This window comes from Strix aluco, chromosome 4, assembly GCF_031877795.1.
Source record: "Strix aluco isolate bStrAlu1 chromosome 4, bStrAlu1.hap1, whole genome shotgun sequence".
Taxonomy (NCBI): domain Eukaryota; kingdom Metazoa; phylum Chordata; class Aves; order Strigiformes; family Strigidae; genus Strix; species Strix aluco.
The window spans coordinates 75,535,246-75,607,334 of record NC_133934.1 but is presented as its reverse complement, the minus strand read 5'-3'; positions in this window follow the sequence as shown (position 1 = coordinate 75,607,334).

Below are 72,089 nucleotides of genomic sequence, written 5' to 3'. Positions count from 1 at the left end.
TAAAACATTGTTTTCCTTTTGGCATCCAGGGATCTGCAAGACAACATGAAGAACTGATGCATGTGACCCTTTTCAACAGGAAAAAGTTGAAAGGCTGCATTTTAGGCTCAGCTCCTAATTTGCCTTTTAACAAATGACACATTTGTCTTTTACTGCACACGCAATATTCCTTGCTCTGGTGATGTCCCTGCAATACCTGTGGGGAACCTACAGCAAGGGAAGAGGGGACTTAATGATAATATATCTTACTCTGAGTATGCAAAGCTGTAGAGGAGGCTGCTGCAACCCTGGCAGCCTCCAAGGAAATATTATTCATTATGTATTTACAGTTATTGGATTAAAACTTTGTAATGTGCTCTGTTCAATTAATAATAATACAGAGCGGAATGAGCTATGAAATGCATTGTGCCTTTTAAAAGATCTAATATAAGAAAAGACAAGCAGTTTGTCCTAATGAATGCATCTAATTGGTGCACTTTATTATAAAACACTGGAACAGCATTTTTCACGAGGCAGTTCTATTTGTAACAGGCTGTCTCCAGCACGTCAGGGTGTAATAAATGTGCTGCAGACTAGAACTGCTGATCAGCATTTCTGGAAGCCTGGGAAGTTAGTGGAACTTGTCTGCCATTGCAGAAAGACCTTCTGAATCCTTACAGAGGGACCCGCAGCACTGTGATCCGTCAGGGATATGCTTACGTGACTGACCTTCTGGAGATCTCTGCTACCAGCCCACGGTATGCGTGCGCATCTGTGATAACTGAATAGCTGAAACAACAAAGAATTGCTAGTACTTTGTTGTACCCCTGGTGACTTCCACAGTATTGATATACAAAAGAGGCTTTCAATAAATACTGACTTCAACAAAGTAGAGTTTTCACAGTAATAACTTGAGATAGACGTATGGTTTATGTATGACTGTAACTCACTGTCCACATCATCCTTTGTTCATTTTTGATGAATGTAAAGAGGAAGGAAGAAAGGATGCACATGCAAGATTTCTTTTGAGTTAGAAGAAGAAACAAAAAGCCCTAGAGGCACTTCTGAAAACACACCTTAAAGCCTTAGAGGAAAACAGTCAACAGCCAATATTCTTTTGGCAGGACCCATATAGAGAATGACATGACAGCGTTCAAGCAAAATAGTTTAGATAATATCAAATCTATGCAGAAATCAAATCTATACTGAAGAAATAAAAGACTGTGAAAGGAGTGAGCTTTGACCCAGGATTCTTTTGTTTGCACTATCAATAACTAAAAAGTAGCTTTTCAGGCCTTTATTTCAAAAAAAGCTGTACCAGTAAACACAGTCAATTTTCTTGCTTTTGAAATAGAGGATACCCAACAAAGTTTCCCCTGGAAAATTAAACTTAGCCTTTCAGGTGCTGGAGAGAGGCTTCAGTCCTCATATAAGGAAGCCTTTCAGTCTCGGCAGTAGCCTTCATTTCCTTTCACATTCACTGCTGAAAGGCACACCCCGCACTCCTCACTGGGGCTTGCAGTCCATTAGCCTGAACCTGGGAAACATGTCTCCCAGCTTTATGGTGTTATTCAGCCTAACTGCATTAATCTGCCTTAATACATTTTCCTATAATAAGATGGATCCACCCCATTACTTTTACTAATTTATCTGAAAGAACAGAGGCTTCCACAATGGTTGCTTGGGCACTGCCCTGGCATCTATAGCATTCAAAAACCTGCTGATTCTCTCTAATGTAGAGGGATAAATTATACAGCTGTATCGGGAGAGTATGACTGTATATTTACCTTCATTAATGCCCCTGTCCCTGAGAAAGGCAACTTTATGATCAGGAAGTAGTAAAAATGAGGTCATGGGTTACAAGCCCCTCACTACAAAAAGGACATTGAATTACTCGAGCGTGTCCAAAGAAGGGCAACAAAGCTGGTGAAGCTTGAACCAAGTAACAAGTGATGGGACAAGAGGGAATGGCCTCACATTGCACCAGGGAAGGTTTAGACTGGATATTATGAAGTATTTCTTTACAGAATGCGTTGTTGGGTGTTGGAATGGGCTGCCCAGGGCAGTGGTGGAGTCCCCATCCCTGGAGGGGTTTAAGAGTCAGGTTGACATAGCGCTGAGGGACATGGTGGAGCTGAGAACGGTCGGTGTTAGGTTAATGGTTGGACTGGATGATCTTCAAGGTCTTTTCCAACATAGATGATTCTGTGATTCTGTGAAGTAAACACACTTTGTATTTCTGTTAGGAGTCTAAGATATAAATGTTCAAATGAGGTAAAAGAAGAAAATAGGCATCAAGCAAGCATAATCAGGGTACCACATGCCTCCTTCTGTCAGACAACATACAAACTGATTGGCTTCAATCACATCATATTACGTTTTCCCCCCAACTGATTCTTTGAGACCAAACCACAGGGAAGTTGAGTGGAAGTTTTGGACAGCGTACACATCCCAGGATTGGGCTCTGCTGCCCAGACCACCAGTGGTGGCTGAGGCACATGTGTACAACGTACAAAATGGTCCAGGGTGTGACTGTTCACTCAACCCCTGCTCAGATTTTGGCTAAGCCAGATCATGCTAAAGCCTGATGTACGCAGGGAGCAGCACCATTAGGTCAAAACAAGAGCACCAGGTAGGCAGAACAGCAGCTAGCCAGAAAGAGCTGAATGGCCATAATGCAGCCATGATCACCTGCAAATTGCCATCTCCAGCAGTCAATATCTTTTCTCTGACAGTTTCCTCAGAATCCACTAACTTACGGAAATGACATAGACTAAATCTCCAAGCTGGAGGATATAAAACAACAGTTTACCCAAAAAGCTTTTGAAGCAGATCCAACAGCAGCTGGACTGCTGAGGCTTTCATGCTTCCTAGTGTGATACCCGCACCGTGATGGAGGAGGAAGGATGACCACTTTCACCATCAGCTAGGTAACCACTTTTCTTTTGCTCATAGGTGCATGGTATTAAGAGTCATGGGTTATGTGTTATGAAATCTTATGACTTGAATGGTGAATAAGTGAATTTACATGATAGACTAGTCTGGGCAAAAGGGGATTGAGCCCCTGTTTGTCATGTTTGTTTATTATATTTCTTAATGAGATCATGAAATAAAGTTTAAATCGCAGAGTATGTTGTCCTGTAAATTAGAGAGATCTGAACGGACCTTGACACAGGGAAAGCTGCAAATCCTACCTTGTTATCACTCAGTCCTGGCTGCCCACATTCTGGTCTCAGGATAAAATCAAAGAAGTGTAATTGATGATCTCTCTAGAAAAATGGCAAAGGCTTATGTAATTCACAGAATATTTACTGTACTCCTGCTACCCGTTCCTGCCCAAGGGTGGGCATCATGGGAATAATTATGTTGATTAAACAAGTCCAAGTAACCCTGCATCACTGAGCTATGCTGGCTTTGGGCCACTCTGTACAGTATCTGGATCACTGTCTTCATTACATTAACATCATTTTATATGCTGGTGCTTTTGAATATTATTTTCCTTGTCTTTTACCTACTTGTCTATTATGTGCTTTTCAGCAGTATCTACTAATACTGATACTGATCTGTATGTCATTGTGTCTCCAGATGTCTATGGCCTTCTATTCTTCCACTTCAAGCCTCATTTAAGGGCAGCAGCTAGGACTTGGTAGGCCAGAAGGGTGAACGGGAATGAGTTTGGAAGACTCTCTCTTCATAGCATTGTCTCTTCATGAGACCCTGGGGCATACATTAAACTCCCAAACATTATTTAATGCTGTTTCCCCTATGCTCAGATCCCCCCAGTAAATTTGCTTGTAAGACAACAGCCTTACAGATGGTTTGGCATCACAGGTACCTTGGGAATCATGATTTCACAAGGGAAATATGTATTTCAAGAAATAAACTCGCCATGAGAATTCTGAAATTCTTTGGAGACTTCAAAGACATGACTGTACAATAGTATGTGTATGGCCTCTTGACATACAATAGACAGCATGGAGAAAAACAAACCAAACCAAGAATGAAAGCCTTCTCTTTTGTGCCTTTGATGACAGGATAAAAAAGAAATTTTGAGTGTCATTTTTTAAAATAGTGGTCCTAATTAGGATTTCTTACACACTGGAAACAATCTGCTTAATAGGTCATAAATAAATTACAGTTATTCTACAGACACAGTCAAAATACAAAACTGAATTAGCTCAGCTTGATGGAAAATATTTGTGTATCTTGTAAATCCAACTGTGTCATCTAAAGGCATACTATGTCCTGCATTTTCAATTGATTGAGCCCGAACTGAAATGTTTCCTTTTGGGTCAGGGGCTGGTATTGGCCTTTTAACTCACTGTCCAAGAGCTTCCAGGCCTGAACTTTCTCAAGCATAAATGCCAATACAGTGGTCAAAGTGTTTGGCTTATTCCAGTTAAGACATCTTTTTGTGTATTTCCATACATAGGATAACATTAATATTAAAAAAGTAATCCCCAAGTTCTGTCTATTATTTAGAATATATGCCAACATACAAAATAAACTAAAACGTACTGGAGAGATTCCCCTACATGTTATCTCTGGAATACATACAGTACTGTAAGTTCTTAGAATAAGTGCATAATGCATAAACATTTCTGATGGTAGCTTATATAAAGGACATGCACAGTGTATGATTATTACCAACCATTTTTCTATCTTTGAAAGGTTCATGATAATTTTTGTTTCAGTGCTCCTGAAGAATAGTATAGGATGCAAAAGATATCTGAAATACATACATACAGATAGGAAAAATATTCACTGAAAATAGATGAGAGTTTTTAGTAAAGGAACTATTATTTACATTTCAAATATTTTATTATCCCTTTGGTCTGAGCTAAATTTCAGGTTGTTTCTGCAGCAGAAGGGTTTACAGAGCTGGCACAAATCTTCTCCAGCCGAACAGAGGAAGACATGAGCAACAGAGGTGAGTGTCTGCTCACATTTCAAAGTCTCTTGGTCATCATTTTACCCCAAAACAACTTAGTGACTAACTATACTCTTAAATTACTGCTTATTAAGCTAGCATCATGAGTTTATAATGCACCGGCTACTGTACATCAAATTGCTAAAATAACCACTTTGACTGGTTTCCATTTCCCTTAGTAAGTTACAGCACCTACCCTTATGTTTTGGGAAGTACCTTCTCCACATCCCAAGCCTCTTCTCTACTGAAATTCAGTAAGTATATTGTAAAAGAGCTGAAAGGTCTATTTCCTGGTAGATTACAGGGCTTTACTATTTGTAGCTTCATGGGTCTTGGTGTTCATTTTTTAAAATACCTTTGTCCTAATTAGGATTTTTTCCCATGATCCAAACATGGTCACTTTCTTCCACGTAAGTGAATGAAAATGGTTTTTATTAAAGACTTTAAGCATTTAAAGACAAGAGTACAAATATGCAAACATGGTCTCCTCACAGAAGCAGTGAAGACAGGATTATTAAATATATTTCATGGCTAATGTATCTTGCTTTTACAAAAGTGAAAGCTGTGTGGCTATATTATCGTACTACAGTGACTATATTATACTACACGTTGTTTATTAATATGATTTTACAATTTTTGGTTGGCTGGAGTGCAGGGCTAAGGAAGCTTTCCCTCTGATCAGAATAGTGTATACAGTGAAGTCCTGTGAGACAGACAGCATACTTTTGCCAATATAATTCATATAATTCATTTCCTTGTAAATTATTGTGCAAAATAAAATCAAATTCTAAATTTGCCTATTAATTTTGATACAATCTGGAGAGACAGAAGCATTCACTTGAAACTGTATGACCATACATGCAGGGAGATAGTTTGATGTCTCTGAACAAGTGAAAAATATATTGATTTCTGAGAATTTAAGGGGGGTTAATAAATATTTATCTAACGCTTTTCTGAAAATAATCAAGCTTCTCAATACAGACTTCATTAGCTGTGCTAAGTGGTTGGTCATATTATGGCATTTCTCCTTTCTGATTGTGTAATCTTTTCTGTAAAAACACAAGCACAAATGTTGAGAGAGTGTTCGAATAACGGGTTATTTTAGTCATGCGTAGATTGGTTTGGAAAACAGATGTATTCCTCAGAAGAATATCAGTGTCAAAATAGTTGAGTAGTGAGGATGTGAGCAAGCAAGCGAGCGAGCAAGAGAGAAAACAGTCAATAACTGTTCATGTTGGCAGCTGTTAATACAGACTAATGGAACCCAAAGGTAAAGACACCCCCTTAAATGTTGGCTTGGTGCTATTTGCTCAGGCGCATCGGAGGCACGTTTGCCCATCAAGAAGTCTGGAATTGTATTCCTAAGCAGGTGAATGTACACAGTCATCACAGTAGAGTCAACCTTTGTGCTAGTCTTCAAAGTATACCTAGCGCACCTGGCTGAGGCATGAGACAGCATTAAGCATCAGCCTCTTCAGGCCTTAGTGGCAAAGCTCTGCATACACACAACGTGAATATATAGAAAGGGTGTAAGCAGATATAGAAATAGAGCTCTGCCTTTCCTATATATTTGTACACGAAACCGCTAAGAAGGCGATGTTGTAGGTATGCACGCTTCCGAATACACAGGTACCTTCTCAGAGCAGTCAAGCCCATAAGCTTCTGAAAGGTCATATACATGCCAGAGCCAGAAAGCAGATGCCTGAGCCTGCTCTGAAGCCCTTGGCCCGTTAGGACTCAGACACTTTCGAAAATAAATCCCTCCAATTGCATCTCTACATCCATATTACTGCATGTGTATGCTCATGTAAAAGCGTGCGTACATAGGAAGTTTGTATGTGGCATCCAACCATAAAGGTCCTAAATCTCAAGTGTAGAGCCCTATAGTGTCGAATGGACTCACTGTTGTTTCTTAGGAGTTCAGAAACTGAAATCACCAGACCGTCGTCTTCAATTATTTATTTCTCATCTACAATCACTTCATCTCCAAGGATATGAATGTGATATTACTCAGCTGTTTATTCCTCATAAACCATTTTACTACACTTAGGTATGTCAAATCAACATAGAAATCTGTAATAGGCTTATTAAAACAGGTCATTACAGTCGTATTATTGCTCAGTATTGATAACAGGACTGAAAGACAATAAAACACGATGTTTCAAAAGTGAGCAATAAAAAAGTCACAAAAGAAGAGAATAAAAATTTTATTATGCAGTGTCAGGAATGTAAATAGTTTCAAAAGTGATACTGTCAAGCCTTTTGGGACCCATCTCATGGCACACTCTCTTCTCAAAAAGAGAAAATAGAAATAACTTCACAATGCAGACTGATAGTTTATAAAATCAGTGCAGATAACACCGTGCTCAATGATCTATGTTGATTTACATCAGCCTAAGTTTTGGACAGTAAATACATACTGTATAACCAAAATTTGACCTACCACAGGAATATATAAAATCTATTAATTTAGGAAGTAACATCCTCCCACAGTTAAATCATCAGTCCAACCATCTATTCTCTGAAAAACCTTTTTTTTTCTTTTTGGTTTTCAGCTCTCTGGAAACATTCCTTATCTATAAAAATAACATACCTCTTTCTTATCGACTGATTGTGTTCCAGGCTTTATTTACGTAAAAGTCTTCCCAGCACAAATATTTATATATGAGATGATGAAACTCTGTTTCAAAAATACTTTTGCAGGGGGTTTGGAAATGCACTTCTTGGGAATATTTTGGACAGCAGAATGCAGTTACTTAACTGCTGCATGTCTGTGACCTTTTTGGTACCTGCATATGTTTTCTGGCAAAAGCGAACCTGAAATTGAATGAAAATTCTAGTGGAAAGGATCTTCTGTATCTTTTTTTTTTCTTTCCTTTAATTTAGTGTCAAAATTCCACTTGGGTTATATTTTAGTTGTATTCTTATTTGTATTGTATGGAAGAATTTGTATTGTATGATATATGGTTGAACGATGACATACTTAATTCCTGTTAAACATTGTTGGAAGTACTGACACGTGAGTATGAGCTCCACATATGTACCAGGAAGTAATAACAATACTGGAAAGAGGAAAAATACATTCTCTTACAACCTAGGAATTTAGGGTGCATTTTATCACGCAGAAGAGCCAACACTTAGGATTAGAAAAATACCAATTCTGCAGCTGTTATTCATCAATTTTTGCAGATACTAGATAAAGCTAAATCAGAGACTCACAGTCTTAATTTTTTTCTAACTCCTAGACCTTTCATTTTTCATCTTGACAATGTTTCTTTAGAGAAATGATACAGTATAAACACACCTTCTGAAGGAATTAAGAGAGACAAATACTTAGAAGTAACACAGAATTCCTACATTCTTGACCAGACAGAGTGCATCCCATGAATAAAAGAGGAAGGCAGCTTGCTGCTCTTGGATTTTCCAAGCTTTGCTGCTCTGAGAGGCAAAGGGGCCAACAGCAGGAGCAGTGGTGGTGAGCGTGTCACTGCCAATTAAAATAAGAGGGAGCTGGACCCGTATCAAAAGTTTTTTTAACAGATGTTAGAACCATTTTCTTACGTTGTCTTGGTTTATGACCATAATTCAGACACGTCTGATGTTTTACCAGAACACAGCACACTTTATCTGATAATTTTAGTGTGCTTTACACATTAAAAGCTCAATTAATAGAATACACACCAAGCAATTAGATGACTCGCTGTGACCTTTCAATTTACACTGCAACAAAGACACGCACTTGGAATTCACTAGTAAACCATTTTCTGGCTTTCATACAGCTGTTTTAATGGAGTTTGGCAATATTTAAATCAAAAGGGGAAAGATGAAAGCTAATTACAGCCAATATACTAATGCTTAAATAATTCGTATTAATAGAAATTAAAAAGAAAGGGGCAAAAAGGAGCTGGTATTACATGGAACGAGCACATTTTTCTCTACCAATTTAAACATCACTGTGGGATAATTTCTGTGTTGGTCTGTGCTGATATTGCATGACTTCTATTAACATGAATGGGACTACTGAATTTATCTACAGTAGACTGGAAAACATACCACATTATTTCTGAACGCAAATGAAAACAACACAGGTTCTCCCTACATACTTAAGTATCTGAACCCTCTCAAATCTTTGCATGGCTCCCAAGTGTGCTAAACACTGCATTCGAGGTTAAAAATTTACTCAAGTGAGGAGCGAATTGTCATTTTCAGAAGGAGGTGCTCTTTCACATGAAAGCCCTCTCTCCTAAACTCCATAAGCACTGCACTCCAGACTCCATCACTCCCTTGGGCACCGCGGGTGCAGGACTGATGTGTAAGGGCTGTGGCTGCCACCATTCCTGTGGGGCCCCCAGGTGCTTGCAGGCTGCTGACCGCCCAAGCATAAACCCCACATGAGGAGCACCCTGGTCCTCTGCCTGTCACCAGTCACAGCAGGAACCTAACGTGGTGCCTCTCCTGTGCACCCCCCAAACGGGGGACAATTTCAAGCGAGTCTGTTTGCCTCCATGGCTCATCTTACCAGGAAATGTGAGAAATGGGCAGTTTGAGTTTGTTACAGAATGGTACCTTTTCACAAAATTCTTAGGCCTATTTAATAGTTGGTTTAATCAAAATATTTCATTATGAAGTTTACAAAGGCGTGTTTTGGTTTTAGGCTTTTTTAGGATGCACAGACTGAGGTATGTTGAAAATGTGTGTGCCATGTCCCAGGCTCTGATGGAGATATAAAGAAATGTTTTGAATTCCATTGATTTTTTGTTTGCAGTCAGATGCTCTTTTCTTAACTGAATTATTAATTATTACAACAATACAAAAGGAATGTGCTAATTATCACAGTTAACTCCAAACATGCCTCCATTTTACCAAATACAGAGGAAAATCCTGGGTAACTAAAAAACTGAGATAAGTTTCCATAATAATTTACATTAAGGATTCACCATCTAATGTTCAGGCTTTGAAATTCGATGACATTGACTGTTATTCTTTTTATAGTCTCTATACAAACCAGCCTACCTCTGAGGACATACACTTTGGGAAAAAGACATTTTCTTTCTTCCAAGAAGTACCTATTTCCAATGAATATGGTTCATTATTAGCAAGCAGAAGTTTGGTTAAAAAAGTCACTGTGTTATTCCACAGACCAAGATTTTAATGATAATCTTATTTAGCCAAAATCATGTTTTGAAAACAGATTTACTACGAGGAACAATTTATTAAGGATAGGAGAAGCTTATTTAGAAAACCAGCACTGAACCATGTACTGAAATGATGCAGTGTTTCCTTTTTTTTTTTTTTATTCTCTCTGTGTTGAGTTCACATAGGGCTCGATTATGCAAGTCAGTGACAAAGCTGCCCCTTGACTTCTGTGTTACAAAATCCAGCCTTATTGAATTTCCTGTTTATATTTCTAACCTAGTTGGTATTCCTGTCATGCAGCCTCTGAATGCTTCCAGTACTGGCTGAATGCTTTCAAGAAGAAGGTCGTTGTTCTTTTAGGATCATCAAACGATCATGAGTGAATCATGAATCAAGATGGAAAACATGAGGGGAATGTTCTCCTGAAAGATAAGAAAACACATAACTTCTGCAGCACAAGTCAAATTACTCATCCCAAAAAGGAGCATCGTTTTTCTAATGTTGGAATGGCAGCCTGCAGATTTCCATGTGGCAGTCCTGGTTCTTGCAACTCAGGACAGCATCAAGTGTTTTTCTTTTATGGCTAAGATCAGACCAAATATTTCTTGTCATCTGCTTAAATGAAAAGATCTTTTTCCAGACAGATCATCTGTCTTCAAAGAGCACGCTGCAAAAGCCAATCCTGTGTGAATTTCACTGATTGTACTATGTTATTTATCTGAATTTGCTTAATAGTGCTTTTTGGAAGGTAAAGCTCACATGCTGAAGAGTTAGGATAATGGTGGTTATTACTGATTTTTTTCAACCCTAGGGAGAAGTCAAGGAACTAGTAATTACTATTGTCTTCTAGGATCTATATTTCCCATCTGTGTCTTGAATTTCATACAAGGTTATCTAACTGTACTGTTTGAAATACAGTTTGTTCTTTCTTAACCTTGCTTTTTTTCCTATGAAATATTTAAACTGTAGTCATTCAAATAATTAATCTTGTAGTAGGCTGCCAGAAATATTAAAACATTGTGAATTCTGTTGTCCTAAAGTATTACCCACCCACAGGGTGGCAAAAATTTTGCCCTATCTAGAGCAAATACTTTATTTTGATTGCACTTTGACCCTTTAAATGCTTTAAAAATGATGTTTATCTTTTCAATTGTCAAAGCAAAATATAACTTTAGATTAAGAATCCTGGTAGTGCACATTTTAAATGTGGAAAAAATATTTTGACATTTTCATCTTCCTTTTGGATAATACGGGGTGGACTCCTAAAGGAATCTAGAACCAAACAAAAAAATTACCGAAACTTTGAAAAACCATAAGAAACAACAACAAAAAGAATCTTATTTGCTTGGTCTACATCATAACAGTCTGCAGCTATTTAAAAGAAGTTTTCAGGGAGGGTGGTAATGTAATGTTGTGCTAGACATTACAGAAACATCTCCCTAATAGAGCTAGTAAGATGCTAGAGTGGATTCCAGGGGATTTATTCATAGAACATTTTGGAATCTCTGAAACTGAAGATTTATGAAAGGAAGTTAGAAAATCTTTTAGTAGTCTGTCTCTTCAGGTAATGGCTAAGCTGACCCTGTGGTGTCCCTTGCAGCTCTACCTTGTACTAAGATTTGTATGAAACAGAAAGAGTTGTTGCTAACCAAACCAGGTTGTTATCTAAAAACATTTCTAGCTCTTTAGAAACACTTTAGATATTCTTTTTAGAGCATCTAGAAAGGTTTCAAGATATTTAGAAATACAGCTCTATATTAGGCTTATGCTTCTCATTTTAATAATTGTTCATAAGCTTTTGAAGATAAGTGAGGAAAAGATCAATAGTTCCTCTGGATGTTTTTTCAATCTGGCGCTTTGGTGGTATTTCAGGTTTTGTGTCCCCCTTGTATTTTGCTGTTCAATATCCTTTTTCCTTAATCCTCTGCTCTGCAGTTAATTGTAATTCTAGAACTTGAAATCCTCTCAGACATTTGAATGAACTTTTTTAATTCATACCAAAAAAATCTCTAAACGTGGTAAACAAAATGTCTTTCACTTATTAGGCAAACTCATGTTTTCTCTAGTTTTATATAGGGTTAAGGACATCTTCTTGCCTGCTCTTAAACTGTGTGGATTTTCTAAAAGCAGTCATTGGTGCTTTAAATATGCTCAGCACAAATCTTGCTGGCTCTTAGGATAATATTTAGTTTTAAAAATTGTACGTAACATACATTCTCTTTACGATATTTAAAACAATCTCACGATGCAAGTACTAGGTGTAATAGAAATTATCAAGCATTCATAAAGACACTTGCTTTCTGTGGCTCTGTAAGTTGTTAATATTTTGTGTTTGCTTATAATTTGGACAAGCTAACAAAGTGAGGAGTGAGCAACAAAGCCCTTCCTATGGGTACTGCGTATATACCCAGACTAGCGGTGGCTAATGCTTTGAGACGCTGTGACCTATTCGTCTCCAGTTACCCAGCACAAGGAAGATGACACAGCCAGGCAGAACGACATGTACAACCTGCAAGCAACTATCTGCTGGGTCACATCTAAAACGTCCTCTGGGCAGAGGATCAGAGTGGTTTGTGGCCTTAGCTCGTCGGGGGCGAAGAGGTCGTGGGGGCAGGGGGCACGGGGACACACGGCCGCATCCAGGCCAAGTGCGTGGCTCAGCCCACTCCCGCACAGCAACGCTCCTTGGAAACCTTGGGCGGAGCGCTGCGGCGCACATGCAAGTCATCGCAGAAAGAAGTAAGCAAGGATTAATTTGGGGGTTGTTGCCTTTTTATTTTTTTTTAAACTAGCCAGGTGGCAAGTTTATTCTTCTGCCAATTTACAAAGCTGGTTTGAGGAACCAGCTGAGATCTCTCAGCCAGAAAGCCACATTGGCAGCTTCTGGCACCTATTCCTGGCCACCGCTGGCACAGGGAGTGCTCTTGAACTTGTGAGAGGGGGACCTGATTAGAGTAAGCAGCTCTGAGACAACTCTAAATTGCACCAAGAGGTGCCAGGCCCCATAAGCCCTCAAGGTCAGCAGAGGGCACAAGATAACAACCCTTTCCTCTCTGCAGATTGCCCTTTTTATTCTTTTCTCCAGAAAAAAAAATTATTCTGTTGAACTATTCCATATTTATTTATTATGATTTCTACTGTCCTTTCTTCGTTTCTGAATGCACACATACATGGCATCTGGCCGTGCATCCAGCAGTTCCAAGTTTGACTTTAATTCAGCTGCTGCCATGTGAATGTTGCTACTGATGGCATCCCACAGAAGTCTCTATTTCTACTGCCGTCTTTCTAAAGGACTGGCCACGATGGTAGTATCTACCAAGAGAAAGAGAAGCAGCACGGCAAGATAAATGGATTTCCCAGTTTTATATCTGGATGAAAATAAAATTAACAATTAATGTTAATTATCATGTATTTCCATCTCCTGTCACAGAAAGATCCTGCTGTTTTATCTTCTGTGATTTCATCCCCTCTCCTACTGATGCTATACACAAAGCATTTTACCATTAATTCTATTTCTCTCTCAATTCCTAAATGCAAGTAACTTTAATTTAACTGAAGTTTTGTATTGTTTGATTTTCTCAGTTCAGTAGTTTACTGCAGTTATCCTACTCAGATCAGTAGTTTACTGATATTGTTGGGCTGAAAGCTGCCAATGGCGTGTCTGTTTGATGTATAAGCTTTCAAAGCCTCCTCAAGGAAATTGCGTAGGCTTGTATAGCCTTTTAGTTTTGACAATTAAAGCTCTAAGGGCCATTTGCATGACAAACTTGGTGCACCAGTGGAAGGCATCAAAGGCATCATCTAAGGTAGGACTTAGATCTATATCTATACTGATTAAAGTTTTTATATTCATACCAGTCTTTATAAGTCTATCTTCAAATAATAAATATATATAGTGCACAGAATGATCTGCTTTGTTTTGAAAATATTCAAAAGGCTGTACACAACTGAGCATGTCTATTTAGATTAAAAGTTAATGCTATCTTACAAAAGAACTGATCTATCCTCCTTCTTCCCAAAGTTTCTGACCTATAAAGACTTATATTCTTATATTTACTTCTTATAAGCCTTTTCCTTTTGAAGTCCACAAAATCTGTGTTGTTTATTTCAGTGGAAGCAAGATCGGGTCTGTTTACTCATCCTCATGACTTGCACTTCTTTTACCCATCTGTTAAATGGTTTTTAAGTGATATATACCTACCAAACACTGCTTGTGGCAAGCTACATTTTCCTGTTTTACTCTTTCTATGGTTTAATAAAAGCCTTGCACTGCCCAGGGATAGTAACATCAGCGGTTCAGATTAATTCTTTTTGGTCTTTAGCCAAACAACTAGCTAATTTTGTCACTTGGCTAATTTAGTGATGTGCCAGCAAAAATCATAATTACATCTAAAAGTATTTGTACTACTATTGCTTGCTAAGCTAAGGTGACTTCATGAATACCACGTACTCCTTCTGCCCTTCAGTCCAGAGGAACATATTTAATAAAAAATGTAGAAGTGGAATCTATCATCTAACCATTTAAAACTTTTATTGCTTTTGTTTTTCTTAGCAATACACTAGGCCATATCCTACTCTGAGTTACACAGGGAGATATTTAAGGAAAATATTTTTTTCCCTGTTTAGGAAACACAGCTTGCAAGCAGACAATTTTAGACAGAATTCAAAAACCACGCAAGTGAATATTTGAGTTAAAGCTCTGTTAGAGGAGGGAAGAAAAAGCCCTTACATATGGTGGCCTTATTGAGACATGTGATACTCTGTTCCTCACTCGAGATATAAGGAGAGCAATCCTTACAGAAAGCATGATTTAAGGATGTTTTACTAAGCTTCTCTATATTTTTAAATGGGTAGGAGCTTCCAATAAAATCTTTCATCAAAACAAAGAAATGCCATTTCCATACAGAACTTTTTTTGGAAGATAGGATTTTAAAGGCCACAGCCCCCCTGCTAACCTCATTAGAGACATTGTCTGTTTCACATCAGGTTCACCACCACCCCCATCCCACCTCCATCATCACCAAACATGGCTGCATCCAGGACAGAGATTTCTTCCCTAAATATTATTACTGTGGGCTTTCCAAGTGACAGTATTTGATAGATACCTAGCAGTCAAACTAGGAGCCTGGCTGTTTGCTAAAATACTCCATGAATTTCTTAAGACTTGATAGAGCTGCTCAGTGCTTCGGTTTGGCACCTGTCAACTTCAAGTACTCAAAATCAAGCCTCCAAAAACATTGAACTACTTGAAACATTGAAAACATGTCAGTATCTGGTGGGTTTTTTCTTTTCTTTGCAACTCTGTGGGTGATAATTCCTCTTTGCCCTTCTTATTAAGTGCAAGTCTAAAAGAGAGAGAGAGGCAGGCACAAAAAGAAGAGGAAGTGTCTGGGGAGGAGGGACTGGCAGGGAAGACCCCGCAGCACAGGCCAAGAAAGTGCAGTTCCTCAGGCTGAAGCCAGGAGCAGCAGGTTGGGTACAGAATTAATCCCTGAGTACCTTCTGCTGTCACTGGAAGTATATGATAGTGATGAGGGCTGCACATGTTCACAGGCTGCTTCCCCAGCTGCTTTGAGATTAAAACCTAGCTCCAAAGTACATGAGAAGCTCAAGCACACTACGTCCACGTCTGCAAAGAGCACTGGGGACCCATGCTGGTCTGCCGGGGGGCTGGAAAGCATCACTCCTTCACCTGCAACTGGGGGAGCGGAGCAGAGAGACCTTGCAACTTGTCAGGGGTCTGGCAGCCTGTTATGGGGAGCAAGAGGAGAAGTGAGAAAGGCCTCACAGAAGAGGGAAGTAGAAAAAAGGACTGTCAGAGGACTATAGAGGAGGGCAGAAAAGCACTTAGAGTCTGAAAAGGAAGAGCTTCAACTTGTTCGTATTGCTGACTCTAACTTGATTTGGAAGCTTAGCTGTCATTATGAGAATTGGATCAGAAACAATTTTGGAAGATGATGATATTTACTTGCCAAACCAATCCCCATCACTTACTCTGAGTGCCAGCTCCCTCAGCTCTCAGAAATAGCCTTCTCTAATTTTCTTTAGGCTGGAAGCAAATACTGATTCAATGGGAGTTGTGGGTTCTCAGCACTTTTCAGGACTAAGTATTAGATGCATGCTGAACTTAAAAACTGACACATACATCAAGCTGGTTTGTTTCAGTATTCTGCCTTCTCTAGAAAACAAATTGGTGTAATACAAAATTGCGCTTCTCACTTTGATAGCTTATTTTAGTTACCCATGGTGATGCTCTGAGTAGTTCAAATAGGCAGAATTTGACACTGAGGTTTTCTGGCACATCACTTCTGGCAGAGCTGTGATTGAAGTGACACAGCGATCTTTCAAAGTACTCACTGAGGGTACACAGACTTCACACAGACTGCTTATGAGCACAGGTATGGAGAGATTTTCAGCAACACCAGAAGCATTCATCCTCTCCCAGCCATGTCTTGTGAACTCCCCCTTTCTGATTCTGCCAATTAAAGGTGCTATCTGTGTGTCTTTGTATGCTTGTCACTAGAGATTTAGATGTTCATCACAATAATAGTGGTGCAAACGTAAAATAAGTACATAAACAAACAAATCCAATGAAGCCTTTACGGGTATATTTTATACCGCTGTCATGTAACTCTGCACATGGTGCGAAGAAGGCTAAGTACCAAAGGAACAGGAAACAAACTTGCAAAATGAATGGACATTTTCACTGATACTCACCAGTTGTTTTCTGTTCTGAAGCTTTACATGATCCATATTACCTGTTCATCTACTGCAGCATGTGACTGTATTTATATATGATCATAACTCTGGCTGTGATCAGTGGAATTTACTGGATTTTATTGGTAGGGCATCAGGACAAGATCTTTTGACAGAGAGCTTGTCAGATTTACTTTGGCAAAACCCCACACATTACAAGTCTCAAAACGTAGAAGGATATAGGCAATAATATTAGGGTGTTAGTACATTTACTAAACAATGTGTTTAGCCCTAAAAGATATTTCAGTCTTTAATCTTAAGTACATGTTTTACTGCTTAGGTCTACTGCCTTCAACGGCCCTGAGTCACGTATTTAAGCAAATGCCTTCCTCGATCAGTACAATCCTACATTATGTCAGGTATTTGAACTAATCACGGTTACTTCAATTAAATTAATGCACTAGGTAAATGGCACTTAACTTTATGAACATAATGAATATACTAAGCAATACCTATTTGAAAGAATAACTTGCTAGGAAACACAGTCTGTGGGACAACTTCTGAATGAAGTCTCACATTTCTGTAACATACACACTGTTGTTTTTAGGTTTTATTAATGTTCTTGAAAAGTACACTCTGTGTATTAGACACGATAAACATACATCTGGAAACGGCGTCTGTCAAGTTGCAAAGGAGAATAAGAAAAAGGGAGAGAAAAAAAAATATTCTATTGCCAATGCAGTATTCCGTATAATAACTGTAAACAAACCCAAATCACAGATAGGGTGTAACAAAAAACAATAAGGAAAATGAATTGTAAACTAACCATTGCTCCAAGGAAGAACAATGCTTTTATCTCTTTTCCCACCTTTTTCATATTGACATTAACATACCATTTTCCAGATAACAAAACCAGATATTGGTGGTTTTCTTTTTCTCCATTCACAACTTTCACTGGATTTACATATTTGATACAAGTTATGCAAATAATATTTCTCCAATAGTCAATACATTTTACCTCCCAGATAAGAAAACTATCTAAACCCAGGTATTTCAAACTATAGTATAAATCAATATCCAGGCACAATAGCTTAGGGAGTCTAATTAAGGACTTCTAATCATACTTTATTGCTACCAGCCAAGCTCTGCCAACTAATGTTAATGGCACTCAGACTTAAGATGGTTTACTACCAACAGTGGAGTATGCGGGAATTAATCACTGCAAGTAGCCTAGCCACACAAGTGTCCTGAAACAGATCAGTAGACTTCTAGCTTAGCAGGATTCTGCATGTCCACTGTCCCATTGGCACCAGCGTAAAGTAATCTTCAGGATGTTTATATTGATTTTATCCCCCTTCCCTTTTGTTTGTTAATTTTAACTTTATATTTCCTTTCCTTCTGCTGTATTCATTTGTATTCTATGACCTCTGTTCCCCTAACTATTTCCTTCCCAGGACAGTATCCTGACCCTGAAGTAATATCTCATGAAACCTGATGTAAATCAAGAGAACTTTATAAAAACCTAAAGACAAACCTTTATGTTTCCAGTTTAGGGTTTGGGCTGACAGTGCCACTGTACTTCAGGACTTTCTTTTTCAACTTTTCCTTAATCTTTCACTTCCTTTTCTGTTTGTTCCTCTCACTTTTCCTGTTCTTTTTCAGTCTTGTCATTCTGTCTCCCAGCTTCTTGACTACTTTCTCTTTCCCTTTTCTTTCCTCCCTCTGCTCTGATGCCTTTCATCTCTCCTAAACCATCTTGCAGCTCCACAGTCCAATTCTACCCCTCACTGTTCAAACCCTACTCCATCAGTAACCTTTTTCTCATCTCGCTTTCACAGTCTCTCTGACTCTATCTATGCACTTAACTTTCAATATTTCTTTGCCCTCACTCTGTCAACCTTCATCCTTCAGCCAGTATGCACCACTTGGTATACAGCTTAGCAGACAGCATCTTCAGTGGCTAATTATGCCAAAGAAAATATATTTCCTAGTCACAATCGAAATTCCAGTAATTGTAATGTTTTCCACTGCAAAATTCACAGTAGAGACTCTGTTAGAGACAGTGGAAGAATGTATTGGACTGTTTGTTTTTCCTTAACAAAACAATCTCATTTAATAGTTCTGATAAATCACAGAAAGATAAAACATGCAAGTACTTTATGGCAATCAAAGACTTTACTCGTAAAAAGCAGAGATGCGTACAGCTGTGACCCCACATTACTTATTTTGTAGCCTTTTTCTAGTCTAACAGTGAACCAATATGAAACCATATACCACTGGAAAGCTTGTGAGTAGAGAAAAGAGAAAAAAAAATCAAAGAAGAGAATATAAATACAAAATCAATAAGATAAACAATAAAATGGTTTACAGATATCTGTCACTTATTTGCAAAAGGATCCTCTTGATAGGAACAGAGGGAAAGGAAAAGCAAAATAGTGTGGAACTCCAAAGGGGAGCAAAAGGAAAAACCTATGAGAAGACAAAAGAAAGGTGCTGCTTCCGCAGAAAGGGAAGGGGAACAGCACCCTTCCAGTAACTGAAGGCTCACTTAATCAATTACCCCTAGCTGAAAGAGGCCAAGACTCTGGGCTAAATCAGCATCCCCAACCACCAGATGGGGGCTGTAACATCAGTTGCTACTGCTGATGGGTCCAGAGACACCAGAGCTGTCCAAGCCAGCTAGCAGTGCGAACTGACACACTGATGTTCACAATTTTTACCTGCTTACTGAAGGCATGAGTACAGTCCTGCGTAACCTTCTCAGGACATGCAGCTATCGAGATAGTACTTGCAGGGCAGGAAAGGACTAAAACACTGACTGAAAGTCCTGATGCAGCTAGACAGAAAAAATTGTTGCTCTTGGCCAAGTAAACCAATGTCACAGCTCCAGTTTTGACCAAGTTAGCAATACCTCGTTAACATTTGGACAGGATGTATTCAGTACTTCAGGTAACGGCGCTAGAGAGGCATCATCAGTCCTGAGCTATTCCATATGCCGTGCTAAGCTGGTATAGTACTTGAAGAAGCACTGCCCTTTCCCACAGAATCTGAAACTGTTATTATTCATTCTCACAAGTCACTTTTTGTAGGCATGGAAGTTGTAACTTTGTTGTCTTGGCAATGACCAATCCTGTTAATACCACCGACTCGGTTCAATTTCCTCTGCCTCTTCAAGTGGCTATGTGTTCTTCATTTTCTGTCTTAAATTGTTAGGTTGCGGTGATATGTACTGTTAAACTGTTGTCACATCTCATCCCAAAGGTGCTGGTATTTCACTGACTGATAAAGTGTGATCCTTTAATTTAAAACTTAAGGGACAGATATTGATAGCACTTTATCCCATAAGGGAATCTACCTCGGAGGAAGATACCGTTCATTATAAATAAGGTTATCAGAATCTAGCCCACACATTGTTGAGGTAAAGCATGTTACTATACAAAAATGTTAGTTTTATTATCAGTTTTGCTATGCAGGTATTGACAGGTTGCTGTGATAACACAAAAAGCCCACTGCTTGACAAGAGAAAAGAAGAATTACAGAGTAGGTGCATACTACTATTACAGGGGTGGAGGGAACATGGCTGTAAAGAATTCAGGTAGAACCTTTATGTTGTTGGAAGAGATAAAGTCTTCAAAATGACAGAAAATAATTGCCTAATAAAAAGCTATAGTACTGCCCTAAGCTGCAGAATGAAACAATTATTTTTATGTAGCTCCTCGTCTTTAGAATCTTAAATTCTTTTTGTTGTTCTCTCATCTTTCCCTTGCTTTGTTTGAAGAGTTTTTTCTGTCCATTTAACAAGTGTTTTTTGTTTGTTTTCTCTCCCCGCTAGCCCGACTCTCCCCTCAATGCTTTATCTATGAAGCTTCTCTAACTCGCCTCTACAGTGTTACCTTACTGACTGTAACATCACATCATGGACCAGATCATTACAACCATCTGTTATCCAGCACAGCTGACATATTAACCTACAAATGCCCCCCTCTCTCTCCATTATTCTCACAGGTCAGTACGGTTCATTGGAACCCTGTGATAGATGATGCAAAAGGAGAGGAGATTAGAGCATCAGTGGCAGGAGACTGACTCTGAATCTGATCAGTTTAGGCAGAAGGGATTTCATGTGATCCTAAGATGCAGCTGTAGTATAAAACAAGAGATGCTTCTTCATGTCTGTCATAGTGAGCGCAAAATCCCAAATGAGCAGAGACACTGTGGGCAGTTGCTCATTTAATTAACCTGCCCTGACTTTATCAGGTTCCAGGGTCTAACATCATTTGATAGAGTTTTCACTTTGCTTCTTAGATGAGATCACCCATTCTGGAGACAGTCTGTGAGGCTGTATCTATACTGTATTTCACGTGGGAGCTCAAACGCATCTTGCCTCCAAACAGCCTGCATGCTCCTATGTATCCAGAGTGCAGCAATGGAGAAAGCTGGAGCTTTTCCTATCTGCTGTTCAGTATCATGGCTATCGTAAGCCTATATTCCTGAACACGCTAGGTATTTTCAGGCATGCCCTAACAGGCTATGGTGCCTCAAGCACGTGGTGGTGAACATGGGGGCTAAGCAGGTGGTGAAGCACCGGAGGCACAGCCACCAGTCCTACAGCCTAAGTGATTTGTTGGAGGATACATGCAGGGCCAGATTCCTAACCTTTTTTTTGGTAAGGATTTTTAAAATATCATGCTTTATATAATTTTAAGACTCACATGCATATACCGCCACCTCTAATTTTAAATGGGAAGTTCCATATTATGTCAAGTTAACAGCCTACAAGTTGAAACTCCTTGGTGTTACGAAATAAAGCACAATACCCAGTTCAGTCCCTTCCCAATCAGTACCGGAAAAGTGAAGCACTTTTGAGTGGATGTAGCAAGACATTTTCTAAACCTACACACCTATGGAAGTCTTAGTTAACACTTCCAATGTAAATTGTTCTTATATTGTGTCCTTTAAAATTGACTCCGCTGCAAATAACAGATTTGCAGTATAGTAGCACTTGCATGATCTCAATGAGAGAGCTTTTTCTTCTCTATTTTCATGATTAGAAAAAGGAAAATAATGCAGCTGAACAAAGAATACAAAATGGATAATTTAGCCTACAAATTTTACCCTAATTTACTCAATCTTAATTTTCTGCTTTTAGAATACTGGCAAGAAGATAATGATTTCCTGAGTGCATTCATTATCATCTCTCTGGATCATTTCTTAGAATATTTAAAATTCACTATTCAAGCTGTACAGTTTAGTTGCCACTGGTCAGTCAAATCACACAGCATCTTTTCTGTTCTCTGACTGGTAGATGAACAAAAAAAGCAAAAAGTATGTGGAAACGTCAAAAATCTAGTTCTGCACATGGTCATGCCAACTCAGTAAATTCTTTGTACAGCTACTTATGAAATAACATTTCTATTACAAAGATAGTTGACAACAAGAGAGCATAAAAATGGAAACCAAAATGCATTAGTTTTCAAAGAAGTATTCACTGAAAGTGATTTTCAATATTCCCTCAAATTAAGATAACAAACTATCCATCATATTCAAATGAGAGGTTTGGCTCTGGCTAATGACATTCTGTGAGAAAGGCAATCACTGTACCTGATTGCCAACCAAGTACCAAATTTTCCCAATGATTGATTAATGAACTAAATATGGATTACAGCCTATTCAGGAGGTTTGAGGTGGAAATAGATTATGCCTTTTGTTGTCACCCAAAAACCATTACATAGATTACAATAGGCATTGGAAACTTTCCAGTCAGTCTTTTTGTGTCCTGCTATGCTTTGTTAGAGACTTTACTTTAACCCTTGCAAAGAGAAAACAAAATGCCAAGCTATGTGAAGACAGGACCACACTAAGAAACAAAAAGGTCATACATTCATAAAAGCTACAGAAAAAATCTTTAGTCTGTACTCTGAATAATACAATTCTGGGCTCATTGATTTTAATGGGCTTTGGATCAGGCCATTATTTCTGTTGCGATGACAGTATCTATATAATGTATTCATTTTTACAATCATGACAGTGAGTTACTGTTTGATAAGTGTTTCTAATTTTAAAGGGAAAAAACGTGTCATTAATTAAAGATTATTCCTTGGCGTTAATTTTATAAAGTGTGCTGTAAAACTCTTTATCAAATTAAGAAAGAAAATCTATGCCAACAGAGTGCCAATGAAGAACTTGTTATGAGTTAACAACCCTGCCCAGAGATGAATAGGAGACACCTCAACTTCCTGTTTAGTTTTGACTCTGTACTGATCAACCTTTTCTTAATAGCGCCATCTCAGCAATGTGCTCATCTAAAAATAAATTTCAGCTTCACTGCAATCCAGATTTTCTGGCTCTAACAAATAATTTTTCCGTGTCAGGCTGATAGTACAAAGGACTAGCATAAAACCATTCACCTCTTCGTCAGCCACTTTGGCTGACAATAATTGGAAGAGCTTTAGCTTTTTTTTTTTTTTTTTTAATTTGTTTTTGGTACCTGAATTAATAATGGTTGGAATTTCAACCATCTGATTTATTTTTGTGAAAGCAGCTGAAAACCATTTATCTCATTCTATAACTTCTCTAAGCAAACAGCAGTGTTCCCCACCTGAGAACCACCAAGTGAAATGCTTAATGCAAGTTAAAATGACAACAACAACAAAAAAACACAAACCCAAAACAAAGAACTTGAAGATGTTTTCTCTTAGAAGTATTAATGCCAGAGAGAGAATCAGAAAAATTTGAAGGCAACTTTAGAACTGTTGCTAGTCTTACTATTACATCTGTTTGGCAGTCAGAGAAAAGACGTGGACATACAATATTCAGTGGACCACAACATTTCTGTCATGACATCTCTCCAAGGCAGGATTCAGGTTAATTCCCCATACATCCAGAGATCCTAGTTATGGGACTGTATAAAGGAGGATTAGCTAGTTACAGTTTCAAATGGAATCTAAAATTCATGATATCTTGAAAATCTCACCAGGATTTCCTTGTCCTGCCTCCCAACACAGAGCTTAGCCAAGTGATGGAGAAGCAGCTAGCCTTGTTTGTTACCATCACACCTGAGGGATATTGGCCAGAAGGAACAGACAGTTATCTGGTAGCAGGAAGGTCAATGGTCTTTCCTGATTAATTTAAAGACTAAGGAACCTTCTGAGGAGAGAATCAAATCTTAATAAATCCCAAATGCTAAATCTGGCTTATAAAAGCAAACATAGGGCCCTAAATCCACATCTTTTCCATTAATGCCACCAAAGAACATTGTCTGACAGCTGGATCACAATGAAAAGTGTCTGTTAATATAATAGGAAGTTATCTGTGTTGATGTAAGTAACATGGAAGTGTTAATTTAAGTAATAGGAAGGTATAATCATTTGGGCTTGTTTGAAAGGTTGATTTCAAAGAAACTGGGACACATGAAAGCATCCTGTTCCTTTGGGTCTGGTGGTCCTTCAGCTCAGGTGGTAGAAGCAATTGCTATACTCGCCATACTATGATACTTCTCCAGTGTACAGAGGGGAACGTCTTTTCTTCCAAGCTGCACAGTCTATCTATTTGAAAGTATAGAATACTCAAGACAATGTGGAAGAAGCACCTTTTGTTAACCAAAGAAAAATCCCTGACAGCAGAAAGAGAAGCCAAAATATAGGGATTTTAAGAAGCTCTTAACCAGCTTAATAAAAACAAAAAATCAAACAAGAAACAGAGAAAAATACACTTTTGGGGGAAGACTGATACCACCTGGGAGAGTTGCTAGGAGTGCCAACACATTTCTTAGCTGTACAGAGAAGTAACCTAAATGCAGAAAATGATGAGTGCGTCCGTAGTCTGTGTGCTCATGCTAACGTAATTTAGTCACAAATATGAGGCATTTTGCTACTGCCCCTTGTGCACATGAACAAAGATGCATATACGCATATATTTTTCTACACGTACTCTTAAAGTCAAGTCTCAAGGATGGAGTACAGGAGCACAAAATCAGTGCCTAGGCTTTAAATCAATGGCCACTTTTTTATAGCCCTGAGTAACTTTGCATGGTTTTAATCACCGCTGACTTCAATAATCCACAACATACCCTGAAAGTTACTCATTTTCTCTTTCTCAAACCTTAGAAATGAAGATTTCCACATCCATTGTTTATGTCTGTGGTGATTTACTAGAAATTACACAGTCAAAAGACGAAGAAATATAACATACAGTATAAAGCACATAAGATATCTTCTCTCAGCCTGAAGAGACATGGTAATTTTTCCACCAGAACTAGTGAACTAGAAATTTTGATTTATTGATCTTTGAGGTCAGACATAGATATTTTTGGTTGGCTGGTTGATTTCTGTTTTGTTTGTTTTGTTTTGCATTGCCCTTTTGAATTTATGGAAGGTAAGGTCAAAGTGTTAATGCATTAATTCAGACAGCATTAAAGAGCCCATCTTACATCTTTCTGAGTATCCTTCAAAGCTGACATCCTATTTAATATCTGTATCCGTCATCTGTGAAAAACAATGTCATATTGGAACTTTAAACTGCCATATGATAGCAGACAGCTGTGGTCCTGTTTTTTACTTTAGCAGAGTTTCACTAGGAAAGGATAAGAGGGAGAAAACCCTGAAGGCGAGAGAGATAAGTTTACTTTCTTGAAAAAATGTCCTTTATTAAAGACTCAAGCTTCAACGAATCTGATTGAATTAAACTTGAGCAGTGTGAACAACACTATTTTTCATGGCTTGCAGCAATTTCCAACTGAAAGGCAGGTAACAAGTATAATAGGCTTATATCTGATATTCTGGCTTTTTGCACACCAAGGACTTAATTCTCAGAGGACATGTAATTTTGAGCTCCATTTTCCTGTAATTTTAGTCTTTTCATGCCCAAATCACTATGTCCTTTCAAAACAGTTGCATGGCATTACTGTATTGTAATCTTCAGGTACAGTACTAAATAAAAGCAACATTATTACTGCTTTACAGTTGGTAAAACAAAATGCTGTCCATGTTTCCAAAATGCTCAGTTCTCTTTAGGGTGTGATTTGCAAAATTTTCCACAAGAAGAAGAAAAAGCAACTGTAAACTTCCCTCTTGACATGAGACTTTTATGTCAGTAAAACTTAACTAAAAACAAGTACATCTTAGCGTTCATATTTTGTGTTTGTCTTTATACACATATATTTATTTATATTCATATACACCCTGTACACACATAGATTTATGAATCAACAGCATTTTGACTCTACTGTGCTTCCCAGACCGCAGATTTAGATTGAAAAATACCACTTGATATTTCTTAGGGTGAAATCCATCGTCGCGCGATGGCCTACAAACTACTTGAGGCCCACTTATTTCAGGGTTTAAGTAGCACTTCAGTGATGCATAGCCTTGTACAGATAGAATTTTGCCTGTAAGGAACATCCCACTTCTTTTCTTTTGATAGTTTTAACTGTGTAGTAGGACTATAAGTATTTTGTAAAATAATACTGTAAAATTTGATGTTCCCCTCCCTCTCAGTTATTCTTATTCTGAGTGGACTTTTTTCCTATTTGAAAAATGAAAAAAAAAAAAAAAAGGAGGATCTTAAAGCAAAACATAGTCTTTTTTTCTTTATATTACCACTAGCACTGATAATACAAATCTCACGACAAGAAGTGAGATGCAATCTGATGTGTAAAGAAGAGAATCAACTTCACTCTTCCTTAATCATGCTATTGTACATCCTTGATAGTAGTAAAATCATGTCATTTTTCAGGAAACGAGTAAGTACAGGAACATTCTGAAAGATGGTTGTTGCACACAAATTTATTATCACCATAGCTGGGCATAGTGCTCTGAAACCAGGCTAGGCTTCTTTCTCTCGGAAAAACAAGCCAGCTCTTATCTACTATACAATGGAGTCAGTGGAAGTCCTTCCACCAGCTTCAAAGAAAATTGAATACAGCCTGCAATGCACAGGCTATAAGATGAAATAAGATTAGAGAAATGCGTGTGAAAAGGCACTAATTGAAGTACAGGGGCACTGAGAAGAAAGGATTAAACAGATTATAAATCTAATGTATGGGGAATTGCTTCATGCATGATCATGAGTTCCTCAAAACCAATTGCTATGTTGTGCAGGGGCTTCTGTTCCACAGCGCTGACTAGGGAGGACTCTCAAGACAAAGCAAGCAAGCTTTTTTCCAAATTTTTTGGCCCTGAATGATATCCAAACACCATGCTCCAGACTGATATAAGAGGAAACTGGGTGAAGTGTATTTTAAGTAACCTGTCAGAATTTATTCCCATAAACATAAGGCAAATAGTTTCAAGTCCAGATGAGCAGTTTCATTACACATATAGCTTTTTTTCTGTTTAACGATCTGTTAAGTTCTATAGTTTTTCTTCCCTGTGAATATTTAGATATCAATAAAATGTCTTGTACTAGTTCCAAGATTCTTGGACATACTAATAATTATGGGCACAAGATCTTGATGAAAATAGGTTTCAGAAGCTGACAGTGAGGGATGTTTCTAAGAAACTGTTCAGGATATCTCAATACTTAAGAGATTTACTGCAAGAAGTAATTTCATGAAAGTCTAGATGCATACTATCCTAAGAAATATCAACTGCTAAAGCTAAGTAAATGACCTGGTAAACAGTGAAATCTAAATGCTATGTATGCGCATATACACACCTGCAGAGTAGATAAGCAATATTTATTCACACTCATATATAAATTTTAGATAAACCGCAATAAATGTCCCATGTCAATTACAGATTTACAGATACTGCACTTCTTTATTTTTAAGATGAGTTTCTTGCAAATCATGCAGTATGAGAACACAAAATCATGCATATAGAGAAACTAGTAGCAGAAAATACCTATAGCATAATTTATTTCAGCTCGTTTCATAAAAGCCAGAAGGTAAAGATAAAGTAAGTTCATTTATTCTTAGGACTACAACGTTGCTGCTGGTATCAGACTATCAGAAAGACTATCAGAAAGTCAGATCCTGATAATATACCAAAAAACCCCATGGCATACTAATAATTTCCATACTGGGTAGTAGTAAACAGATTTTTACACTCTATGACTTTCACAGTTATTTATTGTTTCTGCTTGACAATAATTCCTTGATTTGGGCAAGCATAAGACTAGAATACAACCAAGAAACATAAGGAGGAAGTATGCAGACTTTGGCTCAGGTTTAGGACACTGGTAGATAATGATGGTTCAAATGTTATGAAAGACTAGAATAATTAATTATACCACCAGAAAACAGACTTGTGAATTTACCATCTGGAAGCATTACATTGTGTGTCTAAATTATTCCCCTACGCTTAGCACAAATCTTCAAAGAGTGGCATTTTCATTACACAGAGGGTAAAAATTAAATTCCACAAACAATTAGGCCTCCTCTCTAGTACTGTATTGAGGAATCTTAGTGAGAAGATGTTATCTGATGAGACTATTTCTTATGCCATGAAGACAAAAGCAAGCAATTGCCCCTAAGCAGCATCTATCACATCTACTATGCTGTTTACCTGTAAAAGGAAAGGCCTCCAATATGTTTCACAATCAGCTTATATCTCGTTTTGCACACTGTTAACAATCAGCCTGCACCGGGTGTAATTGTACACACCTTCAGCTGCCACAGCTAAAGGTGATGACTTAATAAGTCTTTCCAAAGCTACATATTACAACTGTGCAGCCAGGCCATTAGCAAGAATGCATTACTACATACGTGCACTGACTGTAAGTTTATACTGAAGCTTGACATTACCCAGGTTACAGGCCTTTCCTTCAGAGTTCTGTAAAGGAGTTTCTGGAGTTTATTCTTTCAACTTCTAAAACAAATAGCCCTCAACCCGTAAGACAAGCTTATGTACAGTTGCCAGAGATAGTATCTGAGTGTGTAATACACACCTGATACTGCCAAGTCTCCAGCCTTCCTTTAGGGGTAAGACAGAAGGTGGACTGTGTGGCAATAAATTGTCTCAAGTCTTCCTCTTCATAGGTGGGAAGAAAGAAGGGAAATAAATAATACACACAGACTTAGCACCAGCTAATAGCTGCTTCAAATGCTGTTTACTCCAGGAACTTTCCATACTTCCTCAAGAGAAAACTGCAGGCACTACTGTACCTGTGAATCTGAACAGAGAGCACTGACTAGAGCGTGTCCAAAGAAGGGCAACGAAGCTGGTGAAGGGTCTGGAGCACATGTCGTACGAGGAGCGGCTGAGGGAACTGGGGTTGTTTAGTCTGGAGAAGAGGAGGCTGAGGGGAGACCTCATCGCCCTCTACAACTACCTGAAAGGAGGTTGCAGAGAGCTGGGGATGAGTCTCTTTAACCAAGTAATGAGCGATAGAACAAGAGGGAATGGCCTCAAGTTGCGCCAGGGAAGGTTTAGACTAGATATTAGGAAGCATTTCTTTACAGAAGGGGTTTTTAGGTGTTGGAATGGGCTACGCAGGGAGGTGGTGGAGTCCCCATCCCTGGAGGTGTTTAAGAGTAGAGTTGACATAGCGCTGAGGAATATGATGTAGTTGGGAACTGTTAATGTTGGGTTGATGGTTGGACTGGATGATCTTCAAGGTCTTTTCCAACCTAGACAATTCTGTGATTCTGTGACCCAGACCTTGGGGCATGCAGCTCCCTTTATGCCTGGAATAAGGATCTCTGCAAATGCTTGGAGATGCTGGCTAGACATCAGTTTTCCGATGTTCCTAATGTATTCATGACCTGTTTGTGTAAATGAAGGTTAAAATCTACCGAATGAATTAATATTTCTACCACACTACTTCTGGAAGTGCTATGGTTGCTGAGTGAGGTCGGAGAGGGTAAGGAAGAAGTATGTGGCAAAAACTGCTGCTTCACAGTTTTCATACCTGCCCTCCAGAAGAGTTACGAAAGTCACTCCACTCTCCACAGTACAAAATGGATGAATGCACACCTCAAAAATAAGATCTAGTTCAGACTATTGCCAAACTTCAGAACAACTCCGAACTTGCTTTGTGTTCAAAGTGCTGCTGTTTGGGTTTTTTTGTTTGGTTGGTTTTTTTTGCTTTTCAACATGTCTGCATCTTTGCACTTTCTGTGAGAAGTCAAAAGGAGAAGCAGAAATAACACAATCATGTGAGAAAGGTCAGTATGCTGACGGTTGCAACCTGATTTTCAGATCAGAGAAGCCAGGGAGGGATAAGCATTGGGTGAGTACCAGAGTGTGTGGACGTTTCAGACCTTTTCAGGTTTGCTTATCAGAATTTGCAAAACAGAAGAAACCAAAGACTAAAACTATTATAATAAAAATGTGAGCATTCACATGCACACATGTGTTACTCCTGTAGAGGGACTGTGATTTGGGTCTTGTTTTCACATGAGTCTTATTTCAGGGGTGATGACTTGAGCAACAAACAAAAAAATGCCACCACAAAATCTTGGTCCCAAATGGCATCTTCCAACATGTGCCATTCTTCAGACATGAATTTGTCTCATTATGATAGGGTTATAGGTGGCACTTGAAGCCCAACCTGCCTTTTCTCTTTACTAGAGGGTACATTTGTTTACTAGAGAACAATGGGGAAATTTGGTTTAACTGGACTCTTGCTTGCAAATATACTTGACTGCATTCCTGTATTATTTATCATTTCTAAAGATTCTGAACAACTAATTAAGTGCAGGAGTAAGGAGGAAGTTTCACCTGTAATGTAAAATTTTAAATATTTTAGACTTATAAGTTAACTTCTGCAGATCTACATTTTCTCTTATGCATATTATTAGTAATTTCAGAATAAACATAAAATAAGGAATATTGTAGTCGAATGAAAACATATTGCACTACTTGATCTGAAAATCAACCCATCAATTAACTTAAATATGTAATAAAGAATTTAATTGTATGAGCCACAAAGATTTTTTTCTGGTGAAAACTTTCGGAATTTTGTGTAACCAAACTGAGTGTCAAGTGAGCATGCTCCAGAAATAAAGGTATTGCCTTTATGAAAGTGGGGTTTTTAGCTTGATTCCCTAAATAAATCCAGTCCAAGGAGTTCTTTAAAAAAACATCTACAATGAAAAAGTGTTGAGTGAAGAAACCTACACCGAAATACTGGAGTACGAGAGAGTGCAGGAGAGCACTGTGTATGGAGACAGATAATTGTTAGCCTCCCTACACTTTACTGAACAGATTTTACTAACCTAAAAATGTCCGATTTAATTCATGGTGTGCAAAAGCAGAAAAACCCAAGAAAGACCCTGTTTCACAGATGTGGTTTTGTATATTTTCACCTTGTAATGGCTCCCCCGCAACTGCCCCTTGGAGTTTGTTTTGTTTGTTTACATTTGTTGGTTGTCTTCTGGAAAGAGCAGTAAAAGACATAATCACAGCAGCGACACTAACCAGTGCTATAAACTGTGCTTTTGTACATCGTTGCTGTAGCTCTGACACTCAGTCTTACTAACTACACAGTAGAATTTAAGCTGGATCATTTAAATAATGATAAAGCTGTCAAGACTCTGATGTGATTTTCTTCTTGAGCAATTCACCTTCTATTACAGGTTTTATTGTACTTTATAGTGGGCATCTGTAAATCTGTGGATCAGCTTAGCTCCCTAATTCACACCCACTGCACGTACTACATGGTTTTAACTGACTTACTTTAGAAGGATTCACAGTAGTTGCTAGGAAACCTTTCTGTGTTCTTTTCACTTCTTATATAGCATTAGCTTTTCAATTGATAAGGCTGTACCTTTAGGTACAGAGGGATTTAAGCAGAATCAAACAATGACGGTAGGACTGCAGCATAGATAAGCAAAAAGAAAAAGGGGGGTGTGTGTGTGAAAATCCTTGTTCTTTGTACAGGTAATACAGAGGATTAGAGCAAAAGAAAGGACATAGCACATTTTCCATGAATATTTTTAAAATATATTCTGCATCATATTAAGAAAAGCAGCAAAACAAGAGTTTTTACCATAGCTTAAAGTTTATAAATTTGTAAATGACTGTAGCAGAGAAGCCATTTCATTGTGCTACTTTTACATGGCATGTCTTCCTGGGCATAATTTCCAGTGGTAATACTAGAAAGCATTTTTCTGTATGAGGGAAGGGTAACTCCCATACAGCTTTAAGGAAGTAAATGTTATTGCCAAAAGTATCTCTATTGTGAACGTATTCCCACCAAGATCATGCAGTTAAGAGTCACAGTTTCTTCCTGCTGAAACACAGTCTGATTGATGTCCTCAGGCTAGCAGACACATAGCCTATGTGAGAGCAACACAGGGCCATGTAGAGAGTGGGGAGATAAAAGAAAACTTTACCCTTATCTACTGTAAACTACATTGTGTTACTGCTTCTCATCGCTACTGGGATAAAATAATCTCGTCTTTCATTAGGAAGCAACCTTTTCCCAACCAATTCAAGTATACAAATGTGTACCTGATGCACAGCAGTAATTATATTACTTTCAGAAGATTTAGAATTCCATGTCTTTTCAAAAGTTTCAGATCTTATTTGAGCAGGCAAACTGTGAAGAGCCCACCGATGCTCCTCCATCTGCAAATCTTCCTGTTCCCACTGCACCCAGGTGCTTTACTGTCCTCAAAGCCTGATGGTGGCTGTTCAGCAAAGATCGTAGTACATTCTTGGCATTGCAATTCATTAGCTTGAACAGCACCACAACTATCTTTTAATAGGCCTTATAGTAAATTTACACATAGTGGAAGACAATTTTTTTTCCTTCACAATTGAAAGAGGAAAGGTAACTAGAATTGTCCTTTCTATGGTTTTTTAATCTGGGACAGCTATAAAACTGTGAATGTAGGTGGTTCTGCATGTATTTGCTTTTTTCAAAGTTTCCTGAAAGCCAAACCCAACAAAATTTTTTTTTTTTTTTTTTTTGTACTGTCCCATAGAGATTAGAGTCTCATAACATGACAGGCTCACTTCAGAAAAGAATCTAACTCATTTCTTCCAATAGCCTTACTCAAATCTCTTGGATTAGCAAATCTGGGTTTGCATTAGCACTGTCTTGGGTAGAGTGAGATTTTTTTAAACATCTACTTTCTACCAGTCAATATGAAAAAAAGGAGAGAAAAGTATTCCCCAGCATCTTGCTTTCAAACTAGCCAAATCAGAGAACATAAAAGCATGTACATGTACAGAAATAAGGCGGCTATCATACCTTCATTCCTAATATAGCGTAGCAAAATGAGTATTTCAAATAATAAGACAAAACCACAAATAATAATTCATGAGTGAGTTTGAAGTTTATGAAGTTTAAAGGCAAACAGACCACTGAAAGAAATATTGACTGGCTACACTCTGTGGATCATTAACTTCAACCAGTAAGCCCTATGCCAAATCCATATCAACCCCTCTTGAAAGGTGTGTTTGTTTAAAGCAAACGTCATCTCAGATGGATTTGAAAACACCCTGAGATAAAAGAGAATCTGACACCTCCAGTCATAAAGAATACCCTCTCCATTAAAAACATTTGTCAAATTCTAATTGTAGGTTGTTTGGTTTAATCTTTTAGCCATTCTCTTATTACCCCTTTTTCCACTGCTGCTAAAGAGTCTTCAGTACTCAATATTGTCTTAGCATCAAAACATTCATTTATATACTGCAACTAATTAATCTCTCAATCTTTTTGATAAGCTAAACAGATTGACTTGTTTAAATCTTTTATTGAAAGGCACTTGATCCAGTCTTTCCTTTTTTTTGGTAACTATTTTCTACAATCCCTCCAGTCTTTCAACAACCTTTAAAATAGGGACAATAGTCTTATGTGCAAAGAGGTAATATCAGTCTCTCAGTGACGTATGCAAGGCAAAGTCACCACCCCATACCCAAGAAAAACTCCCCATTTCTCCTAACTTTAGCCACAAGATCTGACAGAAACCTTCATATTGTTATTGTGAAAGGAAGGCTAAGTTTTAAAAGAACTTGTAGAAGTAGAGAGCTATGGAAGACATCTTTCATTATTGTACAGCCAAGTATTCAAAAGCTTTGATCAGTGTTACACTGGCTACTACTTCTCTTTGAGGGATATCTTTCTCCGGGATGACATCCTTTGAAAGAACAGAAGAAACTGAAAAGATACCAAAGTAACAAAAGAACCTCCAAACCAAACAAAAAACAACAATACAACCCCCAGATCTTAAAAAACAAAAGATCAGCTCTCTATGCAGGATATGTTCTTACTAACTCTCTTAAGGGTCATTCTGAAAGTGGCAGAAGAAACAGAGCACAAAGGCTGAACTTCTCCTCTATGATCATAACTGACTTTGCAGTGTATGCTTTCTGTTATTCTTCTGTGTATTTCCTAAGACGTCATATGAATTAAGTTACTTACCATAGATTTATATTGCTAACAATAAAAAAAAAAAAAAAAAGAGGAGGAAGAGGAGGAGCAGGAACTTGAACATATTTCAAAAGGCTCAAAATAACTCTTCACTTGAAAAGGAATTCTGAACACCAACAGATGAAATTCAGAAAACAAAATTCCAAAAATAACTACTAAAAGCTACTTTCATCTTTTGGTTAGATAATTTGGATTGCATTGACCTGAAGAGATCAGTAATGAAATATGCAGATGAATCTACATTTAAAATACTGCAGAGAGTCAGAAAAAAAAAGACTAATGCAAAGCAAAATAGAAAGTTCAAATTATAAAGAGAGCAGTTTTGCATCGGGAAGCACAAACTAATATATCTACAGGAAAATTAGTCTGTTTCTCTTTCTAAAACACACAAAAATCATATTAGCTAAAAGTATATAGAAAAAACTGCTTTCACACAGAACTGTGTTTGCAAAGGCACTCTGAGAAAATATACAGAACTAGACTAGATTAGCTCTCATCTACTTTATTCCCATCTTCCTTAAAAGGAGATATACAAGGCTATGAAGTACCATATTCTTCCAAGAGGAAATGCCTGAGGAATGTTGCTGCACATCTCAAACCAGCAATGATAGACAAAGTATGAAGATTTCGTATGGAACTAGCTTATATTATGCAGGTAAATACAAGAAAAACCCAGCATCCTTACTATACAACTGTCTTCGTTATTTGGTCTACTACTCAAGTGTAAGTAAGTTAGGGTTAAAATACAAGTGATGAAGAATGAGTCTTCTATTTAATTTTTGTTTATCAAAACCAAATCATGCATTCCCTACTATATTTTTTTTTAAGAATGTTGTGTAGAAAAGAATAGTTTGATTCAGTTATAAAATTGCACTTGAGGAGAATATGACTACTAGACTATTCTCAGTTCTGAGTTCTCTACTTCACCTAGCACAGTGTTACACACCAACTGATGAAAACAATACCTAAATTGTATGCTTATGTATGATGGCAGCTCTCACTCCAAGATGAAACTAAAAGCTCTCATTCAGCCAGTCACACTATTTCCATCAATACAAACACATATCAGTGCATTAACTCTGCATGAGATCTGAAAGGCCCAGAGGTTAGCAATCCCTTCATCTTTACAACCTATCTACTAGTTCACTAACTCATCAGTAGGATCGGTTTGCTTCCAAATGCCCATTCAATCTCATAGAAGCACAAATTACGATCTTTTTAAAAAATTGTGTTTGTGCTTTTTTAAATTAGAGAGAATTGGGGAAGACCATAACTTTGTATATCATAACTCTTAATTTTTCCTGTTGTAGTTTTTCTACTAGTAACTACTAATCTAGCAGTTAGTCAGCAGATTTCTCATCTTTAACAACTTCTGTTTCACCACCAAAGAATTAATAGAGCTTGGCTTCTTTTGTATACTGCTAGTCTTGACAGGTAATACTGCATTCCGCACAGTTCAAAACTGTCAGATATTAAGAAGTATTCTCATCCTTTAGAGAAATGCTACTCATGCACCAAAAAAAAAAAAAAAAAAAAAGAAAGGCTTCCTTAACAACCAGAGGCTAAAAGCACATAGAAATGGATTGTTGGCATATAAAGATCATCCTTGATCATCCTTACACTGCAAAGGCAGTGGTCCTTGTATGCCTCTGTTTCCTCCACTGCTGTCTCACTAATGCCACTACACTTTACTGTCCATTTATCAGCTTATAAGCATCTCCACCTCCAGTCACCTCCCAAGTATGATACAACTCTTAGTATTTAACTATGGTTCCAGATCAAGACCAGATGAAGTCCGTCTTAAGAGGGCTGACAGAATCAGACACATACACTGAAAAAAAAGATACAGTTTGCATATCCTAACTCCTGTTTATGATCATAGCTTGTGAGCATTTCTTTATCAGTTATTTCAATGTAGCAATATTCTCATTGTCAGCTGATACTAATGACCTCATGAGCTTTTTCTTCATCCTCCCTCACATCCATCATACTCTCATAATGTCTGAGCTGAAGGTTTTCTCATCCTCAACAGAGTAACACGTCAAAAGACAGCTTCTATGCTGTTTGGGCTTTTGTAACTAAAAGAGGATTCCATAACTGAACCTAAATGCTCTTCCTTGTCTTCTGTCCTCCTCCTTTTCCCCTCTCCTCCCTTCAGTGATCAGCATGCTTGAGTGCTTCTTTCCAAAAAGCCCTTATAGCATGTCTTCCACTATTCAACACCAGGAGGGGCATCAAACAGGTTGGCAAAAGGAATCAACCTGCACTATTCTATAAATTAAGAAAACATTATGGCTTTTACTTTTATAACAGCTTCAGAGATACAGTTGTAAAGGTGGCGCTGGCTCGTTCCTCTTTTGACTGCTGAGCAAGGCAGCATCCCTGTTGAAGTGCTTGTGCACTCAGAAAGGTAGCTGCTGAATAAACATGTGGGATTTTTGAGGGAAAAAAAAATCCTACAACATCTGTTGATGCATTTCCCCAAATAGTATCACTGTCATGAATCTCAGACATTATAACAGACTGTGGTGACATATATGGTAAGCATTTGAAAAACTGATGATTAAACAAGTTTGTTTTCCTATGCCAAACATAGACTTGAGAAGGAAACAGCTTACATGGGTAATAATGTTTGTTTTGGATCAATACGCAGTAGATTGCCCAGTGCTGATTATTTTGAACAAAGGCACAGCTCTACCCCATGTAATAAAAATCTGGCTGCCCTTTGTTACTCATGAAACTCATAAAGGTTAAACCTTTAGCCTGAAGGAAAAAAAGATCCTTTTCATCCAATGAAAATTAATAGGACTGAGCATCCCTCCCCTTGCAGGCAGCTGTAATTTTTCAGCTAAGAGGCATAGAGGTTTAAGAAGAATTGATGATGGAAAGTTTTTGTCACCAACATAAACACATTTTAGAAGCGGCTAGCAGTAGGCTCACACTGAGAATTGTACGTCTGAGGCGATGCCAGTGGTACTTAGCACAGCTGCTCATGGCTGTGTGCCTAATTGAATGTTGTTTGTCTCAAGATTTTCCAGTGGACCATTTCAAGTGGCAGCACACAGCTGATGTGCCATATAACCCGCATTAACACCTCACCTGCAAAAGACGTAATTACATTCAAATCTGCTGATTAGATGCAAAATACAAACACATGCCAGTGGTTGCATTTCAGAAGTAACCATGCCCATCCACAGTGAAGAAAATGAGTGGATTGTTACCTAGAACTAGTGCCACATCCTGTCTCTCAAAAAAAGATTATTGGTAGCACGTGTAGGAATTAAAATTTCATAGGATCATTTTTTGATGATGGCTCTTTAAGTCCACGCAAATCAAATTCTGTTTGTTTCCCACACATTTATTTTGCATCTTAACTCTTATGTAAAGGTTTGTAAAACATATTTCTGTGATGCTAAAAAAGGAAACCTTCTGATAAATTACTTCTTATATATAGAGAATGAGCTGTCAAACTGCGTGATTTATACAATTAGAGGATGTTAATCTAATATCTCTTAATATAACTGCTACTCTCATGTCAATCTTCTTTAATGGAGCATGTTTGTTCCAGATTTATTTATTTTTTAATAACTAGTGTTCACTTCAGAGTGTTCACTTCAGAGTGAAGTTTATGTTTGTATTAAACGCTTTTACACCCATTTAAAAATGCTGAATCCAGACCATTTCCTTTGGAATGCAGTCAAGCACAGTTGCTGCCGAGGAACTATTTGGAAAATACGTTTTTATTATTGTTGCATCTTCAGATTGTTACATGCAGTGGCTGATCTGAGAGTTCATCACAGTGAGTGTGAATGAGGTGGACTAAGTTTTGTTCTACCAGAGCAGGTAACAGCTAAAAAACTCCAAACAGAACGTAAGGCTTGAATTTAGGAATAATTTCTTAAGACTTACTGAAAAGAATACATTTATGTAGCATAATCAACTAAATTCACATTCACAATGGGACATGAAACATGGTGGTTTTTTTTTTTTTTTTACCTTAGAAAATACAAGTAGATAGTCTAGCAATACGTAGTTTTGCTAAATTCCATGTGTTTTGAGGTTATCCTCATTAAAATAATGAATTCTTACATTAAAAAAAAAAAATTCGTTGTTCCAGATATGCTACCTCAAAAAAGAAAGAAACAACCTTGAAAACCCCTGTTATATTAAAATGATACCTAGTGGACAAAACCAATCTCTTGAAAGAGATTTATGACAAAGGAAAAGCTTACAGAAGCAGGCTTATAATGAAGATGAGAACTTAAGTCTGTCCCTTTGTGTCTGAAGACTTATGAAGAAGAGTCCCTCTGAGGAAAGTGGTGATCTGAATATCTAATAAAAGTCTATATGTGTTTTATAAAATGGTAGGAATGAAGCTTACATAGACAATCATAAAGCTGATGCTTCCTACGTTTACAGGCTGCACAATCTACTTCTAATCTAGCCTTCACATAGCCTGAGCATGAGATTCTTGCTAGAAAGAAAGGTAGGAATAGATTTGCTTATCTATATACATCCCATAAGGAAAACATTGAAGTGTTTGAGCCTTTTTCCTTCACTTAATGTAAAGCCAGCTGCTGCTACTGGACTTACCTGGCTAGCAGTACTCAGAGAACATGCTACTGCTGGTAAGAGTATAAAGCGGTTGGGGGAAGAAGCTTCTACTATCCTGGTTCTCCATCAGTGTCATCCCTGAGATAAGACTACAGGCTTTGGAGCTGGCCATGTATTCTGCAGGTGGGATGCTGCTAAAGGCCATCAAAGTGGTTTTGAGACGGATGAGATTTGGAAATAAAAGACAGCTCATTCCTTTGCTTTTTCTCTTGCATACTTCCTATCCCCAAAGCTATAGTAACTTCTTGGCATCCCCACCACAATGAGTATGCTGCCATCAGTACCTTGTTTGAGGTATGTTCTTTACTCCATGGGCGTGGGCTTATTCAATCCCTTTTTAATTTTTACATTAATGGATCTCTTACTTTGTCAAACTAATTAGTGTTTTAATCACTTTCATCTCAGAGCATCCACATCCTGATAGGTGCTTAAGAGAGAAGAATAAAGGAAAGGCTTCTTCCCTGAAGAGCTTGAAGACATTCTCATTGAAATAGTTCAAGAAAGCAGCTACTCTTAAAACAGACTTTGCAAACTATACTTTAGTAAAGTATACTGGAAAAGGGGGAACATAAGCCCCATTTTTAAAAAGGGAAACAAAGAAGCCCTGGGGAACTACAGGACAGTCAGTCTCACCTCTGTGCCTGGCAAGATTATGGAGCAGATCCTCCTGGAAGCTATGCTAGGGCCATGGGAAATAAGGAGGTGATTGGTGACAGCCAGCATGGCTTCATTAAGGGTAAATCATGCCTGAGCAATTTGGTGGCCTTCTACAATGGGGTTGCAGCGCTGATAGATAAGGGAAAAGCAAGTGACATCATCTACCTGGACTTGTGCAAAGCATCTCACACTGTCCCGCATAACATCCTTGTCTCTAAACTGGAGAGACATGGGTTTGACGGATGGACCACTCAGTGAATAAGGAATTGGCTGCATGGTCTCACTCAAAGAGTTGTGGTCAAAGGCTCGATGTCCAAGTGGAGAGCAGTGACGAGTGGTGTTCCTCAGGGGTCAGTGTTGGGACTGGCGCTGTTTAACATCTTTGTTGGCAACATGGACAGTGGGATTGAGTGCACCCTCAGCAAGTTTGCTGATGACACCAAGCTGTGTGGTGTGCTCAGCATGCTGGAGGGAAGGGATGCCATCCAGAGGGACCTTGGCAGGCTTGAGAGATGGGCCTATGTGAACCTCTTAAGCTCAATAAGGCCAAGTGCAAGGTCCTGCACATGGGTTGGGGCAATTCCAAGCATAAATACAGTCTGAGTGATGAGCAGACTGACAGCAGCCCTGCACAGAAGGACTTGGGGATATTAGTGGACAGAAAACTGACTATAAGCCAGCAATGTGCATTCACAGCCCAGAAAGCCAACCATGTCCTGGGCTGCATCAAGAGAAGTGTGGCCAGCAGGTCGAGGGAGGGGATTCTTCCCCTCTACTCTGCTCTCATGAGAGAGTACTGTGCCCAGCTCTGGGGCCCCCAACATAAGAAGGACACAGACCTGTTTGAGCAGGTCCAGAGGAGGTCATGAAGATGATCAGGGGGCTGGAGCACCTCCCTTATGAGGACAGGCTGAAAGAGTTTGGGTTGTTCAGCCTGGAGAAGAGAAGGCTCCAGGGAGACCTTATAGCGGCCTTCCAGTACTGAAAGGGGGCTACAGGAAAGACGGAGAGGGACTCTCTTTCAGGGAGTGTAGTGATAGGACAAGTGGTAATGGTTTTAAACTGAAAGAGGGTAGATTTAGATTAAATGTAAGGAAGAAATTCTTTACTGTGAGGGTGGTGAGGCACTCAACAGGTTGCCCAGAGAAGCTGTGGCTGCTCCCTCTCTGGAAGGGTTCAAGGCCAGGTTGGACGGGGCTTTGAGCAACCTGGTCTGGGGGAAGGTGGAAGGTGTCCCTGCCCATGGCAGCGGAGTTGGAACTCCCTTCCAACCCAAACCGTTCAAAGATTTAGGAACTTGTAAATTACATATATTGAATTGATAACCATCGCATTGCACCCATCATGATTTTTATATCAAATCTTTCTTTGATAACTTGATCAACAATTCCTTTTCAATAAACTCTCTTATTGAGAGTGTCTCTTACCTTGCATAAATAATTGATGTGTTTTAAGGAGAATAGCTGTTTTACACAATTTGTATATTTTTACAAATCATGAGGAAAAAGATTGACTTAGAGCAACTTTGGTTAAACAACAAGAGAAACAACTGCTCCAAGGAACTGACTTTACAAACAACAGCCTTTTCTATAGATACCAGATTTCATCAAAATTAAAGTGCAGTGAGGCAATATGATACACACTGATAATGTGCAGTGTTAAAGTCTTGGAGAACAAACGACTGGGGGGTTACTGTAATAAGATGCAATTAGAGGGGCATTTTAAATTTCTTATTACTAAAAGTGAATTTTAAGAGAGAATCTGACCAAGAATTATGATTCAGACCTTTGAGAGAGCACTGTATTTAATAATCTCCTTATGAGATAATAGGAAGTCTTGATTTATTCTCTGTCACACAAATTCTGTTAAGAAAGTAAATAAATACATATTTTTAAAAATCTCATCTATTATTTTCAACTCTCATACGCCTTGTTAATTTTAAAATTAAATATTCTGGACATTAAGTTGCAAAATACTGTCTTTAAAAACTCATTTCAATGTATTAATAAGATAAGCTACTGATTACACTAGTCCAGGTGTTCAGAACTGCTTAGACATCTCTGTGGAGCACGGCACTGTGCCATATCATCATATTCTATCTTTTGTCTGGCTCATTTTGTTAGCAGAACATTTCAATAATGTACAAAAAAAAAGGCTTCTGTGTTTCACTTTATTTCATTCATTGCTGCTCTTCTCCACACCAGAATTACAGTTTTTATTTGAAGGTGTTACGTGGGAGGTGATGAAGAGCCCAATGAACCTTCTTTATTCCCTTTCTTCCCACTTGTGGTAACAGGTCATATTGGGGTTTAGCTAGAAGAATTTGCGTGGCCTCGCTTTAACAGAATAATTACAGTGCCATAGCTACGCTGATATAACTCCCCCATGTGGATACTCTATTCCAAGGATAAAAAATATTTTATTCTAGAATAATTACTCTGCTTTTTTAATTCTATCTGAACAAAGATACTTTCCCTCCAAAAGGAGGGATCACATGGGAAGCATATCAAGATATCTACAAAGTTTTGTTTCTTCTTGCGGTTCAATCCTCTCAGGGGATCCTGAGATGCTGGAACGGCACCAACTTCAACTCACCAAGTCTCCTCTGTACTTCAGTCAAGGAAAGAGAATGATCTGCCATCTAGTCTAGTCAAAGACCCCTCTCCACAGAGGAGACAGGGACTGAAAACAGGATACCATGAGATACCTCAACAGTACTGGGTAAGTAGCTAATATGTAGGTTAATATCAGCCTGAACTGAAAGGATGAACTTCCACTTGGTTAAATTTCACAGAATTTCACAGAATCACCTAGGTTGGAAAGGACCTTGAAGATCATCTAGTCCAACCGTTAACCTAGCACTGACAGTTCCCAACTACACCGTATCCCGAAGTGCAATGTCAACCCTACTCTTAAACACCTCCAGGGATGGGGACTCCACCACCTCCCTGGGCAGCCCATTCCAATGCCTAAAAACCCCTTCTGGAAAGAAATACTTCCTAATATCTAGTCTAAACCTTCCCTGGTGCAACTTGAGGCCATTCCCTCTTGTCCTATCGCTTATTACTTGGTTAAAGAGGCTCATCCCCCGCTCTCTGCAACCTCCTTTCAGGTAGTTGTAGAGGGTGATGAGGTCAAATGTCTAGACTAAATGATTTTTTTTATGTCAAATGTCTAGACTAAAATCAAAATGTTCATTTCTTATTTTTTTTTTTTTTCTGATGGACAGTTGAAAGCAATGCTTTTCTTTGACAAAAATAGCTTGATAGGAAAAACCTAAGGCAGTCCCAATTACAGACTTACATAGACTGAATAACATTTAGTTTAGGGACAGAAGTAAGGTTACTAGCATCATAGAAACTATTCACTTTTTAACATATATGAATGCTTTTTCAAGTTCCTTTCCACAGTGGATCTAAGCTGCTGCATACAGACACAGATAGAAGATCTGTCTGTACAAGTTTTCCAGTGCAGAATGTTTTCTAGACTTCCAGACAATTTCCACGCTTTCACTTCATGTATCAAAAAGACTTCATGCACTAAAAATGCCAAAATAGGTTATTTAATATAAGTGAAAAAAAAGGTATGATGTACTATTATTTACTTCAGCCTTTCTTTTCTCTCTTAGAAAGAGTGAAGCTCCTCAGTGGTGTTAGATAAAAAAAATTGGACTCTAGCTGATCTAGAAAGAGAATAAAAGGTTTTCTATTGCTGCCATGATAAATAGTGTAGATTATCTAGAGCTGCCTGATCACAAGTAGCATCAAGAACACATTTTGCATCATCAGCATGGAAAGAAATTCTCTTTGTTACTAGCAGAACACCTACCACAGCCTTGAATACAAACAGTTAAGTTCACAGCATTTGAACTTTCAAAATCACCAAGATAGAACTATTTTTAGCTATAAAGCTATTTTGTAGCATTTGTTTTTTCTTAAGAGTGCAATTTCTAAAAAGAAAGTGCCTTGATTACTGCTTTGCAGCTTTACACTTCAGTTAGTAAACAGTCACAGGTTTTAAAGACCATCTGAACTTCCCCTTGAAAGGTATGAAAATACTCCTGGATGACTTCGAAACAACAGACTTAAGGGCAGACACTTAGCTTGTGTAAATCAGCATCACTCCATTTAAGTTAATGGAACTATGCCAAGATACCAACTTTCATCCAACATGGTCTATTTTTTGCTTTCAACTATTCTTTCATGGACTTAGAGAACAAAAGAGTTTCATAAAGAACTTTCTGGGTACAGACTGGCCTCCTCAAGCCTGACTGATATCATAAAATGGAAATTTAGCTGATGAACGAAACACTGCATCACATTTCCTCCAGCAACAACAATCTGAAATAATGATCTATAGGTGCTTACTGTTGCCAGCACTTTTTAAACGTTCCCCCCTTGTGCCTCAACAGTTGAAATCCCAGGAAGTTAAATTAGCTTGCAAATATGACTGAATCAACACCTGCTCATTCAAAACACATTTTAACTACAGGAAGGAATTCTTCGCTCTCATTTGGAGCAGCAAAAAATGAAACACAGAAATCATGGCCAAACAATTTCAAGGCTCTGCAGGAATATGGAATTAAGCCACAGCATGTCCTTGCTGTTCCATCCTGGTTTCTCCTAGTTCCAGTACAGAAGTAGACCTAGGCTAGAAGTACATTTATCATTTGCCATGCTTCTGTTGAAAAATAGTCAAATATAGCTACACATCTCTCAGGTGATGTGAAACTAATTGAGAAGTGGCAATTAATATCACAGTATCATTAATAGTTTCTGCTTCCCTTTATTTTCTTATATGCCCATACATTGATACACATAACAGTGTAATATATTGAATGCAAAACAGTAGGATATATAATATCCAAACCAAAATATCCAAAACAAGTTTCTTCTGACACTATGAATTGTCAAAACTGGTTTTAACCTGGCCTTGCAATCATAAAAAGGTATGTTTATATATCATATATGTTACACCAGTATTAAAATCATTCTACAGAGTTTAGGAATTTTTCATTTTTTATATTTATGTACCTGAAAATTTGTTGTTACCAGAATTTATAAGAAATTTTCTGAAGACATCTCAAATATACTTTTATTGTTCGTTGATTGCATCTTTGTAAAGGAAGGAAGGAATGTATGCAGTGTGATGTTAATGAATGTATTCCCTTTGATCCAAAATTGAGATTGAAATCTTGGTGACTTAGGAACTCATCAAAAAAATGAAGAAATTCAGATTTACAAACCTGTTGTGAAGCTGGTGCTATGGCTCTCTACATATACTCAAGCTGGGCTTGTTATACCAGAACAGAAGCTGATGAGCCACAAGACCACAACTGGAATCAAAGAGAGAAGGAATTGGCTCTATAATCTTGTACGTACTTAGCAAGCACCATAGCAAATGGGACTATGGCAGTTTTAATATGAATTTCTCCCTCATGAATAAGTTTTTTTAACTATGAACATTTAAAGATGAGAAATAAACTTAATTCCCAACTAAAATGTCCAGGAAACCGATTTCCTGTTTGCCAGACAGCCCTAGCTGACAAAGACTTCCTATTTAAGATGATACTTGAGCAGCTACATTTGAAATGCCAGAGTAATCCCCAGGAAAGAGGCCAAGTATGCAAAAAATAGGCACAAGAGTTTTAAATGTATTGCGTATTCATTCGTCGCAGCAGTATTATACATCATGTGTTCTCATTCCTAACTTAGGAAATTGTCCTATAAACCCACACTTAGATGTGGGCAATGGTGCCCCGACATACACACATTCATTCTTTCACTGTTGAGTCTCAGTATCACAGATTCCAGGATCACCTCCACTGTTGGACCCTGATCCTCATAACAGCCAACACACACCTAACTGGATTCACAGAGCACCTTATCTTGAAAACAGTCCCTTGATTCTCAAGTGATTCACTGTTGTGAACATTACTATTATTCTTTATCAGTGCATCACCATCTCTCAACTAGCAGCAGAGAGGTGACCCTTCCTAGAAATGAATGACAGGAAAGAACGAAACGCTTATACACACTGAGAAATAGGAAAAAAAAAAAAAAAAAAAAAAAAGGACATAAAAGGATAAAGGGATCTTAACTGAAGTAAACTTTTAGTTATTGATAATAAATATCTCAAGCTACTTTGCTGAAGTTGTATCAAGGGAGAAACACATTCATAATTATACTGCAAACATATTCTATGTATATGCATAGCTTATGCTATATTTTTACTGGAAATTTCCCTGCCGCTTTAATTTTGTGCCAGCTCTTTACGGAGTCCTGTACTAACTATTGTCAAGGGAACTGTTTGTATTTAGTTCCCTGTAGAAGGGGGTGAGGATTACACTAAGACTTTAAGAAGAGGAGAGATAACAAAGAAAAAAGGCAATAAAGAAGAGACATGGGAAAAAATAGAACATCCATAATCTTGTAGTTCTCAACCTTTTAAATCAGTCAAATAAGGATGAACAGTAATTTAATATATTCTAAGACCAACCAGAAGTGAATTCTGGAAGGCTGCACCTCACAGAACTGGTACAGTGATTTTTTGTGAAAGCTTCTATATTCCATGGCAAGTTTCTGAAACAATTTAATAAACAATAAACATAAGTTCAGTGTTTCTGAGTTTTGGACTGTGTCACAGTAGCTAATGTTGCATTAGTACTGTGATGCTTGGGAAGTACAGTCATGGAGCTAGTATAAAATCTCACTATGAAGAGACAGTTCGATTGTAAATAGGTTCATGTTGACTATGCATGCATTATATGGAGAATTATTAGCTGAGTGAACAGCAACTGTTGGTCAAATATTGTAACAGTAGTAGAAATAACTAAGGGGGAGCAGGTACCTTTACTTTTTCAGGCCACAACTGCAGCACAGCATCACATTGTCCCATATTTCTAATTGCAGTATTATACAACTATACCACAAACATTGAACCTCTCCATAATGAGTATCAGAAATAATGTTTATGCCAGTAACTAACGTTAAATCCTCCACAATGAAACATACTGCTTATGCTTGATAGGTTTTTGAAGACATGAAAACCTTAAAACACTTAAAAACCCCAAGTAATCCACTAAGTCAAGACCAGAGAACAGTGCAAAGCTCTTCCTAGTCAGAGGAGCTGATCAGATGATCCCATAAAGAACCCTGTTGCCTGCAGAAGGGATGAAAGCACCTGGCCAGTGATACACATGGACTCAGATGATTCAGGGAGAGCACTTAACCTGCATGGGTTTCTTGGACAATAAAACCTTACTGGGTTTACTGTGTATGCACAACAGATTTAGTAAAGAGTCACAGTGCCTCTGCCCCCTGCTGCCTGTTTTCAGTCCCACAGTGCAACAACTTCCATTGAAACATAAATTTGAAAGCTGTGGAAGGCAAAAAACGTGCAGTGCAGGGATGCCAACCAGTGCCAGGGGTGAGAGGGGTCTCCTGGATACTCCTGCAACAAACGCAGGGGATCTGAGCTGGCCTTAGACCTGCAGTGCTTGAGACAAAAGACAACAGTTCCAGTCATGGAAGTAGAAGAGGGAAGACAGAGTTAGAGAAAAGTGACATGATGGAGTGACAACTTGCTCCAGAAAGAGGGAAGAGAGTGTCAAAATTGACATAGGAGTTGTAAGCCTGAATGACAGGAAAGATGCAGAAACGGCTGATGGACATGTAAGAGGAGATGTCAGGAAAAAGAGAGGTGCACCTGTGAAGAACAGGTAGATCTAAACCAGCATATTGAATGCAGTTAAAACAGAACAAGGGCATGGGAAAGGTAAGAGTGTGTTAAGACCTAAGGCAAGAAGGCTTTCTCCAGCGACCAAGGAATCATGGGAAAGGAACTCCCATGACTAAGAAGTAGTAGTGAAATTTTGATAGCTATTCAGAGAAGTAAAGTGCTGAAAGCCGAAGCTATATTTTTCTGTCCTGAATTGTTAAATCCACTATAGATAACTATTTGGTAAAGAATGTAGCTTTGTCATGTACTGAATTCTTGTCAAAATTACTCTTGGGACAGCCAGATATATAACCCACACTGAAGTCCTATACAGAAATGTGCTTCACACATCATAATGTATTAACACTGAGAAGTTGTCTAGATGGCAATCTAGGGACATGGACCTTGGATGTCTTAGCTGATGTTCCAGAGTCATGGGCAGGTGAACCTGAGTTTGACCTTGGGAGGTCTAAACCCTACTACAGTGGACATCTGGAGCAAAAAAGACAGGTGCTGAATCTACATATATTTGAAAAATGACTGAAATGGAATTCTAGCAGCATGGGATTCAGTGCCCATATCCCTCATGGCAAATACAAACCTTGGGGACAAAGAATTGCTCAGCTGTGGACTTAATGCTAGACAAACAAGAGAAAAAAAGGAGGAATCCCAGGAAAAATTAATCACAGAGGGGTTGAGATCACACTGGGGGAGGAAGCAGTTAATGAAAATTGTTGTTGCAATATATGTACCTTTCAGTTGAAAATAAATTCCTTCCTAACTTGTATTCATTGCTTGCCTGCCATGTTTTTAGTTTTACTTTTTGCTTTGCTCTTTCTCAAGTATTAAAAGGAAAAATAAGAGTACCTGAAGCCCAGTGAACATAAACTGTGATATGTAAGTCTGAGGCCTTAATTTCAGAGACTAGCTACATAGAAGACAGATATGGGTTATTTAGAAAAGTGTTATAGGAGTAAGGTAAGTGGATGTTGTATGTAAGAATAATGGGAGGCTCATCAAAATTGTTTTTGAAATTTAGTAGGAAGTTTCTCCCCTCCAGAATCTCAGACTGCTAGAAACCTCTTTTGAATCTTCACTCTAGAGTTAGTTCCTCAAGGCCTTTAAGATCTAAATTTCCCTTATAATGTCTAACAGAGATTAAATATTAACAGTTATCAATCATTACAGCTGTTGATCAGGCCATCAAAGTTGTTTTACAGTTCCCTGTAAAATGTAAGATGTACATGATAAAAAAACACACTCCGCAAGATTTCTACCAGGTCTCTGTTTCAGAGCTGTAAGGAAGGCTGTCAGAATTGATATACAGGGGAAGAGAAGATACCTCAGATGGTACAGTACTTGGACAAAGTATTCTACAAAGTCTTGGCCCATTTTATGAACACATACTAAGACACTGTCTTTATGCAACCCTAACAGTCAGGCTTACTCAACTCTATAGTGCCGGTACAAGAAGATGACAGTCCTGTAGGCTGGACAAACACAGCTCTGCCTGAGTGGCTGCTACTAGATATCCTGTCTGCTCTTGAGAAGACTTTAGATAACCTTTTCTAAAGGATTTAGGCATCATTTGCTACAAGGAAAGGAAGAATTTTTAGGCAGTGTGTGACTACTAAATACGGGGACATTTGCATCCTACTAGCCATAAGGATATGTAGATCCAGACTGTGATGTGTTTTGGCTTTAGCCCAATACCTGGCTTAGACAAGAATATAAACATAATCATAGAGTTGAAGGTAAGAAAATAAAACCAGAGAAGATCTTAGGTAGATAAATTAAAGGTTGTAGAAGTATGACAAAAGACAGAGCTCAATAGACAGGATGATGTAAGACAAAATAAGCTGATTATTAAAGAAGAGAAATTTGCAGCTAGTAGACGATGAAGAAAAGAAGGGTCAGGTAAGTCCCATATCAAGAGGAGACAATGACCAAGACTGTAAGTGAGAGAACTGATCCCGAACTACAAATAAAAATGGTCATGTCAATGAAAAGGAGCAAGATGAGGCAAGATGCAAAGCTAAATAAAAGCTAAGTAATAAAAAGTGAGAGGAAATGGCAAAGAAAAGAGAGCTCAAAGAGTCAAAGTCATGGAAGAAGAAAGAAAGAAGACGACAGCTGAAACTACAATAGGACCCTGAAATGTAAGAGAGCCATCATTAGTTGTCAGTGCCTGAGAAGAGATAGAAAAATAAGTGAAAATTATGTTTGACCTACTATGAAAAATAGAGACACTATTCATTTTAAAAGAAAGGAATTATCTGGCTGTAGATAGCCAGAGTAGCAATAGTACTGGTACCATTCATCTTATATACCCATTACTATGAGTAGTATGTAAACACAAGTACTACTGTATCTATCTAGTGCAATATTAGCAGGCAACTAATTTAACCATATAATTTAAGGTGAATATTCTAAGACAATCTCAGATTCTCTAGAAGAAAAACCAAACTGAGTTTGCAGTACTCTGGTTTATATATCTGTCCCTAAAGGCACCATTTAATCAGATTTGTCTCAAATATTAATTTCTATACAAACGAGTTTCATAAAAATACAGTTAATTGAAATATATCTGAGATCTAGATGGATGATTCCTCCTTCTCCATTAGAAGGTAAAGTACTTTCTTCTAGTTTTAGAAAAGATACACCCCACCCCACCCCCAAATAGTGGAATCTGAAAGTGAAAGAGACTATAATTCACTATTTCCATTTTTAAATGAGAAAATTAGTGGTAGTTATAGCAAAAATAGCAGCATAACATATTTCTTTTTCCATTTGAATAATGTAATTTGTTAGTTCTAATACAGTCTAAGTAAAAGATATTTACATTAAAAGTATGAGGCTAAATTGCTAGTACAGACAGATAAAAGTCCCACAAAGTCATGTAAAAATGATCTTCGCATGCTCGCTGTGGAACCAGCCCATCATTTCAACTGGATGGCGGCTCTTTAAATCAATACTCTGTACACACACCACAGCCAGATGTTCAGTCACTGGAACTTCTCACCACAGGTGGCTAGACTTTTTTACTACATTCTTTCATTATTTTTCTTAGCCCTTTCTTCTCCTAATCTGGATTGAAAGACTTACACCTATCTCAGTATGTGAATAAAACATACAACAAACTAAGAAAGCTCAGTTGTGAGACTGACCCTCCCTCTCCCAAGCCTGGTAGTTCAGAGTTGCACGCCTGTGTTTCTACTTCTGTGCTACCACCAGACAAGAAGATGGGTGAAAGCATGAATCTGAGTATCACTAACACTATGAAGTGACCATCCTTCATGGGTTTTCATTTCTTACTTCTAAAGCACAGAACATACATTACATGACATAGATCAAGCTTCAAGTCAAATTAAAGTTTATATATATTTTACCCTTTGTCTTTGCACAGAACTCTTCATGTCACTTTGTACATGTACAACTCATTCTTATGATCTGCAAAACATATGCGTACCATGTATATTGCTATGACTCATATCACAGTAGTCCAAAAGCTACACAGGTACTTAAAAAAAAATAATGAAATAAGAGAAAATATATGTTTCAGAATATCTATGACAGACTTGTATGCTGAATTCAGGTGCAAAACTGTACTTCTTTGCTCCAGATCTTGTCATAGACGTGTATTTTATCTGCCTATTCTGTGGTGCTGCAGAATGAGAATACTTCATGTGGCTGTAACAGCCCCAAGGAGTTACAAACACAACCACGGTCAGAATGAGGTCAGGTTATTCCACATCCCTTTTCTCTGGTACAGCAGCAGCAGGAAAAACATATGGCATAACAGACATTAAGTCATATTGCTTGTTCTAAACTTAGTCTTCCATTTCTGCCACATGTGGAAAGTTCCACGTGTAATACATGTCAAGAGCCCTTGTACTGCCCCAGATTTTTGAAAATTCTTCCACTTGTTCAGACAGCTGAAGCAGGAGGGACACAGACTAGTCTGTGCACTCTGACACAAAAGCACTCAAAGGCTTCAGGCTGCAAAGAAATGAATTTACTCACTACAGCATCCCAGAGAAAAGAACTATAATCAGATGTGAAATGCCCCTAGTTTTTTATTGACACCATTGATCACAAACCCATAATAAGCTAAGATGACCACATTTGGGCTCCTTTTCTCATTGCACATTACAAACTAACCCTGAAGTCATCCTGAAGATCACACTTGGTGCCAAGAGAGAGGAAGTGTGGAAAGGCAGGCTGAGGTTGTGCCCAGCACAGCCCTCCTGAGCACTCCTGGTGAGGCAGCGCATCACCAGGCACAGTCACATAACCTCACCACAAGCTGCGGACTTTTGTTCACAAGCTATACGGATGGGAAACAGGCAGCCGCTGGGTTTTTCAGTATGCAGAGATCCTTTGGACATGCCTGAAGAGACACAGCTTGGAAGTAAATTATGGCAGACACTATATGGATTGGTAAGAGAGAGGGTGCGAGAATCTTCTCCAGCATTCAACTACTCAACTTAGAGGGAATGTTTCAACTTGGACTAAAAACTGCTTATAGAGAGCTAGGATCACCAGCCCATTTATCATTATACTGGCAAGTGCTCCCTCTGCATTCAAAAGGAATGGGGGAGTCTCACCAGAAAATGTGCTGTGCCTTCTGCAGTATCCTCTGGGTCAGCATGGCCCTTTACTCTTACTCAGAAAAATGCCTTAAAACCCTTTCATATTATATACGCTTCACTGGGAGTGTTACATAGTCATTCAAGAGGAAAGAAAAAGAAAAGATAATTAAGAGGAAATTCATATATTGCTTTAAAAAATGTTTATATGTATGCATACATCTTCAGAGTATTTTTATAAGAAATATCATTAATAAAATTAAGACCTACTAATATAACTCCACCCTAAGGTGAAATCGTCATTGACTTCAATGGGATATTTGCCTAAGTAAGGCCACAGGAATTAGATTCAATACAATTAAAGTTATAAAACATTCCCTCATCAAAATAAAACTGCAAAAAAGCTGCTACCACTACCATAACACTGTATTATTCCAAGTGTGTGCTACTGGACTGTTATTATGCCTGCATAGGTAGTTGCAGGGGAAACGGTGCTCTATGTTCTCTTCTACCAAAGCAGATCTCTGCAGGTAATTTTAATGGGGCTGTTAATAACCTGGCAACCATCCCAGCCAGATGTATCGCATTTAAACATTGTCCTTACAGCTTTGTCAGAACTGTTGACATTGCATGTCAGTAATGGAAAATTGCCACTGCACCAAACAACCATCTTCATTATATGGAATCACATTGTTAATCTACAGCCAAATGCAACTTGAGGTGGAAACAGAGTTTAGATTGCACCCATCTGTACACTATCACTCCAGGTGGCAGGTCGTTCTTCAGGATTAGAGATTGAATCAGTCTTTCCATCATCAATAAGCCCTCCTCCACAACAAGTGCCTGTCAATCCAATATTTTACTTTCAGCACCATGAGGACCGCACAGCATGGTAATGAAATTTCTCTGTAAGTAGACTACGGGGATCTATACCAGAGAGATACATCTCTTTAAAAAGCTCAGGGAAATCAGACAGTGTGCTGCACAATCTGGACAGTAACTCGGTTTCAAGCACCACCCTGTTTTATCTGTTTAGGGACGAGATCTAGCAGATAAAACAGCATTTTAATGCTGGGTTATTTAATTTTTTGTAGTAATTAGTATTGGGTGATTATTTCCCATTTGGAAAGGTTTGACAGCCTCAGAAAATATATCCATTTCTGAAACAAAACAAGCTTGTTGGTATAAAGCTTCTACATTTAACATTTTTCATCATATAGTACAAGTATGACCTTGGCTAAAAAAACTTTTTAAATTGTCCTTTATTAAAAGTTACTGGATATTATTTGTTATTATCTTTTCAAGATGCAACTTAGTGTCTTCCAGCAGCAACCAGAATTTCTTCAAAGCCCACTTGCTACCTGCGGTAGGTATTTTGCCACATTGAGAAGTCTTCTGCCTCCTTAAAATATCTGACTTGCTCTTATGTATTTATATGACTCTAACCGTGGTACCTAGTCACCACCACCAGAGCTCTTCTGAATCAGTTAGAATGATTATTGCAATACTTTAGGCATTTGACTTTCTGATGATAGGTTTATTACAAAAATACATACTATAAAAATGTATACCTGCATACTAGCTGCAACTCACGTACTTCAATTATTATAAATGAAACTACTTTTGTAACAAAAGTATCACGAGTGCAAATTCTCATATTGTAACAGGCATCTAGCTTTTTAAAAGTATATTATATGTATTGCATTCATTCCCACTTGGTTATATTATGGATATTAAATTCAGCTCCCCCCTCCTTTTTCTTTTTTTAAGTGTTCATGTTTTAACTGAAAATGGTTAGTTACAGCACATTTTTTCAAAGCATATGGAAATAAGAATAAACGCATTGTTCAGTTTTTCACAATCTATTGTTAATTTTGGTAGGTTATACTTTGGTTAAACACCTAACAAGCTCAAGCTAACAATTATGATCATTTAGCAGAAATGACTATGTGACATTGCCACAGAAACTGCTGAAAATAGGAAAGCAAATGAAACAGAAGACATTTCAACTATGGAGGAACAGAAACAAAAGACAGACTCTAAAAAAAGAATTTTTGGAGCTGTAGGAAGAAACACATCCTAGAATATGTCTTTTACCTCAGTACATAATTTGGTTTTGGTTTATCGCATCTGTAAATACTGGATATGTATTTGTTTACAAATATAGTTCCTTAGGAGACAGATAATGTGATTATTATCAATCTATCACTGTCGTATTGCCTGGGAGAAGAAAAGATTCTGACAGAACTCCTTTTTATTATACTGACAGTGGGTCTAATAGATGACACTATTTCCTTTCTGGCAACATGGACTATAGCCCAGTACCTATGGAGGGGGCTCTGCCCACAGGACTACAGTGGAGTATGTTAGAAACCCCTGCTTCGGCTAGACTGTAGCTCATGGAACTGACTATTAGTAAACGCCCCACCAGTGGCACCTGTTAAGCCCATCCTGCACTGAGAGGAATAGAATGATTCATTTCTTCCGTCCATGATCTTTTTATCAGAAATATCAGATTCAGTAAGTTATCAGTATGGACTTGAATTTTATCTGAAGGATAAAGTCAAAAATATGGAACTTTTCTCCCATATTTCTCAGTCATTTTATCATCTATAAAATAGTAAGGCCATATCCTTTGGTACATCCTCTTATTTTTTCTTGGAGGTAAACTAAAGTGATGCTATGAAAGGAAATATGACATGAAAAGAAACAACTCTAACTCAGAAAAAAGAAGAGTTTTTGTGGCTAGAACTCAGAAACTCCTCTATCTATGGTCAGCTCCAGAACAGACCTCTTTGCTGACCTTGGCCTTGCTTGGTAACACTTATAAGAAGATAAAGGCTACATCTACACAATGAAAAACATTCTCTGGTTCAGATCACCTGTTACAGTGAGCTTGCATCTACATTTCCCTGGGGTTCAGCTCCATCAGTAAAGGATTAACTATGTCCAAAGTGTACTGCAGCTCACACTGTGCTGTGCTTGGCCTTAATCGCTCTGGCCGCAGTTGCTGCTCCAATACCCACCCTGAAAAAAGGGGGTTGTTTTTGCTGTTCAAAACACACAAAATAAGGACCTTAACGCAACCTGCCAGAAAGGTGTTTTTTTAACATGATGCCAAGAATCTATATTGTGTGCCATGGGTATAGCACGTGATATATGAAGATATTTTAGGGTGCAAGGTTTGCCAAGACAGTGTGGGAAGACCATGTAAACAAAGATCCCAAGGTCTAACAAACATTTGAAAATGAGCTGTCCATGGAGTGAGCTACCCACAAAACCACATCCATGTTTTATTTTAAAAGGAACTGGCTGGTGTACTCCAAATAAAGCCTGCAAGTAAACTACCAGGTACGCACTGTGGATGATAAGAAAATGCAGTCCGAAGAGCCACTGAGAGAGCTGATTTGACGAGGAGTGTAGGTAATACTCTGATACTTCTTGGCTTTACATTGCAAGTGATCAACACACTGAGTCTTTGGGAAGAGTGAGGATCATGGATGGAAATGTGTCCCTCCTTCAAGGTCTGAGCAAGGAGCCTGCAATCAATGAGGATTCCCCTTTTCTCCCTTCCAGACCATTTTTAACTACTAATGTCTCCTTGCATGACCTTCTTACATGCTTGCAGAGGATAGCAGAAATTAAAAACTCTGGACACCACTTTTCCTCAACTGCTTGTTACCACTCCCTTGCCCCAAGAGCCAAGTAAGATTTGTGAGAGCACTGCTGCTACTTTGCTGCCACAGCCGTTGCCTGAGTTGGGAGCACACTGGGGCTGGGGTGGACTGTTCACTGAGCAGTAACAGCCAGGAGGAGTACAGACCATGCCAAGTGGTCACAGCTATCCTTTCGCTGAACATTGCCATTTGACTTGTCTCCCCCTTCACAACAATAGCCAAAGGATTAGTGCTGCAGCACCAACATTTCTCTTGTATCCCTTTTTGGTGCTCTGTGAAAAGGCAGTATTACAGCACATCCCATCAGTGTGTGGTAAAATACAACTGATCAATGTTTGAAGCACCTTTTTATGTCTTTGGATGGACATTAATTTTAATACTATTCTTTGTGCAAATGGCCCTTCCAATGCAAGGAAACAGCAGAAGGAATGAAACTTAAAAGATGTGAAATTTAAATAAACAAGCCATGTGTCATACCCCAAGGGTTGTTGGCTCAGTGCTACAAGTGTCTTCCAAGATGATTAAATGCCAAGCTTTAAATCTGGCCTCCCACTCTGCCACCCTCAAACTCGGTATGAATTTTGTCACTGAGTTCCACAGGGGGTAAATTTACCACCAAACTTTCTGAATCACCTTTGTATTCCTTGTATTTTCAGGTTGCCTGGGAACCTGTTGAACTCCTGGCATCAATTAGAGAAAGTTTAAAGCTACTCTAATTCATATTCTGGCTGCGAGTGTCCCTTACGAGACATCCACCTGTCCAGAAGAGCCAGATAATTGACCATTCTGGGTCTGCCTGTAACCCCAGAACACCTCCAAAGTGGGGAGTGTTTCCAAAGGCTGTTTTACCCTTTTATGACCTCTTTATATTGCCAAAGAGATGTAATTTGGATGAGTCCAATGGAGAGTCAACTCTTCCATGTGCATATTAAACTGCTGAATGCAGAAATACACCACACCGTGGTTTGTGACGGATTTACCAGTCGCTTAGGCCTGACGAATGACTCCTCTCATTAAGTGGCATTAGAGTGAAATTTTCTAGCTGTATAACTAAAACCAGACTTTACAACGTATGATGCCCGGTTACAGTAACTTACTGAATGTATCTGTTTAAGAGAAAGACAGAGAAAAGGTGAGCAATTTGTATAGAAAGGAGCAACATCTCAGAAATAATTTCAAAAGGATGATTACAGCTATGTGTAGAGGTGGAAAGAGGCATAATGAAAGAAATTGACTTACATGGCCAGTTATAATATATTTCACATAATGGAGAAAAAGCTGAGTCAATGAACAATTTTGTATCACCGTTATTGTGAAATGATTACAGTCCCCTTTATCACAGCTGTACAATATGCTGACTGAACAGGAAAACACGCAGTACACACAGTGTAGTGATTTCTACCACTGTATAAGTAAATGTCAGGCTTGTTCCAGGTATTCAGTGATTTTCTTAATGAAAACGTCAGCATAACACTGGCATTTTCCTCCTTTCATTTAATTCTTGCACTCCCCTTTCATCTACTAGCTGACCTTTGCATGCACTTGGTAGCTCGCCCAAGGTGCTGTCACACCTTCATTGCTCCTCTCTAATGATGGTCTTTCGCTGCCAGATTCGAACAGGATACCTGGGAAGGAATTGCAGGGCCCTGTTCCCGGTACAGTACAGTACAAAAATCTGAACGTTTCACTGCTTTATGTGACTTTTCATTTCTTCTCTGAAAACAATTGTTTACCAGAATTAACCTGTTCAAATACTATCCTGTTATAACAGGACTCAAGAGAAGGAGTCACTGAAGGGAGCTATTGCACCAGCACCATAGAAACACTAGTAACTGTTGAATGAGTCAGTTAATGGAGTTATGTCTTCTCAATACAAAAGGAAAGGGATGACACACAATTAGAATGATGGGAATTTTACAGGAGACAATGACAAATAGAAGTAACTTGCGTTTTATAAAATAGGAACAATTATATAAAATCAGGCCATGTTTATAGTACCATGTTGCAGAGAAAAGACTTAATAATACTGTTGACCCTGTAGTTACACTGAAAGATCAACACTTCATCTGGATATATATTCTTTCTAGTATAAGTACAAATAAATTGTCATTCAAGTTGCTGAAACAGAAAGAAAGATGAAAATCTTTTTTTAATACAAATCCTGATTGTGCACCATTTTTACTGCTGGTCTGAGGAGATTTGTCTCCATCGTGCTGCGTTTAACAGCCTCTTGCGTAAGTTAGCCAACGACTGACCCCACAGCAGAGTCAGCAGGCGAGGGCAAGGTGTACAATAAATTCTGGAGTGGCTTGAAGAGGGAAGTAATAAAAGCTGAGAGAATACGCAATAGCAGATGGTTCAAAAGGAAACGAAGTCCAAAGCTTCCTTCCTGAGCAGTGCCATTTTGAGGGTTTGTTCTTTCCTTCCAGGGTCTCTACAACTCTCAAAGACTAACTTTACACCACAGAAGCTGCTGTTCCTGCCTTTTGAGCCCCTGGGAATGAACAGAACAGATGCAATTACATTTTCTACGTCATCCTCCTGTTGCTTTATGATATTCTTTTACTTTGCCTGTGGGTTAAGAAGGGAATGGACTAACTGCAAGAACAAATAGTTCCTGGTTAGTGAATTTCACAAGTTTCAACAAAAGCCAGATCCATCTGGGCTACACAAGTTCAATTAGCTTTGCTGATATCATGTTATGTCAATACCTTGATTTATCCCTAACAAAAATCATTTACTGCTTACAGAAACACAAGAAATTCCTGCCTGAGGCATAAAGCAGTTAAACTATAACTGCTAGCAACAGTTAGCTCTAAAAGAAAGGTGACCTATTTGGGGAAAGGAATGATCAGTTATTTAAATCCTTTTCTACATAGCATAAAAAAAACCATTTCTCATAAAAACAACTAGGTTACGAATTTGACAGATTTTCTGCTATGCCACAAGCCTCTTACTGTTAGTCAGGTCTCTACCTGAAATACCTATAATCAGTTTTTCTCATGAAAAAGTGGATCAAAAGAAGTTGAAAAGAGTCATACAGCAAGGTGTTGAACATAGTAAGTAGGCTAAAGTAATTAAAGCTTTAGCTAAATATTTTTCACTTTTATCAGTTCACTGCATGCTGAAAAAAATAACTTACAAAAGAAGGAAAAGTATTTTGCATGCCATAAGAGAATGCTCATAGCCTGAAAAAAGAGAAAGCAAAAGGATCAGAAGTCTGCAAATGATTACAGTGGGCTCCTCTCTGCCATGGGCACTGGCACTCAGGCACCACTGCAACACCGACAACTTCTTTAACCAACTTTAGACACTTGTGATTGAGATTTTTGGCCATGCACTCTATACAAAAGCATAATTGAATGACAAAGTTCTGCTGTAATAAATGACTCCTTGTAATGGTGAGTGCTAGAGAGCAGATTGCTTATTTCTAGGATTGAAACATATAGTACTCTTTCAAGGATAATCTGATAATGGATCACAAGAATTTTCAATGCCGCAAAGACTAAGCAGAGCCTTGGGATTTCACTGAGAAGAGGAACATAACTAACCTAACATAATCTACTGATGAAGAATTAGAAATTCCCTGCAAGCTGATATACTCAGTTATACAACCTTCTCTTGTCTCACCCCATCTTAACGAACTGCAACATTTTTCCATAATGGGCCATAAAGCCTGTGTTTTCCCCTCCAGCAAAAGCCAACAGGTTTTACTTTGTAGGAAAGAAATCTGCACAGGCACTCTCAGACTATGAAAAGAAACCACTTCTTTCAACTAAACAAAATCAGTGCACTAATACAAATTTCTTATGTCCTACACAGGAAAACGTTCCTTATAAAACTGCAATAATGAACATATGACCTGGAAAAGATGATCTGGTTGCTACACATCCTGTCAAACTATCAGTTTTACACTAACTGCTATTTTGTTAGATTGTGTGTACGTGTGTTTGGAGGGACAGACTGGGCTGTTGTGGTAGGGAATTTCACAGAGTGGAAACTTTTTACATGAAATATTGCCTCTTTTTATGTTGGCAAAACTGAGTTAATGGTTGATGGATTTTGGTCAATGATACTGGTTGTACCAGATATGTTGATCTCTCTCTCTGGAGTGGTTAGCAGTGTATGAGAAACATATTCCACAACTTTATTGTTTTCTTACACACACTGGCAACCAAGATAACATTTGGCTAAATAATGCATGAGGAAAGGCAAAAGGTGCAAGTACTAGAATCACTGGAAAAAAACAATTTGAGCCAGCTTTCTGGAAGCTACAGAATAGGAAAATGTATGAATAGTTGATTTTAAATAAGAGAACAAATAAGGAGAATAAAACCCTACTAGATATAGAGAAAAGCTGAATTCTTTTCACAACTGCTATCTATATCCATAGAAAGTTCTCAAAGGAAAAAAGCATAAAGAGTTGAACACACAGTCTTTTTTTCTTCTTCCTGCAGAGTCTGGGAACATCATTCCATAATGAGCAATGGAAAAGCAGAAAGCTCAAATTATAAAACAGTGAGCATCACCATACAGGCCTGGATGGCCTTTTGTGTTCATCAGAACATGTGTTGTCATTAGATTAAGTCTATGTCCCATTTTGTTCAAGAAAAGCAACTTTGCTTCATACTTTCAGCAAGTTTTTTTTTTTTTTTTTCATTTGCACATTTACCAGAAGGAGTCTATAACCTTAGATTGATGGATGAGCTTTTTGAAACTACATACTTGGCATTGTCACCCATGTAAACTATAACTGACAGAGTTTTTCAAGATCTAGCTGAGCATTATAAAACTTTTGTACAGGCAGACAGAAAGTTTTTAGTGTGATGTTACCCGGAAGGCTTTGTAATAGTCACTCCATCCTCTTCCCTGAAAAGTAGATAACTACTGCGATTATATTTTTAATTCAAACTTGCTTCTTCCCATCTGTTTGTTATCCCGTGTCACAATTAATCAAGACTAGCTGTATGTGTTTTGCTATGGGAAAATGGAAAAAACAGTTGGGTTGGTTTTTTTTTTCTTTTTCATCCAGTTCAAGCTACAAATAGTTCAGTTTTACATTCTTCTCCTCCTCTTGTCTTCCCTGATCCTGTATAACTTTACATGATTTTACAGACTAAGAGACAGGGTAGAATTCAAAGAGTTTTAATGATTGAGAAACTGTTGAAATAGCTGTTTCTACTGCAACACATTAATGAAGTATGCCTATGATTTTTTTTCACTACACTAATTGTTAATCTGACTAACAACTTGCTTGTTAATTTAAATAGCTCATTCTGTTTTGTAATGCTTAGAGCCCCAAATTCCCTTTTTAAGATGTTCTAGAATTACCTGCCAGCAATCCTGTAAAGTTTCAAACATAAAGCTCATTACCATTTAAAATAGATAACCTTAGGTAGTTAGAAGAAGTGATTTATGACATAAGTCAAGTAATTTTAGCAAAGATTAAGGAAAGAGAATTCTTGAAGTACTATAATTTTCATGAAATTTCCCCATGTTTGAAGGCAATATTGTACGTGACTGAGATCTACTCTTCACACAATCTCCTCCACTTGCTTAAGAGGTTGTGCTTCATTCATTTATGATAATAGGCCACTTTATATAAAGAGTTTTATTATTCTGAGTGAGTAATTTTGAAGGAGAGCATCTCCAATGACCTAGCAAACCATGAGTTCAGAATTAGAGAATTAGCGAGGACAATTTATTTGAAAATATTTCTTAACCAAAAGAAAAGTCTTAAGTACTACTTTTAGAACTTTCTTGATTAGTAAGTTCTCAGCTTCATGGCTAACTCTAAAGCCCAAACAGCCTGACTGACAACTCATATGCTTAATGTTAAAATAGCACTGAAGTGCTTTAAACCAGGATCTAAATATTTCATATGGATATGATCAGAAGCATGTATTCATCTTGGACAGGGAATCACATTACATTTACATACCTCCTTGTCTTTGAGTATGTCGTCTGAAGTTCAGAGTTTTAAAATACCACATTGATTTCAAATTAATAACTCTAGCTGCAATAATATGCTATTTGAAAATATTTAATTGACCTCTGAAAACTCCATGGGATACCAAAGCAATTTTTAGTCCAGTTTGACCAAATTCAATTAAAAAAACCTTTGTAACAGTGATGGAACAAGCCCTAAAAGTGCTGAAACTAGAAGACTTGATGGCATAACCTTTACTGCAAGAAAACTAAGCACCAGGGTGTATCCACACTGCCTCTGCAGAGACAATGCTTTCATTCCAGTCCTATGACTTATCCTGAACACAGTCAATGAATTTGCTGTCTTGGAAGCACATAACGGCAATAAGCAACACTGGCACACTACTGCAAGTTTTCAAAGCTAATCGAATCAGCATATAAAAATGTTTTCCCTGTGTAATAAATCTCATTATAATCAACCTCTCTATGGCAGACACTTCCCTATGATATGCAAATTTCAATTATTTATTTAGGATATATTTAGCATTTCCATGTGACTCCATTTTCTATTTAAAAAATTTGAGAGTTGCATTAAACGCCCAGCTCTCCTTTGGAAGCTGTTATTAGAAACAATGTATGCCAACATAATAATAGAGCTTTTCAGATATTTGGACTACAAATATAATTTAGAAAAGGTAAAGAAAGTGTTTCACTCAAACTTCATTTTAGGAGCTTCTTGGTCCAATCTATTGTGCTGACTTTTTTACAATATGGAACATGGAAGGAGATCAAGGTATTTACAGATATTGTACCTATTTTTCCCCAACATGAGAGAATAAACTTCATGACATAACAATCATATATTTTCATATTAAAGTTCATTTCAGTCTCAAAGAACTCATGCTGGGTTTCCAAGTATAAAAAAAAAAATATTACAGCAACATCTATTGATGGAGAAATACAGATCACTGACAAAAATATATTAGTGATACACTGAATCTCTGCCTCAACCAGAGCTGTTAAATGTTCTGGAGAATAGCTAGATGTGGTATGGCTTTTTTGAAATCCTAGTGCACTCAAAAAAATTACTTTATTCAAGAAAAACAAAGAAGTGCTTTGCTTGAGAAAGTACTAAAATAATGATCCTGAGTAGGGAAAACCCAAGCTGGCAGCATATCTTGAAATTCATGTCTCCTGGCCCAAACATACCCCATCATTCTGCTCTGCTGGGGGCAAGGAGAAGGGGAAGTATCAGAAAACAGATACCGTCTAGTGGAACTCTTTCACAGTGTACTGAGTTTCTTATTGTTTCTTGTGAGACATGAATAACATGGCAAAAAAAGTCATATATAAATGACACACTGAGATTAAAAGTTAAAGAGATGTGAAGTTATTTTTATTCCCTGAGTAGCAAATGCTTCTCCTACATCATAGTTACTGTGAACATAGAACAATAAGATTAGACCAGAACTTGTCCCATGGATAATTACAATTGAATTTGTATTAAGCATCTTCTCTGTTGTGATTCTAATCATGTAATCTGCCATAAGCACTAGGAACTAAAGCACTTTCATGATGATGGCCATCTCTCAGGATGGCAAAACCCAACCTATAAATATCTATTCTTCTTCCTTTTTATTGTTTTTATAGAAAATTGTATAGAACAATACATTACTTCAACACAGACTAGACTGTCACTAACAATGATTTCCAAAGAAGCATTAACATTTAATAAATACTTCATGCTTGTTTGCTTTTTGGGATTCACATGGAAAAGTTAAATTCATATGAAAGAAGTAACTGAAATATATGTATCACAGGGTCAAAGAACTGACCAGTAATACGTACAATATCATCAGCAGAAAAACAAAGATTCATAATTAAAGTATATTAAATTGTATGTCTCATCAAAATAAGGCAGTTATCAGAGGGGTCAGGCATTAAAAACACTTATACACAAAGCTTGTATATATTGTCTGTTGGACAAAGCATCTCCAACTATCAGAGGAAGTTCTGATCATAGACACTTAAATGAAAAATCCTGAACTGTGATAGAAGGATACATCATAAAAAAAATACTTTAAGGTCCCTAAAACCCCAGCTAAGAACTGTCTGATGCTAGATTCAGATATCAGTGTGTGAATGAACTAAGGTTGCGCCCATTCCAGGTGAATTCCCATACCAGATATTTCTCCTCTTTTTGTCTTTCTGGCCCCCTGAATATTAAATTACTCTGGGCAAACCAGAACAAATTCCAAAGGAGAGACAGAGGCAAGGTAATTGTAGAAAACCCATAGGACAAATACAGCAGATACATAGAGGATATAGATTTAAATCTCCTCTGATCCCACCTCTCTGGCTATGCTTCATGTGACAAGCATAGGTTAAATAGGTAATTGCAGAAAAGGAAGGAACCTGGTGAGAATATAAAACAGCTTTTGAAGTTGCCTACGTATATCCTTATCTTCAGCATTTCCTATTAACTGGATGTAATTGCTCTGTGTTCTCTGGATCCCATTCTGATGTACCTAACTCTTTCTTGTATAAGGGAACAAAGAACAGTTGTAGATTTTTTGACAGAATGATTGGTTTTGAGCGTAGTTACTACCATGTTTAATGTCATGCTGCTTAAACGCCTTTTGATATGGGCCTGGGTGTGCCCCTTGGCAATACACACGCTATCAAACAGGATCTGCATTTCAGCAGTGATTATTATGACACTGAGACTCTTGTCTGGATCTAGCTCTAACAAACTATTTCCAGGAAAACAAAAATGTTCAAATCTAACCGCTATGTTCTGTAAGAGTGGTAATGGGTACGTAGTGTTAGCAGGTATGTCTTTCTTCATGGATGGAAGCTAAGAGGAATTTCTGACTTACTAAAAACACATTCTGGCAATGCTGGCTGGGCTCTTAACTACTGTGAAAAGTCTCGTAAACTATTTCTGAATACAATCCCTGTATTCAATTTGGCAAAGACAACACCACACTCAGTATTCTGGTTTAGGCTTGTAATATCTCTTTCCCTGCAGCTGAAAGTGTTGTCCATGATTTTTGCCCTTGTAGAGTAAGCAAAATGATAGGTTATGTCTTATTGTTCGGCTCTGAGGTCTGCCTGCTCCCTTTCCAAACTAATAAAATAAAAAGTGCTCTGGAAAGCATGACTCCTAAGAGAGAGACATTCTCTGACTTTAAGAGAGAAAAACCGTCTGCATGAGGATGATAAATGACTGACTATAATTAATTAATCAATTATTTGTTTTTACAATAAAACCCAGTATTGGAAGTAGAGGCCTTAAATGCATCATGACCCGCAGTTTTATCTGATAAATTATGCTCCATCAAAATCCACAGTCAGCAGTTATTTATTGCACAAAGTTCCAAATTGGATCTTCTACTTCTGAATTAATTTGGATCCTAAGTATTTTGCATTTGTATTGCTACCCAAAAGTGTTCTTGTAAAAATCATGTTTAAAAAAGGGATATACAATATTTACAGTAGGAACATGCTTGACTTTCTATGATATTAAAAAAGCTTAGTGAAAGGGAACAATGCTCATCATCGAAATGTCTGGTCTAGAAAAATTACTCCTGGGGTAATTTTAGGATGCTGCTCTCCCTGCATTCAATTTATGTTCTGCATCTACAATAAAGGGCAAATGTCTCTGCAGTTCCCTGCTGAAATCAGTGTTGGGCTTGTACTGACTTCTCAGTCTCACAGCTTGGAAGAAGGCCATTACAAAGAAGCACAGAAAAGGGAAATGAGCCACCACAGAGAAAGTCAAGAGTGAAGATATACTTCAAATCAATTTTGGCATGAAGTTGAGCTCTTGTTATGGTAGGAAGGGATTTTAACAGATAGGAGAGAATAACCTTAGGGCTACTATTCTCCTAATCACACAGATTTGAGTTTTTTCTACTTTGCTGAAAAGACCAAACTGTTACAGATTTTTTTAAAATTTGTTTTAAGGGTGCTAAATGTCTAACAAAACCTCAGAAGAGTGGCTCTGTCTTGGAAAAAGACGTTATTTGCCCTATGAAACATGTTAAACAGATTTTTAAAGTGGGACTTTGTTATTCTGTTATGTTGTCATGTTCTTATGGAAGCACTTTCCCAAAGATGATGGAGAAAGAGACAAAAGAAGTGTCAATCTGATGAAGTATTAGAAAAAACTCTGAAATCGTATTTGACAACATATCAAATAAAGGGCATAATTCAATAAGGGATAACAATTTAAACATTCAGTAGTATTTTAAAGACTACACAATTTTGAAACCCACTAAAACATATATTTATAAATGTTATCCTAACGCACAGACCACAAATTGAGGAATAAGATTTCAGTACAGCTGAAAAATCATGAGGATTGCTCATAACCACTCCAAGACTTTTCCACAACTAACTGAAATATAGGTCATAAGTTTCACAAAAATCCAGTTTCAAATACTTACCATAAACCCATCACTACAGTTACACACATCAGCATCTTCGAGTTCAGCTTGCAGCAGCAAACAGTTAGAGTTAGGTATAGTTGGAAACAAGAGCGAGCAATGTTTGTTGCCACAAAATCTTGGATTATTGCTCAACTATCATGGTCTATAGTGCAGTTTAGAGCAGCTCCACGGTCAGCTATGTATTTGGAGTCTGTTATCATTTGGGTAAGCATGACCAGATAAGATCTTAACTACCATATTCCAAACATACACAAGTTGGTTTACACTGCGTACGGTGCTGTATTGATTCCTAGCTCTTTTCTGGGTTATTTCACTAACAAAATGGTCACAACAAATGTACACAAAGCCAATAAGCCTACAGATATTCTGACATTAACACCACCGGCCACTGCCCCCAAAAAAGTCTTTTTTCACAAACTGAAAATTGCATGCGGTAGGTTGTGGCTTAGATACATTGCCAAAAGAGTTTTCATCGAATTGCCACTTATTCACATTGCAACATTCTCAAATTCAGTTCATCTTTTTTTAGAGACAGATAATAAACATTTATGTGATCAAAATAAATAATATAGGACCACTGAAACATCTCAAAGGCTTTGCTGCTCAGAATGACATCAGCTCCTGCCAAGGAAGCACACTCAGCTCTAGCCACGCTTCAGCTTTCAGCCATTTATTTTTGACATAATGAAAATGCCTTCCCTCTGAGTACACAGCCTCTCTTCCTCTCTTACGTCAGAGACTACAAGCCATAGAGGGTAAAAGGGTAGAAGATGTATGAGCCTGTTCAGACTGAGAGTGCCAGCAACTTAGTATATTTCTTTTTTTGAGTATTTAGTATCTTTCCTGACTGTGGTGGATTTAGTGCTCTTGAAAGTTAACATTGGAATATTTGGACCACCGCTGTGTGAGGGACAGTGACTGCTGAGACAGGACAGAGAGTCAGAATTTTTGCTTGTCTTGCTTTTAAACATATTGTTAAAGAGATAGGGTAAATATTTTTTTTAAAGAACTCTTACACATCAGGCAGTGCCACTGTGAATCACACATTGCTGCTTACTAGACATGTCTCTCTAACTGCAGCTGCTCACATTCTTTTGTGTATGCTTACAGCTTGCAGACTGAAAGTCCTAAAATGAAGAGGGGAAAAAAAAAAAAAAAAAAGATGATCTGACTGGATTCAGCCTGAAGAATCTGAGGCAGCAGCTGCTTAAAGCTTCTGTAGGGGTTATCTAACTAAACCTGAGGGATTAATACATGACTCCGCTCCTAGAGAACCTATCACCGAAGGCATTAACTAGGAGTTTGTAACACAAGTAAAAGCATTCACCACTTCTACTTCAGCAGCCTTTAAAATTGCAGCCAAGCACCATTAGAGTGCATACTGACATCAGATCAGTCCTTTCTAAAGATCTATACAGAACTGCATTGTTTCCTGCAAATCAGCAGTTTTAGGCCAAATTCTATGAATCCCAGTGACCTTGTCTTTCATCAAATAAAATGTGAAGCACTGGTGAACTGAATGCCGACTTTAACCAAGCTGAATAATAGTTTAAGCATTCCATGCTGGGATACGCAAAAGAACGGGCTATTCTGTAAAAGTACAAGCAGCCATGTAGTAGATTAGATTGTCTGTACCAGCATCTCTGAAATTCAATCCTTTCTTATATCATTTCAAAGGCAGATGGACAATGTTTTGCCAAGTCTGCAATTTGGTGGTGATGGAATTGCCTCATGAATGTGATGGAAGTTAGATGACTACTTAGAATTTCATATATTTGTGAGAGAACAGAGGAAGAATTATCTGAGGTCTTCTAAACTGCAAGAAAAGAGAGGAAATTGGCTACATGCTGAAGCATCGGCAAAAGGACAAGCTGAATCTGTTTATAAGAATGCTGGCAAAAGATTAAGTGCCTTACAATTTCAAATCAAAAGCCTGCTGGTGGAGAAAAGCTGGAAAGAAAAAAGAGAAATCTGCAAATACAGTTATACAGTGCTTCTGATACGAGATAGGAAACAGCAACAGAGAAATTAAGAGAGGGAGAGGAATGTAAGGAATTTTATACAGGTAAGTATTTATGAGCTCAAACTTGAGAAAAGGTAGGAGATACTGGGAAAAAAATTAAATATGGTAAGTACATCTGAAAGAATCATCTCACATAAAAAAATAGTACAGACTATTTAGTTTTGTATGATATCAAGGATATTTAAATACTTAGTGGTTCTATTCTGTTTTGATGTGTTCGTTAGAACACATACAGTATAAGCTGTGCAAACTGCTCGCAGTTCACTTTGCCATAGTACACTTCAGTTTTCTGTGTTCTATTTAAAAGGGAGGTTTTATAGCTCATTTCCCTACACTTGTTTTTTTCCTTTGTGTAGAGTATATCTATGCAAAATATGGCAATATTGGTAGATCATAACATACAGCTAAAATGTACTCCCTATCTATATGATAATACAAAAATATTGTTACTCCTGATACGCTATACCGGGTACTTTTCTACAACAAAGACAGAAAAGGAAGGACATCCCCAGCCATCTCCTTGTTTGGAATATCGACATCCCTACAGTTACTACACATTAATAAGAACACAATAATGGCAAATCCGTTCTGAAGTAAGGGATGAAAAGAAAAGCCTTAAAGGCTGTCCGTAAAAGGACTCAAACTTCTAAAATAGGCCTGACTTTGAATATCTGACTTCAGCTATGTGATCCAAACAGCTTCTGTTCATTGCGTCCCTGAACAAAAAGGCTTTGCAAACACTGAATGTCTGGTTTTGATCTGAAACTTTATTTCTGCATTTACTTGTCCCAATTTTGCCCTGTTTAAGTCCCAGAAGAATAATAAAAATGGACAGGACAGTGTTTAGATCTTTAGCTCTCATTCCTGTGTGTGTTCAGGGCATGCTCATACACCTGTTCATAGCATGCTTAACCCACTGATAATTCTCTTTAAAAGTCAGTCATAGTGGTTTAGTTGACACTCATCTTGTACAATAGCCTCATGCAGAAACATGTATATTCAGATACAACTGAGCCTAATCATAAGGAATTCAACACCTAGCTTCCCTCTGCCTTAGCCAGAAATGAAGGCAGCCTGGATCAGAGAAGTATAGATGAGCATAGGAAAGCCATGATTCAGTGTGTCCTGCAATATCTGGACCTGAGTACTTTCATCATCCTCAGTAGGCAGAAAGATCACCGTCTGGTGATTCAAGAAAGATCTGTGACACATTTTTAGAACTTCTTTCAATCCTCTCCATTTGCTTTCATCACAAACTTTTGTCTTTCCTCTGTGCTACTTACTTTCATTTTCCCTATCACAAAACCGGAACAATAACTTCAGATTTCACCAGTGTTTGTTCTTATTCCGTCTTTTAATCTTTGCCTTACTTTCACATCCTCTCACGTCACAGCAGAAGTATGCTCCCCCCCCCCCCGCCCTTGCCTCTAACTGCCATTTCTCCTCTCTCTTTAATCTCTTTACACTCAGAAACAGCACTTCGTACCCTGCCTTGAACTGTCAGCTCCCTTTAATACAACTAAGTTCCTCTTGAAATCAGTCTCCTTTTGGCTTCTCTGACTGCGCACTATGATCATTTTTTCACCATGTCTCTTCCACAGAACCCTCCAGATTTTATTGCAGTTCTTGGTGGGACCTCCAAAATACTTTGTATTTTCTCTCCTCCTCTCTTTTAAATTATCCTAGGGTACTCTTACCTGCAAATTCAAATTTAAATGCTATCTTAAAGCAACTCACAGTCCTATCTCACCATCCCAGATCCATCGCCTCCTCGTCTCTTTGACATCTGTTTATGAGTGATTAGCTATCGACTTTTCAAGTTCAACAGAATTAAAACAGGCATCTTGATATTTACTTCCAACATTTTTCCACTATTTTCTTAATCACTCAGGATAACTTTCTCATTCTATCACTTAAGCGACAATCCAAAGATACAGGTTTTTTTTACTTTACCTTTCACTAGCTTCTCTAAATCTAGGAGCCAGTTTTGCAAATTCTTCTACTAGGTACCTCCTAGGTATACCCTTCCTCCTCATCCTCACAACAAAACCTCTTTTTTCTAGCTCTGATCAACCAGTACTTCACTACCATATATATTTAGAAATACAATACATATTCAGTCTCCCCTCACTTATTCAAAATTCTGCTGCAGACTGCTCTTCTACTACAAAGTTTTGTCCATGTCACCACTCTCTTTTCATTCTTCCAATATACTACTAAATAACTTTTTGTATGAAATACAATGTATTTGTCTTTATTTTTAATGTTCAATACATCATAGCTCCACCCTAGTAAGTTCCAGTAATTCAGCAGCAGGAACTCCAAATGACTCCTCAGTTCAGTCTCCATAATTTAACTGCTCTACCTCTTACATGATAGAGTGAAAATATCTCCCCATCTTTCTCCTCTCCATTCATAAAAAAAATTCCTTTATTGTGAAGCCTCAAAAAACTTTAAGACAGTGATGCTTATAAAGCTCTATGACTACAGAATACTATGACTCTGCTTTTCCTGTGCTCTGTGCTTTTTTGCATCTGGTATCTCATTTTACCCTTAGAACAGCTGGGCAGGGATCTTCTTTGTGCATTTACACAGTGCACAACTAACTGCATAACCAGTACTATCGCCACATTCATAATGCTGTTTAGGGATGTTCTCATGTGGGCCACCTGGTTGTAACTTCCTTGTTCGTAACTAACTACAAGCCCTTGAGAGCATTTCCAAGAGCCAAGGCTGTTTCTGAGATGTTTCATGGGAAGGAGAGGGAGAAACAGTTGCAAAAGAGATAGAGAGCTTCACAAAGAATATAGAGTCTGGAGAACTGACACAAGTTGCACAGGACAAAAATAGAAAAGTCGAGTGAAAAATCTTTTCCTTTTGCCAAGAGAAAAACAGGCCTTACAAAAGGGCTTCTAGCAAGAAGTCACTTAACTTCTTCCCTTTGCTCTTCCCTGTCCCAGCCTTGCAAATCTGAGTGGCTCTGAAAGCAGAGGTCACATTCATGCTGACAGGTTGAAAATTAGGCAGAACCTTCCATAGTATAGAATGACTTCTCCATTATAATCAGAGAGCAAGGAGACAGATGAGGAGCTAACAAACCTATTTGTGTTCTACACATATGTAGGTATGTAAATTAGTTTATTTTAATGGTTTTATTCTAAACTAATGTGCCTATCAATACTGTTACTGAAACTGCAAGCAATTACAAAATCTGTTAAATTCTCTTCTGTGTATATTTCTATGATTCTTTTCAGCTGGAACTACAAGATCAGTATTACCTCTTGGGTTGCTGTCCATTTTGAACTAAAAGCTTAAGGTATTTTTTAATATTCTTCATGAAAAAGTATTTGCAGTAAAATGGTACATGGAAAAATAGTAAGAGTATCTCATGTAGAAAGCAAGCATGTTTACCCTGAATTACCTGATTTCTGTCTTTTGTGATTCTGCACATTTAGCATCATTTTGTTTAGGATTAGAGACCAGCAGAAATGACTGATAAAGACTTATGAGTATACTTAATCATATTTTATACTAAAGTCTTTATTGAATTATGTATTTTAAGTTACACTCACAAGAAGTGCAGAGAAAGGCACACTGAACTGGTCTCATATAGCAGTTAAAAGCCTTCTTCAAATGCTAATCATTTATAATTAGTCTACTTCAATTAGTAATGAAACCACAAATTGCCCTCTCCAAGAAAAGAGAATATATTCCATGCGCTGATTAAAAGGGAACAGTGATCTTCAAATTGTGAAGCGAATGATTGATGTGAAGCAAAACTCTCTCACAATTTTGTTCTTTTAACTCTTTGATGAACTGATCAACAAAGGCAAGTTTCCCAAAAGTCTCAAAAGCATTATTACCAATTCACATAAAGAAAAGCACATCTGTGTTCATACGTTCACACTTTAAATACATTTTTACTTTAGTGTTATTTTATGCCATTTACTAAGCAGGTGTTATCTTCCCTCCTTCTCTCTTCAGGAATCAGGTCTTAATTGGCTACTTTCTAACGTGCAATAAAATCAAAAAGCAACTGACTGGTTGGCAACTGGTTGTTCGGCACTAGTCCCAAAAAAGCTTTGGGCAGGAATAAAGGCATCTTGTTGATTCAGTACAACCTCAGTCACTAAAGATTACACAATTTATGAGAATATACCTAAGCTGAATTTTGATGCAAGACTTTTTCCAGTTACTCAATGTCAGTATTCTAAATTACCAAGAAGAGCATTTACTGGAAGAGTAGTTTTGCTCAATCTTAATGTACGTGTTCTCCAGGCAATAGCATACTTCATGCTCAAGCATAGGCAAATAAACAGTATTGAATCAGCTATAATGAAATGGAGCAGAGACAAGGGAAAGAAAATT